The sequence below is a fragment of the Oryctolagus cuniculus genome, chromosome 9, assembly GCF_051225735.1.
Source record: "Oryctolagus cuniculus isolate XC-2025 breed Fujian yellow rabbit chromosome 9, ASM5122573v1, whole genome shotgun sequence".
NCBI lineage: Eukaryota > Metazoa > Chordata > Mammalia > Lagomorpha > Leporidae > Oryctolagus > Oryctolagus cuniculus.
Window position 1 is genome coordinate 28696154 of NC_142875.1, and position 72089 is coordinate 28768242.

Genomic DNA, 72089 nt, shown 5'->3' on the forward strand with positions numbered 1-72089 from the left:
TTCACAATTATGGAGAAAGACATAAGTTTTTTAAAAGACACACAAAATCAGTACTAACAAGGGAAATATGTTAAATTTTACTAAAGCAATTAACCATAAATAGAATATGATGAATTTTCCTAAGTTAATAATAAGGCCGGTGCCATGGCTCAATAGGCTAATCCTCCACCTTGTGGCGCCGGCACACTGGGTTCTAATCCCGGTCAGGGCACCGGATTCTGTCCCTGTTGCCCCTCTTCCAGGCCAGCTATCTGCTGTGGCCAGGGAGTGCAGTGGAGGATGGCCCAGGTGCTTGGGCCCTGCACCCCATGGGAGACCAGGAGAAGCACCTGGCTCCTGCTTCGGATCAGTGTGGCACGCCGGCTGCAGCGGCCATTGGAGGGTGAACCAAAGGCAAAGGAAGACCTTTCTCTCTGTCTCTCTCTCTTTCACTGTCCACTCTGCCTGTCAAAAAAAAAAAAAAAAAAAAGAAAAAAGAAAGAAAGAAAAGAAAAGAAATTAATAACATCTCTATAGCAAGTTAACTGAAACTTGCAGTGCTGACATCCCATATCAGAGCACTCATTCAAGCCTTGGCTGCTCCACTTCTAGTCCAGCTACCTGCTAATGCTCCTGGGAAGGCAGCAGATAATGGCCCAAGTACTTGTGCCTCTTCCCCCCATGTGGGAGACCTGGCTTCTGCCTGGCCCCAGTCTTGTCTGCTATGGCCATATGGAGAGTGTATCAATGGATAGACAATCTCTCTTTCTCTTTCTATCTCTCTGTCTTTGTGTAACTCTACCTCTCAATAACTAAATAATAAATCTTTATTTAAAAAAAGAATATCTTTTCATGAAAAGCCACCAGTAAGAGGGGCGGGCATTGTGGTGCAGTGAGCTTTGCCAAAATAGAAATCTGTTTGAAAGATAACTTAGATTCAAGTATTTGAGATTCCTAAATACTTCTCTAAAGAATTTAAAGAGTGTTTTGTGGATAATGAGGCACCACAGAAGGCTTTTGAAAAGGAAGATGATGGAATTTTCCCTGTTCTTTGAAGATAACTCAAATGGTCCTATGAAGACAGACTTAAATATTAGAATCCCAAAACCTAGATATTAATTGTACAGATATTGCAATAGATAAGGCAGGTGGTAAGAATTTGGACCATGATGTCAACAAGAGGAATTTTTAGAAAATAAGGCTATATAATTTTCAGTATGTGCTGATAAAATTTAAGAGTTTACTAAGTGATTAGATACAGGAAATAAGAAATAAAGCATAAAACGATATTAACTTTAGTATTTCCAACATTCCAACTTTGCTAGATAAGTAAGTGAAAGTTTTCATTAACAGACATAATAAATATAAAGGAATACCTTAGAGAGAAATAAATTAATTCATCATAGACTATTAGAGTTCTGCTTAATGAAGCTGGTATAATACAAGTATGATCTGGCAATGAAGGCAGGTTCTGATGAAAATGTTCAATTGACAGTTGAGTACAAAGATCTTCTTTGAAACCATGGAAATAACTTCCCAGAATCTTCCTGTCAAATTTAATCTTTGTTATCACAGTCCCTCATTATGTTGCTGTGTGGCTTTATTTTAGCCCATATCATGCATATACTTCTGAATTCTCTATGGTGATGTAGTATTTCATAATTATATGCACCCACAGGATCCAGCATTGCTCTTGGGTCACAGTGTTCATTTGCTACCAAGTTTTTTGTAACTAGGCCTTTTTAATGTCTGCTAAACAGCTTTATATGTTTATAGATCATTTGATATTTTACAACTTTTAAATATTAAGATCATAATATATATCACTCAAATCATGTATGTAACTGAAAAATCCACACTTTATATGTCTTTTTTAAAGATTTTATTTATTATTTAATTTTAGAAGTAGAGTAATGGATAGTGAGAGGGAGAGAGAGAGAGAGAGAGGTCTTCCATCCTCTGGTTCACTCCCCAAATGGCCGCAACAGCCAGGAGTTGAGCCTATCTGAAGCCAGGAGCCCAGGGCTTCTTCCAGGTCTCCCATGTGGGTACAGCAACCCAAGCCCTTGGGCCATCTTCCCTGCTTTCCCAGACCATAGCAGAGAGTTGGATCAGAAGAGGAGCAGCTGAGACTTGAACCAGCATCCATATGGGATGCAGGCACTACAGGCAGAGGATTATCCTACTGTGCCACAGCTCCAGCTCCATATGTAGTTTTAATATTGCAAATCTGTTTAAACATTGCTTTAAAAAAACATTAATTAGGTCTGGTAGTAAAATAAAAATGGTTACCATCAATACTAGGTATACTTAAAAAATACATTCCCTCATTATCCCACATAGATTATTATATGAGGCTCTGTCTAAGAACTCCCTTTCTTCAGTCTAATTCTACATTTCCTTTTTCCCCTTGTAGCCAAAAACTAACTTGAGCTTTATGTTTCTTTGCTTACTTCAGAGTAGCTTAAGAATTTTCTTTATTTTTTTTTTATCCAAAATAATCACCATTCTGACTTACAGCTGAGAAGAGGAGGCACTCTCCATTTCGAACAGGAGTTGAGAAAGAGTGTTGTATATGTGTGAAGTCAGGGATTGAGGGACAAGAGTTCACCTCAGGGAGTTCGGGGCATAAAGTTTAGTAGGACAGCAAGCACACTACTGAGATCTGTGGGCTGTCTACAAATCTGTTATGAATTCAAATAAAAGAAAGATCAGATGTGTAAACAGCCTAGCACATGCTACAATCAAGGAAGATTTGTTCTTCACTTTCATTTTGATCTTTTTTATTCTCACTGCAATGTCAGGTGATTGTATAGCACAATCTCAATGTATTTTAATTCAAAGACTCAAAGCTTTCAAGAATTTTTTCCATTTGTTCTTCCTATGGTTATTTCAACACAGTACAGTTTCCGTGGAGTCCTTGTATCAGATTTCTATCAACCAGGTATAGAATAAGAAAACTTGACTATAATGCAGGGAATATGGCTGTGTTTCAGGAGCTCATTATTAGGGGCATCATTTTATTATTTGAGACATTTTCTTCTCTTGAATGTCAGATAATGTTCCACTCCATGTAAGCAATTTTTTCCAGTAATAGAAATCTACCTTTTAAAATTTAAACTTTTTTTTTTTACCATTTTAGTGGCAATTTTTCAAAAATGTATATTTCACATTCTTGCCTATTAAATAAGATGCACTAACTATAACTTAACTTTCATTTAATGATTCAAGGCCTTTGTTACTATCATCAGTTGGCTCTAACTTCAAAATTGTCAATATACAGCTCTTTTTACCCTTACTATTAACACACAAATATTATATATCAATGGGCGTACTTTAATACCTGCTACCTTGTCTCTCAACTTCTCATGCCCACTGCAATCTCTTGTCAGAGAAGCTGAATGATCCTTTTAAAGTTTAAGCCAGATCATGTCACTTCACAGCTCAAAAATGCTCCAATAGTTCCCTGTTGATTCTTACAATAGCCAACAAAGACTTCTGTGACTTGGTTCCCCATTACTGCTCTCATCTCATTTCCTCCGTTTTCTTTGAAAGCATGAGTCATGTTCCCTTTGCAGTAACTGTATTATCCACTGCTTACAGTTTCTTCTGCCCACAACAGCACTTCAATAAGTCTCCCATCCTTTGACACACAGCCGCACACACATATACACATACACAGAGGATTATTTTATTTGTAACTTCTAATGGACCAAAAACACAGCCATTTTTAAAAATATTGTCAAAACGATGTCTAAAATTAGGGTGCACAAGCTCTAAATGGCAATCTAAAGGATTTTCATTTTTGAAATTAATTGATTTTTTCAGTTGATTGAATGTCATAGGTTTACTCTTTTCATGTATTTAATTTTTCTAAATATTTTCATTACTGCAAAAGTCATCTATAAATATACAAATGAGGTATTGTTTTCTGTGGTGAGATAAGTAGGACTGTTGAAAATCGTCAATTAATGGATGAGAAAGAAAAATCTCATCTGTTTATAATTTGTCTGGTTATATTTTTTCCTATTTAACTTAATTTAAAAAATAACTACCAAAGAATGGCTTCAAAAGGCTATCCAATGCATTTAACACATTCCCGAAGATTTTAAAAAGAGAAACTGAGAAAGGAATCAGAGTTATGAAGACAAAACAGCTGCAAATGTTGATCTTTTCCTTAATTACCAGAATCAATACTATTTAGAAATATAAACACTGAATTTTAAGACATATGGAAAGCCATTTAAGACATTAAAATATAAAATGGTGGCTCTTTTCATAATGAACATTTTCACCTCAGTCTCCTATTACAGTGTTAAATACCAGAATTAAGTTAGTTATTTTCTCTTCATTGGAACGTTAATGAAGTGTTAACAATGCCAAGACTACCATGATAATTTGTTGCATGGTTAGTGTAAGCAACATTTTATTATTCCTAATTAAAATAGAATATAGAGATCCATTATATTTACATAGCTCTAACATCCAGAAGAATATATCTAAACATAAGTAAAACATGCATTTGGAAATCCCTTCAATAACTATAAAAATAAAAACATATGATAACCAAGCATACCATTGATTGAACAGCATTTGATAAAACTGTGTGTTCCTTGCTTGAATGATTGACTTAATTGCCCTCATTTATTGCAATCCATTTAGATTACTCTGTAATAAGAAAACCCAGATGATAGCTAGTGATTTGTGCCAAACAAGCATTGTATCACATTGGATGTTAATATAGAGAAAGTTTTAGAGTGCAAGACTAAATAGTGAATATTATCATGCATAATGCTTTGTACTGAATGATCCAATAACAACTATACCCGTTATTAAAAATAAGATATTTGCTAAGTTCACATATCAGTCCATTGTGATATAACATAAGGACTTTATTAATATATTATTCACTCAATATCAATTTGTAGTAAAATCACTTTCAGCTCATCAAAAGAAATTCAATAACTTTGAAGCTAAGAAAACCTCATTTGTTCCAAGTATACCTAGAATGAATCACAATTCATCACTGGAAATGAGCTTCAATATTTAGATATCATGGCCTGAGACCATTCCAAAAAAAATAAAACTTAAAAATTATGCCTTACTATTATTTTCAAACAAAAACACTATTTATTAATAAATAAATAGAATCTAAATTTTTTATAAAGAAGATTTTTCATATTAAAACTTACTTGCAAACCTCCAGTTACCCCTCTAATCTTGCTAGTCATCATGTGACAATGAAAGCACTATGAAATCCTCAAAAAATGAGCCTGAGTCAAGAAAATGGCCAGATCCTATTATATTTCCTGATAAATCTTTAAAAATATGACTATTTAAGGTGAAAGGAAATATTATAAAATGCTGATAAGGCTAGGACATACAAAGACATTTTATTAACATTTATGCTCAGTGCTGCTTAGGTAGACATTTCTTTTGTGTATGATAAGAACAAAGAACTAAACCATTCTTGGTTCCTGTATCATCATCATCATCATCATCATCATTATCATCATCAAGTGAATATTTTGTGTATGTGTGTGCCAGGTTCTGTTTTATAACATTATATATGAGTATATGCTTAACAATTTAATATGTATTAACTTCATGCCAAATAAACACACCATTGTTACTCTCAATTATCATTAAAGAATATGATTCTTTGACTTGTGAATCTGGGCAACCATAAATCACTCCCGAACAATTATTTCATCAACTACAAACATCTAGTTAACCCAGTTCATAGCACAGACTGGGCTGAAAATTTGTAAAATAATTTTTATCTACTGATTTTTTATACTACATATATAAATTTGAACAAAAAGATGGAAGATTTCACTGTTCTTTTAAGATAAAAAATAGTTATAATTTTAAAAATTATCATTCAAAATTAATCTAGTATTAGATATGATATTGTTATATTCATTCATTGAAGAAACAATTATTTACTTAGCAAAACCTTATTCTACTCCTATGCTTGACCCTGGGTGAGATGTGTAATGACGAAATTGTGAAAAGCAAGAGCCCTCCTCTCATGGAGCTTACCTTTCAGATTGTTCTGTTCGTAACTCATTTTGCCTCTGCACCATCTTCAAAATGTCAGTGATCTGAAACACATTTTTTTTCTTGTAAGTGAGGAGGGTAAGACCTGAAAATATTATTATTTTCAGGTAAAGCCATTATGACATAGGAGAGGCAGTTTACATTAGACATATATTCCATAAGAATAATTCAATGCCTTTCTTGGATTTGTCTTAACGTATTATCTTGCCAACTGTGTGGAATTAGTATCTTCAGATCTAAATTGAAGATTTCTAGTTATTACTTTCACGTCTGAAATTTCAGATTAAGGAATGCATTTAGTGAAATGTAATATCTAGTACAGTATGTATTTTAAGGAAATAGTTATTCATACCCTTAAGGATATTAAAAGTCCAAGATGATCAGCATAAAATAAATGAACCATATGTTAAAGTTTCTAGTGTGCAATATGAGAGTGAGGACTTTATAAACAGCTAAACTTGGGTTTAAGTCTGGCATCAATCAATAATAACTATGAATTAATCTAGTTTCTTAAACAGTATTTGTCTTATGGATGTATAGAAGTCCTAATTTTAGTGTTATATACCCATTTATCTTCAGAAATTTTAGTTAGAAACAAATATACACAAATCTAAGTATTGATTCAATAATTATTATTTAATTCTTGACAATAGAGCAAGGTTAGATCAAATGAATTCTGAATAAAACAGCTTTAATTTGAGGCAAGGGAGGCCTAACACTTCAACATGGTACTTTTTTCTAAATAAAGAAATATATAAAAATTCAAGAGGCATACAAAATTGCAGAGTAGCATAATATTGATGAAAATAGTAATGTAATATTCTCACACATGTTTTATGATTATAATAAAGTAATTTAGTAGAGACTGAAAGGAAATTTGGAGAAACTATTCTTATGTGAGCACTGCTTTTTTTATAGAATTCTATTTCTCTACCATCTAGTCCTTACTTACTGATAGAAGTTAATAAAGTCTTTGGTGAAATGCTGATTTATTATTCATATGCATATATGCATATGTTACAAGTTATTCCCCACTTCTAGTCTTATATAATAATATTACATTCATTCAGCAATTAAACTTTAGGTTACTAAATCTTATCTACTACAAGTGAGTTAACACAAATGTGCTTACAATACCAAAAATATAAATAGCATGTCTTTATTGTCATGCACTCATTATTTAATGTGTTATTGCTTATTTTGTGCTAAGTAGCTTCATTTGTGCTAAGTAGCCCATGTTCAATGAGAATACATGGCCTAAGGTCACAGGAAACTTTAAAGCTTTGTTGAAGGGAAAGGAATTTAAAATAGTCAAAAAATGTCTAAGCTGTATGCACACAAAGTGAAAGTGTCTTGAAAGAAAAATATGTCTTTTTATTTATTTTTCCCCTTAACTACCCTCCCACCCACAACCATCCCACCCCCCACTCCCTCTCCCATCCCATTCACATCAAGATTCATTTTCAGTTATCTTTATGTACAGAAGATCAATTTAGCATACACTAAATAAAGATTTCAACAGTTTGCACCCACACAGAAGCACAAAGTATAAAGTACTGTTTGAGTACTAGTTATACCATTAATTCACATAGTACAACACATGAAGGACAGAGATCCTACATGGGGAGTAAGTGCACAGTGACTCCTGTTGTTAACAATTGACACTCTTTTTTTTTTTCTTTTTTTTTTTCATTTTCAATTCTCTTTATATACAGAAGATCAGTTTAGCATACATTAAGTAAAGATTTCAACAGTTTGCTCCCACACAGAAACATAAAGTGAAAAATAATAGATGATTTTTTAAATGATGATGAAATCAGATCAGACCTATTGTCATGTTTAATCCCAGTGAGAGTTGTGGGGAGCAGCCCGGACTGGACTGAGTTACTGGAATTAAGACTTATTCTATGCATCTGCTCTCCCACAATATGGCGCTGGGAGAGAAGTAAACAGCTTCCGCACAGCTGCCTCCAGTTCAACCAATAAACTGTAGGACTTGCTCCTGATTGGAGAGCAGCGTGCTCGGCGTGTGGGCAGCCGAGTTGGGATTGGCGGAGGAGGACTATAAAGGAGGAGAGAGACGGCATGCACCAGGAACATCTAAGGGGAACATCTAGCTGAAGGAACACCTGTGCAGCCCCCAGAGAGCCGGCCGGCGGTGTGCCGCTCCCCTGCGGAAGTGGGGAATGTGGCCAGGGGGAACTGCCCTTCCACGGAGGTGGAAGGGATAGTAGCCAACCCGGGAAGAACCAGCAGCAAACCCGGGGAGGGCCGAGCAGACGAAAGAACAGCGCAGGGTCCTGTGTTGTTCCTCCACGAAGAGGGGGAGCGACAGAGAGTCAAGTTGGGAATTGATAATTTCTTCTTCTTTTTAACCGAAGATCAGTTTAGTATACATTAAGTAAAGATTTCAACAGTTTGCACCCCCATAGAAACACAAAGTGAAATATACTCAAACAATTGACACTCTTACTTATGGCATCAGTGATCACCTGAGGCTCTTGTCATGAGCTGTCAAGTCTATGGAAGCCTCTTGAGTTCGCCAACTCTGATCTTATTTAAACAAGGTCATAGACAAAGTGGAAGTTCTCTCCTCCCTTCAGAGAAAGGTACCTCCTTTTTTGATGGCCCATACTTTCTGCCGGGATCTCACTCACAGAGATCTTTCATTTAGGTAACTTTTTTTTTTTTGGCCACAGTAACTTGCCTTTCCATGCCTGAAATACTCTCATATGATGGGCTTTTCAGCCAGGTCCGAATGCTTTAAGGGCTGATTCTGAGGCCAGAATGCTATTTAGGACATCTGCCATTCTATGAGTCTGCTGTGTATCTTACTTCCCCTGTTGGATTGTTCTCTCCTTTTTAATTCTATCAGTTAATATTAGCAGACACTAGTCTTGTTTATGTGATCCCTTTGACTGTTCATCCTATCATTATGATCATTATGAACTGAAACTGATCACTTTGACTAGTGAGATGGTATTGGTACATGCCACCTTGATGGGATTGAATTGGAATCCCCTGGCACGTTTCTAACTTTACATTTGGGGGAAAGTCTGATTGAGCCTGTGCTAAACTGTACATGTCCTCCCTCTCTCTCTCTCTTATTCTAAATCTTAGATTTAACAGGGATCATATAGTGACCTGTTAAATAACAAGTATCTTAGCAAACTGTAAATTTTCACATAAATGTAAAAATGTAAGAAATCCTCTATGATCATTAATTTGAAACACAAATCAAAATAGAGACAAAAACAGGCCTTTGAGGAAAACTTTGCTGATAATGATGTATTTACCATTACAGTTGGAAAGACTATAGAAATTGAAGTCCCTATAGCTTCCTCCAATTGTGTCAATCCTTCTTCTCAGCTTTGATTAGAGACAATGCTTCGGCCACCAAACGAGCATTTTTCTACTAGGATATTTTCTGCACCAACTAAGGATTATTTCATGTAAACTATAGATCTATATATTATAGTGTTGCTACTGATATGAATATACAACCTATATTCTCAAATTTAACTGTACTGATCCATTATATTTTTATAGAAGTGATCTCACTTTTTTAATGTTTATGGTCATAATTTACTGTATGTCTAAGATTTATCTTGTCAGCTTCTTTTTATTACTAGTAATCTCTGCCACATTTCAAATGATTCTGTCTGACTTTTCTGGTGCCCTAGTTTTAAAGATAAATATATGAATTTGCAAAAGGATGAATGAATGAATGAATGAACAAATGAATGATTAATGTGTAGTTAAAGGCCCTAGTAGAAATGCATATTCATATAACATTTCTAAATAGATGTTCAAAGTTCTTCTCAATAAATTGAATTGTGTGTGTTGTGATTGCTTGTGAGGATTGAAAAGATTCAGATAGATTTGATTTGATTTTATGTTTTTAAAAGTTGTTTTAATTGACAAAATAGTGATGATACAGGTTCATGGTGTTCAATGTTGTCTTCTGATATATGAGTATAAGCATGTTGAATGATTAAATCATACTCACTAACATATCTATCATTTCATTTATTTATCATTTTTGTGGTGAGATTATTTAAAATGACACTCTTTTTTGAAGGGAAATGCTTTTTTACAAAGCTTTTATTTAATGAATACAAATTTCATAGTTACAGCTTTAGGAATATAGCAGTTCTTTCTCCCATACCTGACCTCCCACCCCCACTCCCATTCCACATCCTACTCCCTCTCCCATCCCATTCTTCATTAAGATTTGTTTTTTGATTAACTTTATATACAGAAGACCAACTCTATACTAAGTAAAGATTTCCACAATTTGCACCCACACAGACACACAAAGTTTAAAGTTCTTTTAGAAAAAAAAAAAACAAGTTTTATACTGAATTCTCATAGTACAACTCATCAAAGACAGAGATCCTACATGGGGAGAAAGTGCACAGTGACTCCTGTTGTTGATTTAACAATTGACACTCTTATTTATGACATCAGTGATCACCTGAGTCTCTTGACATCAGCTGCCAAGGCTATCAAAGACTTTTGAGTCCACAGACTCCATCAGTATTTAGACAAGGCCATAAGCAAAGTGAAAGTTCTCTCCTCCCTTCAGAGAAAAGTACATCCTTATTTGATGTACCCTTCTCTCCACTGGGGCCTCACTCACAGAAATCTTCCATGTAGAACATTTTTGCCACAGTGTCTTGGCTTTCCATGCCTGACATGATCTCATGGGCTTTTCAGCCAGATCTGAATGCCTTAAGGGCTGATTCTGAGGTCAGAGTGCTGTTTAGGGCATTTGTCATTCTATAAGTCTGCTGTGTGGACTGCTTCCCATGCTGGAACATTCCCTCTTTTTTAATTCTATCTATTGTTAATACCAGACACTTGGTCTTATTTATGTGATCCCTTTGACACTTAATACTATATATATATATGATCAATCACACACTTAATATGATCACTTTAACATGTAATATGGCATTAGTGCTACCTAGTTTAATGGAATTTGGAATCCCATGGCAGGTTTTTAGCTTTATCCTTAGGGTTATGTCCATGGGAATGTCTGCAAACTGTACATCTACTCCCTCTCTTATTCCCACTCTTATTTTTAACAGGGATCTATTTTCAATTGGATTTAAACACCTATGAATTATTCTGTGTTAAGTAAAGAGTTCAACAAATGGTATTAAATAAAAAAGAAAATAGTAAAAAATAAAATAAGATAATAGACTTCCTTGACAGTCAAGACAAGGGCAGTTCAAGTCATTGCTTCTCATAGTGTCAATTCCACTTCTACATGTTCCCTTTTAGGTGCTCTGTTAGTTGTCACAGACCAGGGAGAACATATGGTATTTGTCCCTTTGGGACTGGCTTATTTTATTAAGTATTATTTACAATATTTATTTGTTTGAATGGCAGAGTTACAGAGAGGAAGAAGCAGAGAGAGAGAGGACTTCCATCCACTGGTTCACTCCCCAGGTGGCTGCAATGGCCAGAGCTGTGCTGATCGGAAGGCAGGAGCCAAGTGCTTCCTCCAGGTGTCCCACACTATTACAGGGGCCCAAGGACTTGGGCCATCTTCTACTGCTCTCTCAGTCCAGATCAGAAGTGGAACAGCCAGGACTCGAACTGGAACCCATATGGGATGCTGGCACTACAGGCTGCGGCTTTACCTGCTATGCCACAGTGTCGGCCCCTTAAAATAGACTCTTAAATATGCAATACCTTGCTATTAACTACAGTCATGAGACAGTGCAATAAATCACGAATACATATATCTCCTTTATAGTTGCAATATTTTTTAAAATATTTACTTATTTATTAGAAAGACAGAGTTATGGGGGGAGGGGAGAAATGGACAGAGAGAGACAGAAAGAGAGAGAGAGATTCTGTCTGCTGGTTCACTCCCCAGATGGCAGCTACTGGGTCAGGCCAAAAGCAGGATCCAAGAAATTCCTTTGAGTCTCCCACGTGGGTTCAGGGGCCCAAGCACTTGAGACATCTTCCATTGCTTTCCAAGCACATTAGCAGGAAGTGGGATCAGAAGTGAAGCAACTGGGACACATGCCGGCACACATATGGGATGTCAGCATCTCAGGCAGCAGCTTTACCTGCTACGTCACTGCTACCCTGTTATGGTTGCATGCCCTTTGACCAACATCTCCAGATTCACCACTCCAATCCATTCCCACCAACCACTGGTAATCACCATTCCACTCTCTACTTCTATGCGACAAACTTCTTCAGATTCCACATGTAAATGAGATCATATATTTGTTTTCCAGTATCTGAATTATTTGCCTTAATATAAAGTCATCCAAATTCATCTATGTTGTTGCAAATGATAGAATATCCTTTTTAAATGTTGGATAATATTCCATTGTGCATATATTCATCCATCGATCAATGCTAAGGTTGTTTTCATGTCTTGAGCATTGTAAATAATGCTTCAATGTATAAGGCAGAGCACATATTTCTTCAACATACTAATTTCATTTCTTTTGCATGTATTAGTAGTGGACAGCTGGGTGGTTTGATAATTCTCCTTTTAATTTTCTGAGGAATTTTCTTATATTTTATCCTGTTTATAAAGACAGATATGCTAATATGCAAATTGTAAGAAATTACAAAACCCAAAGTGTGGCTCTTCAGTGCCAAAGAAAGCACTCCCTGACAAACCACTGCACTTTTTTTCGTAGCAATCATGTGTTATCATTGCTCTGTAAGAGACAAAAGAAGTTTGTTTGTTTGTTTGTTTGTTTGTTTTGACAGGCAGAGTGGACAGTGAGAGAGACAGAGACAGAGAGAAAGGTCTTCCTTTTCCATTGGTTCATCCCGCAATGGCCACTGCGGGCAGCACACCATGCTGATCCAAAGCCAGGAGCCAGGGCTTCTCCTGGTCTCCCAGGTGGGTGCAGGGCCCAAGGACTTGGGCCATCCTCCACTGCACTCCCGGGCCACAGCAGAGAGCTTGCCTGGAAGAGGGGCAACTGGGACAGAATCGGACGCCCCGACAGGGACTAGAATCCTGGGGTGCCAGCGCCACAGGCAGAGGATTAGCCTATTGAGCCATGGCACCAGCCCACAAAAGAAGCTCTATTTCTGAACTGACTCATCAATTCTTTACCATCCCATATATATATATATCATAGTTAAAGACCTGTCAGGGACCTTAGGAATCATCTGGTATAACCTGAAAAGATATATATATATATATATATATATATACACACACCTATACACACACACATATATATATATACAGGAGGAATGAATACTCAATAGTTTAAAAAATTTTGTAATTGCTCTTATGATGCAATTGCCTGTCGATTTTCCTATCCTAATTGTTTGCCTCAAGACTCAATGCAAAAAGGCAGTAGTTTGTTCATGTAACCATTTGAAAAAATATATAAAATTATTAAAAAGTTTTTAAAATTTTAATGTACTAAATAGAAATATTAAATTTAGGCCGGTGCCGTGGCTCACTTGGCTAATCCTCTGCTTGCGGCGCTGTCATCCCATATAGGCGTCAATTTCTAGTCCCGGTCGCTAGTCTTCCAGTCCAGCTCTCTGTTGTTGCCTGGGAGGGCAGTGGAGGATAACCCAAGTGCTTGGGCGCCTGTACCTGCAAGGGAAACCAGGAAGAAGCACCTGGCTCCTGGCTTTGGATCAGCGTGGTGCACCGGCCTCAGTGGCCATTTGGGGAGTGAACCAATGGAAGGAAGATCTTTCTCTCTATCTCTCTTTCTCACTGTCTATCTCTATCTATCAAAAAAAAAAAAAGAAATACTATCATTTGATGGATTATAAGAACATTACTAGTGGATCAACAACATTTTTTGAGCAAACGCTGCTTCATTTTAACAAATATTTGTTTAACCCTGTCTCATGAACTATTCAAAGAAAAACACTACATAATACTATTTTATACTTAAGGGTTCTTTAGGAATTTACTGTGTACATAAGCAAGTTTTTTTTCACTTGTACATGAGTAGAATTATAATTGTATATGAATGTTTTTAGTTAAGTCTTTTTTTTTTTTTAACTGAAAAGCAACTTAGTAGGATATATTCAATGCTAGTAGAGAAAAGGCAGATGGAGTGGGGGAAAAGGCATAGATAAACTTAAGTTCAAATCTATCTTATTTGAATTTCTACTATGGCAAACAAAGAAATCATTCCAGAAAACTGAAAAGGAATGTTAAAATTTTCAGTCTTTTCAGTGATATGTTCTATGCTTCCAATTACTTTAAAGTCAAAATCATTTTGTAGAAAATGTTCTGAAATCTTAAAATATTTCATAGTATACCATTTTGTTCAGAACACACATTCTCATGGTACCTTATGCTCTTCAAACTGTATTTATGACATACATGGACTTTTTCCCTTATAAAAATTTAAAAAGTGACCTCCATATATGTTTAGATGATGCTATAAATTTGAATTTAAATACATTCTTCATAGTATACATTTTCAAGAAAATCAAGCATGAATACATTTTTTATTAAAAATATATAATAAAAAACATTTGACATACAAAAGCTTGTGGTTTCAAACCACATGAGTATCAAAGACATAAAGTGAAAGAGAAGTGCTGAGGAGTTAATTTTAGGTTGTAATTGTCCTCTATTTACTTACTTGAAAATTTGCCTTGGTTGTCTACTTTGTCAAGGCATTTATTCCCATTCCCTGTAGGCAACATTTGAGAAAGATATATTGCAGTTAGAAGAGATTGATGAACATCAATTCAGAATTAAAATACTTAGGTGAATAAACTTTCAAAGTTCCTCTCTTTTTAAAATTGTTACACTGCCTTTGTCAAAACATTGCTCTGTATTTTCTAATTTTTGTTCCATTTATCATGCTTTTAATGTTTCATTCTGAGTTACTACTTTAGTTGGATCCATCATCTTTATTTATATGATGAGTCAGTCTTTAAAAATTTTTTTTTGAGAAACAGAATTAGCTCCTATCTGCTGGTTCACTCCACAAAATGCTTGTGCATGTGGATGGAGCTGAATTGAGGCAAACTAAGGAGCTAAGAACTCAATCCAAGTTTCCCAGATGGGTGGCAAAAATCTATTTACTTGAGTTATCACCATTGTTTCCAGAGTCTGTACTGAACTGGATGATTGAGTCAGGAACCAGAGCCAGGTATTGAACCGAGATCCTCTGTGATGGGGCAGGAGGGTCTTAACTACTAGAATAGACACCCTCTCATAATGAGATACTTTTCAGTGGGAAATAACTTATGGAAAAGTGATATATTTCATGCTAATTTAAAGTATAACTCAAATAGTGATCCATAAAGGAACCTTACTATTGTTATCCTTAATAATGTAACAACTACTATTTTTGGCACTGGGAAATAGATCTATTATCTAACTATCTATCATCTATATCTATCTGAATACAAATATATATATATATACATACATATGAAACTCATATAACTTTACATTTATAATGGGATGAATAAATACACTTTAGGTTTCTTTGGGTGCAAACATGCCATGTGTATGTCCACTCAGGTTTACTAGAGAGTAAGCAGAAAAAGGGAGATCATCCTTTTACAAGCTTTTCTATCAGTACCAAGTTTTGCTTTTATACTCCTCTAATGTATTACATCTTAATCTCAAGAAGAATCAGTCCTTTTGAATTTCTCCACAGATAAGAACAAGACAAGGACATCCACTTTCACCACCCTTATTCATTATAATATTAAAAGTATTAATAAGAGCAACTAAAAAAGAGAAAGAAATAAAAGGAGGAAATGAAAATATCCATGTTAACAGATGATATGATTTTTAACATGGAAAAACCTAAACACCCTACCAAAACTCTGTTGGAACTGATAAGCCAATTTAGTAAACTTGCAGGGTACAAAATCAATACACAAAAGTAGCATGTTTGCAAACCAATAATGACCTTACTGTAAGGAAAATTGAAAAAGCAATCACATTCACAATAGCAATAAAAACAAAAAATTTAGCAATAAATTTCACTATACTAACTTTCTAGCATCAATTTTAATTATAGTTTTTAAACTTTACTATTTAAGATTTTACTAATGCTGAAAAGCACCCCTTCTCTTTTCTGTTCATATATTCATTTAATTTATTTGATTTTGTTTCAAAATTTATTTATTTATTTTAATTAGCATATAAATTATATAATTATTGTGTGGAACATTTCATTTTGAAATAGAGATACCATTGTAGAATGGCTATTTTAAATTAACACATGCATTAGTCTAAATACTTTACTATTTTTGTGGTAAGAAACAGAAGATCTACTCTCAACAATTTTCAGGAATATAATACATTGAATAGTAGATTGTCTTTACGTTTTATTGTAATTTTCTTGAACATATCCCTCTTACCAAAGTGGAATTTTGTATTCTTTGATCAACATCTCCCCAAACTTTCCAACTTATTTAAAATAAAGAAATAAACCAGGAAAAACCTTTAAGAAAATAAGTGATGGAGTCTACATCAAAGTATTGCTTCACTCAAGAAAATAAGTTGTCTCTAATATATTATTACATTTTTAAAATTTGATTTTTGTTTTGAAGGCACAGTGAAACAAAAAGACAGATGGAGAGAGATCTTCCATCCAGTGGTTTACTCCCCAAATGCCCACAACAGGGCTTGGCCAAATGAAGCCAGAAGACCTGGCCTCCACCAGGCTCTCCCAGCTGAGTGACAGGGGCCCAAGTTCTGGGATCATCATGTGCCCATCCCAGTGTAAGAATTAACAGGAAACTGTATTGGAAGTGGAGGAGTAGTCAGGACTGGAACCCAGACATTTTGAAATGGGAGGCAGCTGCCCCAAATGGTGGTTTAAACACTGAACTTAAACACAGCTACAAGTGTTTTACTTAGTTCTATGTGTTAAGTAGAAGAAATTACCAAACATTTTGAACATGCTTTTTATTTAATAGCCTTCTGTATAAACAGATTGATAGGTGTATTACAATGTGACTTGGAAGAAATTTATGAAGCATATGGAATCTATTTACACTTGTCAGCAACTAACTAATTAAACATTGTTTAGGCTTAACAATTAAAGAGTCTGTATCTAGATTACTCAATTTTGACATCCTACAAATTATTTGAGCACAATGGTGCTATTTTACCTAAATGAATTATCAAAACAGCCTTAAAAACTCATTCTTGTATTTGTTCTAAGGAGTTATTGTGCCATCTGTAATATGACATATCTCAATGTCTTATATATGAAAACCTACATATCTGTTCAAATTCAATGTTTTAAAAGTATTTAATTTTCTTAAGAAAACGATCAGTTTCCTCCTAATAATAAAAAGTAAGCCTCAATGTTGTATATATTGCCAGAATGTTGCCACCCACAAAACATTTTTTTATTAACTTTGCACTGGATGTACTTATTTATAAATGGGTATTCATGGGGCCGGCACCGTGGTGTAGTGGGTAAAGCCACTGCCTGAAGTGCTGGCAGCCTATATAGGCTCCAGTTCAAGTTCCAGCAGCTCCACTTCTGATCCAGCTCTCATCTATGGCCTGGGAAAGCAGTAGAAGATGGCCCAAGACCTGCATGGTAAACCTGGAAGAAGCTCCTGGCTCCTGGCTTCAGATCGGCACAGCTCCAGCCATTGAGGTCATCCGGGGGATGAACCAGCTGATGGAAGACTTCTCTCTCTCTGCCTCTCCTTCTTTCTCTGTGTAACTCTGACTTTCAAATATATAAATTTTCTTTTTTTAAAAAAAAGGACAGGACATGACCTTTTGTGATTAGTAGCACATAGGATTTATTATTATTATAATTATTATACCATCCTTACAGAATATGAAGTTAACATTACATTAATTCTATGCATCAAAGCAAGACATTTCAACTTTTGACATAAATAATTTTGCAAATTTAGAATACATTTTACATATAAGCAAGGCCTTACAAACTAACAAAGCATTTCCAATTGTGTTTCAGATACCTCAATGTGCAGGAGCAAATACATAACAAAATTAAAACAGGTCTGAAGACTTTATGTAGTATAGATAGAGCCTTAATAGCCTTTCCAATTTGCATTCTTCCAAAACTGTGTTTGGGATTACTTATATTACATTATTTTATTGTATGTATTTCCTATAAACTACTTCAAACCCTCTGTGAAATAAGACATGCTATTAATTAATTGTTTAATTTTGTGCAGCTGCAGTTTGCCAGGCTCTCTGCCAGAGAGTGGAAGCATAAACATGACACAATCTCTTTTTTCTGGGCGTTGAAAATTTAGCCAATGTTCCCACCATTTTCATGACACCAGAATATTGTGAACTCTTCAGCATTATCATATTTGATGTATACACCTGGGAAATTTAAAAAGTGCATTAGAAGCATGTTTACTCTTCCTGGGTACTGAACTGCAACAATTATTTTTGTCAATAATAGATCCACTGGGAAGCTCTAGCTAATGCATGGAAAATTCAAATCTGAATAGATTTGTTATCCTGAGATAATAACTGCAATTGTGGTGTAGTTGCCTTTGCTTCTGTACTGTCGTTGGATTTTGATTTTCAAGAAGCAAAGTGCTTGCATCATGATCAAAATAATGTCAGATAATGTCAGTTATGCACTGATTCTTTGAAAAGGCAGTGGCATAACTTCAAAAGAAATAGAATGTTAAGAATCTATTGCCAATGATCAGGGTAGAACTTGATAGCATATATTTAATGTGTGTTTACTTTCATCTCCTTGACAGGCAGAGTGAGAGCAAGAGAAAGAGCAAGAGCCAGAGCCAGAGATGAGAGAGAGAGAGAAAGAGAGAGAGAGAGCTCTTCTAGCCACTCTTCATTCCCCAATTGCCTCAAGAGCCAGGCCTGGGCCAGTCCAAAATGAGAAGTCCAGAACTCCATTTGGGTCTCCTACATAGGTGACAGGAGCCCAAGCACTTGAACCATCATCTGTTGCCTCCCAGGCACATTAGCAGGAAGCTGGATCAGAAGCTAGATCAGAAGTGGGTGTGATGGGACTCAAACTGGCATTCAACCTACTGTGCCACGAGATCTGCTCCATAATAGCATATTAAGAAAACCATTGAATGAATATATATAGTTGAATATTTCAATATTACAAATATGTAAAATAATATAATGCCCATTTATTAAGTAATGATGACAGTGATGTGTATAACTACATAATTTTCATAATTTATCTTACACAAAATAGGAGCTTTGAATATTTACATGTTTTATTATCTGTGGTTTGTGGTTTATCTGATCTTGATTAGAAGATTCAATTTTAAATAAGACTATTCACTCTGATTATTTTGCTTCATTCCCCTTCACCAAATAGATGAAGGAGGCAACGTTGCTTTAGGCTTCTAGGGATGCCCAAACACAGAACATCTAACACTGGAAAGATGAAATTGGTAATGGTTATTAATCACATATACTCACAACCTGAGAGAGGAAGATATCAAATATTTTGTAGTGGTACAGAATGGTTGCACTCTGGAACGAATTAAGAAGCAGGACCTGTAACCAGAGAATGTGGTAGATCACTCTGAGTAACTTCATAGGCTGTCAGGAAAGTGGAACACTTTAAGTCAGGGGTAAGGTGGAATGCAGCTGGTCTGGCTATTAGGGGATCTCAGAGGAGAGTAAGCCTTTCCGAGTGGGTGGGGATCATACGTAGCAAGAGCCAGGGAACTCGCTATTAGATTTTGGGACTCTTTGAAGCTCAAGGATGTCAAGACAGAACATGAAATTTGAAGCCTGACACTGCATCCAGAACACCAGATCTGTTTTGAAATCCTTCTTCTATTTATAAAGAATCATTCATGTATGACCTCAAACAGTGAAAACAGCTTCTGAAAAGGAGTAATCCCTCTCTTTGTGCAGAAACCATAGAGCTGCGGAAATAGAAAATAGAGTAGAAATAATGGAAAAGTGACTTGGATCTCTGTCTAAATGTTTTCCTGGTATTTTATTAATCAGTAATAAATCGATTATGGATATTCATAATGGGTTGCTACTAATATCACAGTCCACATCAAATATTATTGTAGAAAAACAGCAGCTATTAACAAAAATATTTGCTGTTAATTTTAGAATTAAAATCAAAGTTAAAAGTGAATTGTCACCAGAAGAAAGGGAATGAGATAATTTCCTATTTGCAGCTATACTGACATATGTAATAATCTCTGATCCCCTCCCCCTTTTTAGGATTTATTTATCTATCTATCTATTTATTTATTTATTTGAAAGAGCTACAGAGAGGCAGAGGCCAAGGGGAAGGAGAGGGAGAGAGGGAAAGAGAGAGAGAGGTTTTCCATCTGCTGGTTCACGCCCCAGATGGCCACAATGACCAGAGATGCCTGAAAGCCAAAGCCAAGAGCCAGCAGCCTCCTCCAGGTCTATCCTCCACTACTCCCTCAGGCCATAGCAGATAACTGGATTGTAAGTAGAGCTGCTAGGACTCAAACTGGCACTCCCACATGGGATACCAGCACTGCAGGCAACGGCTTCACCTGGTATGCCATAGCACTGGCCTCTGATTTTTAAATTTAAGTAAATTACAAAGTAAAAATTGTGTATGCTTACAAGAAATTCCTGGGGCCAGTGTTTTGGGATAGTGGATAAAGCTGCCACCTGCAATGCTAGCATCCCATATTTGCACTGGTTCATGTTCCAGTTGTTCCACTTCAAAACCAGCTCTCTGCTAATGTGCCTGAAAAAGCAGCAGAAGATGGTCCAAGTGTTTGGGCCCCTGCCACTCATTTGAGAGAACCAGAAGCAGTTCCTAGTTCCTGGCTTTGACCTGGCCCAGTGTTGCCCCTTGAGGCTATCTGGGGAGTAAACAAGCAGATGAAAGATAATCTCTTTCTCTGTCTCATACTCTATCTCTGTAACTAAGGCTTTCTAAATAAATAAATAAACTTTAAAAAAAAGAGCTTCCTTAGCAACAAAGATTAATAGGTACCTATGTAATACAAGTCAAATATATAACATAATAAATGCAACATGTAAGTTAGGCATATGAATATAATTATGAATAAGATCTATTTATTCTTGTGCAGTCATATAATTTGTATGAAAGTTAATTGGATTTCCTTTAATATTTTATGCTTTCCCTCTAATTTAAATGTTATTTATATAAATTTGTAAAATGTTTTATATTAAATAAATAAAATCTCCTGATTTAGATAACATACAATAAATTAGAATTTTGGCATTAGAAATGGCTTTATTCATTTTTGTGTTTTTTTCTAAACATTCAGATTTCAAAGCATCAGCTTTTAGATCAAGTGCAATTTTACGGAATCCATTTTATTTGGTATTTAATCCTCTCTTTTTTTTTTTCTCTCAGTTGATTCATTTTGTTGCTTAAAATGCTATACATACCTTATCAAATGACTGTAACCATTTAATAAACTATTTTAGGAAAATATTTGAAAACATTTCTCAAAAAAGAATGCCCTTGAAAATGTGTATCTGCTACTTAGATTTTAGCAGTCTATTTCAACAGAAATTAAATATATATACCCATAAAATTATATCTAACTGATAGACAACTAAAAATAGACACTTTAAATCAGTACATTGTTTTGTTTCTTCAAAACCATGCCATTAAAAAGCCTGTTCCTGGGCAACCTTGAGTTATTAGGGTCATTGAGAAACTTCTGTTATTATTTATACAATAGTGTTCAGTCTTAGCTTAAGAATACTTTCATCAAAAGCACATAAACACGAACTTTAAGGATACATTGAGGGATAGCATTCTGGTATGGTGGGTAATCCAATCCCTGAAATGCCAGCATCCCATATGGTAGACTGTTTGTGTCCAGGCTGCTCCACTTCCAGTCCAACTCCCTGTTATTGACATGGGAAAGCAGCAGAAGATAGCCCAAGTGCCAGGGTCCTGTTGGGCCTGGGGGAGACACATATGAAGCTCCTGAGTGACTCTCTGTGGAGTGAACTAGGAAATGGAAGATCTCGCTCTGTCACTCCTTCTCTCTCTGTAACTCTGACTATTTAATAAATAATTAAATCATACACAAAAGGAGAGATTGGGGAGATTGCATTGCAGCAAACCCTTTGCCAAATTATGTGTACTGATTTAGTTATATGCATAAAATGGAAAGAAAAATTTTTCTCTTTTTAACACATTGTGAGAGCAATTTCAACATGTGTTGATTGACATGTCTGCAGATGTTTAAGTCCTGTGAGCTGAACTATCATGTACAGAAACAAGATTTTGCATCTGTTTAATTTCCTTTGAGACATTTCATTGAAATGTGGCATTTGATTTTGATTTTTCAAGACCACCTCAGAGACAAAGTGTCACGCGCTTTCCCTGAATGATACTGACATAATTTATGTATTAGTAGTGAGTATTTCATAAAAATCTCCCTTCAACAAGGCCACAAATTATAAATATGTAACTAAACCTTTTTTAAAATATGTAGAAATTAATCATACATTCTCAATGGGGTAATACAAGGCAAAAAATTGGTATTAGGCCCTCCAAAGCACCGCGATACATTAACAAATACACAGGATATATCTACTATGAAAGTGCTTTGGATGGGGAGTTAGAAAGAAAACAGAAAAAGATTTCTGTGGTTAAGTGATGATAGTGACAAAAGAAAATTATTGAGAAACAATGATAGAAAAATCAGACATGGAGTGGGCATTTGGCTCAGCAGTTAAAATGACCACATGCATATCAGAGTGCTTGATTTTGAGTTTTGGTTCTACTCTCAATTCCAGCTTCCTGTTAATGTACACTGAGGGGGAAGCAGGTGATGGTTCAGATAGATAGGTCCCTGTCGTTCATGTGGAAGACCCTGAGTTACAGTCTTCTGGCTCTACCTCAATGGCTACCAGGCATTTGGAGAGAGAACCAGCAGATAGGAGATCTCTCTCTATGTCTTTCACTCTTTCTCATTTGCCTTTCAAAGAAGGAAATAAATAAATATTTAAGTAAATAAAAAATTTAGAAGGCAATAAGTTAAGCATGAAGCCAACTCTCAATTTACTTAGAATTAACCCTCTTAGTATTTTTGTTTGTTTGTTCTCCTTAATACTTTTGGTTGAATACTGTAATCAATACACAATTATTCTTAAGTGCTGAAACTTAACTGAAAAGTGATTGAGCCCTTAAGGCATGCGGATCCGGCTGAAATGCCCATGAGAGTATTTCAGGCATGGAAAGCCAAGACACTCTGGGGGAAAAAAATCTAAATGATAGATCTCCATGAGTGAGATCCCAGTGGAAAGAATGGGTCATCAAAGAAGGAGGTACCTTTCTCTGAAAGGAGGAGAGGACTTCCACTTTGACCATGGCCTTGTCTAAAAATGATCAGAGTCAGTGAACTCAGGGGGCTTCCATAGCCTTGGCAACTCATGACAAGAGCCTAGGGTGATTACTGAGGCCATAAACAAGAGTGTCAATTTGTTAAGTCAACAACAGGAGTCACTGTACACTTACTCCTCATGTAGGATCTTTGTCCTTAGTGTGCTGTACATTGAGATCTAATGCTATAACTAGTACTCAAACAGTATTTTTCACTTCATGTTTCTGTGTGGGAGCAAACTGTTGAAATCTTTACTTAATGTATGCTAAACTGATCTTCTGTATATAAAGAGAATTGAAAATGAATCTTGATATGAATGGAAGGGGAGAGGGAGTGGATAAGGGGAGGGTTGCGGGTGTTGGAGGGATGTTATGGGGGAAGCCATTGTAATCAATATTCTGTACTTTGGAAATTTATATTCATTAAATAAAAGTTAAAAAAAGAAATGGAAGAATATAAAATAAATGAGAAATATTTTGTGTTCATGTATTAGAATTAAAGTGATTAAAATGTTCCCACTAAAAAAAAAAAATTAACCAATCCAGTAAAAGGCAAAACTTGGGGCCATTGCTGTGACACGGTATGTTAATCTTTCACCTGTGGTACTAGCATTCCATATAGGCACCAGTTCTAGTCCTGGCTGTTCTTCTTCCAAACCCACTCTCTGCTATGGCCTGGGAAAGCATTAGAAAATGGCCCAAGTCCTTGGGCCCCTGCACCCACATAGGGGACCCACAGGAAGCTCCTGGCTCCTGGCTTGGATCTGCACAGCTTTGGCCATTGTGGCCATTTGGGGAGTGAACCAGCAGGTGGAAGACCTTTCTCCCTGTCTATCCATCTCTCTGTGTGTAACTCTACTTCTCAAATAAATAAATAAAATCTTTTTTTAAAAAAAGGCAGAACTTGACTGCATTGGTAAACTTGCAAAACAAATGCTAATAATAATGCTCCAGTAAATTATAATTTTTTAGAATTTTCTACTGGTGTTTTTACTAAAGGCAACTGAAGGCAATTAATGGTTATAAACATTTCAGATATGTTAGTATCACTATTTTAGCTTACTTTAGAAGAAGGATGCATAAGATGAAAATTCTGAGCAAAATTAGTTTTTTATGTTTTGATTAATGGATTTATTTCTGATTTCAGTAGTATATCTGGGTATTATTGATAAAATATTTTCAAACTAATAAAAATATAATTTATTAAAGGAACATAGTTCCTGAAATAAATTTGAGCAGAATTAAAGTGTAAAAATGTAGTTTGATGGGGCAAGTATTATGGTGTAATAGGTTAAGCCACTGCCTGCAATGCTGGTATCCCAAACTGGAACAAGTTTGTGTCTGGGCTGCTCCACTTCTGATCCAGCTAATTGCTAATGCACCTGGGAAAAGCAGTGGAAGATCATCCAAATCCTTGGGCACCTGCATCTATATGGGAGACCCAGATGAACCTGCTGGCTTTGGCCTACCTCAACCTTGGTTGTTGCAGCCATTTTGGGGAGTGAACCAGCAGATGGAAGCTCTCTCTATCTCTGCTTCTCTCTCTCTGTAACTCTGCCTTTCAAATAAATACAATAAATCTTATAAAAACACAATTCACTTTAATTGTTGCTTTATACTTACTTCTAACATCAAAGTGATGATATTTGAGATTCTGAAACATATTCCTCAATAAAAATTACTTTCATTTTTGTTGTATGCTAATAAAGCATTTAAGGATGCAAATCTAGGATTTGTTTTGCACAATAATTTCCAACACATATTTTTAATTTTATCTTTCATTCATATATAAAAATTCTAGATTTATGCATTGCAATATGATATTTCAGTTATAACATAGTTATTTAATTAAAAATTGTATTTTTATATGATACTCAAAATTTTTTATTATATTTGAAATACACTGTGCTCATCTTGTTCAATAGTGATCAGCAATTTTTTTAAGGTAAGAATTTCAAGTATGCTGTATGTAGAAGAGGAGTAATTAAAAATATTAAAGCAGTCAGAGGATATCACAGGCACATAGACAGACTCTAAATCATCTATGATTATGTATATGGAACCTTATTTCCCTCCAAAGAATTATTCCAATATCATTGGAAAACAAATGAAGCAAAAGATGACTTACTCTTGAAATTCATACTAATGGCAAACAAAGAAACTGGTACAGAAACTATGTATTTCAGAAAATACATGAACACACATACCCATACAGATGAAGGTATTTTTAAAATTTATGACACTTTTGTAACACTTAAGTGTCAAAGGGATCACATAACTAAGACCATGTGTCTGGTATTAACAATAGATAGAATTAAAAAGGAGGGAATGTTCCAGCATGGGAAGCAGTCCACACAGCAGACTCATAGAATGACAAATGCCCTAAACAGCACTCTGACCTCAGAATCGGCCCTTAAGGCATTCAGATCTGGCTGAAAAGCCCATGAGAACATGTCAGGCATGGAAAGCCAAGACACAATGGCCGGCGCCGAGGCTCACTAGGCTAATCCTCCGCCTTGTGGCGCCGGCACACCGGGTTCTACTCCCAGCTGGGGCACCAGATTCTGTCCCGGTTGCCCCTCTTTCAGGCCAGCTCTCTGCTGTGGCCAGGGAGTGCAGTGGAGGATGGTCCAAGTGCTTGGGCCCTGCACCCCATGGGAGACCAGAAGAAGCACCTGGCTCCTGCCATCAGATCAGCTCGGTGCGCCAGCCCGCGGCGGACATTGGAGGGTGAACCAGCAGCAAAAGGAAGACCTTTCTCTCTGTCTCTCTCTCTCACTGTACTCTGCCTGTCAAAAAAAGAAAATAATGTAATTGCAATGCTTCTGGCCATAGTCTAGAAATAAACTGTAGCCCTGATGCAAATATTAGCCATTCTCATTATCATCTGAACTGTTCTTTGTCTCTAGTTCCTGAGGTTATCCTTCATGAGATGTAAACCAATTGAAAAAGTTCACTTGCGCTCAAATACATAGAATAGAACTCTTTAAGAAGAATTAATGCCTGAAACACTCCCCTAAGGCATGAGAAGAGTTTAGATTGCATTTAAATCCCCATGCTTTTTTTTTTTTCCCACCCAAAATTTTCTGAGATACACAGTTAGACTTTTGGATTTTACTTTCTAGATTTTTTCTTAAATACATTTATTATAAAAATAATTATTTTAAGAATTATTGTAGCTCATTACAGAAGTTGCATATTCAGCAAACTATCTTTATACTTCACATGATATTTTTTAGTGGATATATTCATACAGGTCATATAACCTTAGTATTTTCTTCATGGGTTTAAGTTGTCCATCTGGGCCCTAAACCTAATGACCACACTTCTTTTCTAAGGATATGGAGATAATAAACTATTTGAAGAGGGTAGATGTAGAAAAATTTTACAATATGTCTAAATAGAAAAATATTGAATGCCAAATTTTTAATTTAATGCATTTGGTGCTTTGAGAAGAAAGATAACTTGGGTTTGGGAAGAAAGTTTAAAGGAAGGGAGAAAAGAATGACATCTGATCCACAATCACTGATTGCCTAACTGGTTTCTTTAAATCAACTTAAATATAACCTTTGAGTCTCTTCACAGTAATTCATTATTATATAAGTTGAAAAATAAAACAAGTAATCAATTAAGGTAAAAGTATGATTTTCGATGATTTTCATCAATATTTTCTTTCTAAAGAGACACCATTTTTCTGTGTTTCCCTTAGAATCTGGCTTATCACTATGAGTCACAAACACCATACAAGGCTTCCTTCCTTCCTCAGAGGGCTTCAGGGGCCAGGATGCCTAAGAGCTGATTCGTGTAACTTGCAAAGAAACAGAAACTCCTTCCATTCAGTTTCACTCCTCCAGCAAGTCTGCAGCTCTCAACTGCATAGCATTTCTTTAGTGAAATGTTATCAAATTGATTAAGCCCTTTGCCCTCTCTCTACATGTGGTAATGGGTCAAATTAAATATGAAAAGAATTGCTTCTGATGTATAATGAGCTGTCTGAAAATGTTCTCTCTCTCTCTCTCTCTCTCTCACACACACACACACACACATACTGAGCAGACCCTTCCTCCCCACTGCTCCTTCACCAAATGGTGCCACGGGAGGACGACAACATAACATTTGATTAAATGAAATATTAAATATACATTTGAATTTCTCTCCATCCAAGAATTCACTTGTGGATTCTGAAAAAAAAATATGTCTAGACCTTCCCTACCCTTAGGATTACCTCCCACCTCAGATTTTGTCCCCAAATTTTCACTTTTCATCTTCTCAAAATGTATGTAACCTTGAATATCTGATCATTTGTGCGAATTATTAGCAGGTTTGTAACAGCTGTCCAACTTTCCTAATACCTAATTAAATGAGAAAGTGGTGTAAATATATCATCTCTGCTTCGACTGAAGAAAGGGCCAGACAACAATTTATTAAAAAAAAAAAAAAAAGTCTTGAAAATTCCAAACCCTGAAATGATCCACTGAATTTTTGGAAGGTAATGCTGGAAAACGTGTCGACTCTGATAAGAAAAGTAGGTAAAACATCCTGCAGTGAAGCAGTATTCTGACGTCTTCCCCCTCCCAGAAGCCTGTAGATCGTGATTCTTGGAGGCCCCAAGTTTGAAGAACCTGGAGATTCCCTGGCAGGGAAAAGCCTGAGCAGGGTGCCTCCCCTCATCAATGACCCAGCGAGCGTCTTGGAGAAGAGCCGCCCGCTACCTGCAAGACAGCCTTCGCGGGGCTCTTTAGAGACGCGAGATGTCTATCTCCTCTCAAAATGCAACTGGTTATTTACTTACCCTTATTTAAAATTGGTCCTAGCTTACGTGGAAACTTTGTGGGGTGTGTGTGAGGTGTGTGTAGTGTGTGTGTGTGTGTGTGTGTGTGTGTGTGCGCGCGCGCGCCTGCATGCTAGTGGGTTTTTAAGAGCGCTCACTACTGGGATTTTTCCCCCCTGCCCCCTCCCTCCTTTTCCGGTTCTCAGAGAAAGCTCTTGGGTCTGGAATCAAAGACGTAAGCATGCATTGTGTTTTCATCCTGCAGACTTAAATAACGTTCAAGAAACACGACCGAATTGACTAAAATTCTGTAACAAGTGTAAAAAAAAGTATATGCCTAAATTATATACTTTTCCACGGATAATTCATGCCCAATTATATTATGTAATATATATGTTCCGAGTCACCACTTTCCACATGCCAAAAAAAAAAAAATCAAACATCAAATAGCATAAAACACTGTACCGCAGAGAAGGAAGAAATGCATTTAAAGCACCGACGAAAATGGCGTGCTGTATAATTACCTCAAATTGCTGTTCGCTTGACACCCTGACACTAATTTTATTCAAGCCACTGGGAAATAAATGTTTTAAAAGCGCTGCTTTCCAAAAGCAGGAGCGAGTGGGGGCTGTGAGGTCGTTAGGGAAAGGGTAAAGTTTCCAACACGCACCAAATATTAAATAATCCATTTAAAACAGGAGTCTATGTAGATCGACAGCCTTTATTGCCCACGTTTTTAACGCTTGCCCTGTACGTGGATTGATTTTTTTTTCCTTCAGCATTCCCTCACCAGATGGATTTTTGCTACTGCAGATCAGCAGAGGGTGTCAGATCTTTCTGAGTGCACCAGGCTGGAACGCAGAGCTTCTTAGCAACTCTCTTCTCTGCCCCCTCCCCATTCTCGCGCTCTCTGCCTCGCTCAGACAACTCGCCCCCTTGCCTCCTCCCCCCTCCGCGTAAATCTGAAAGAGCAGAAGAAAGAGAAGGAGAACTAGAAAAGAAGAGCTAGTGAGCGAGAGTGAGAGCATAGGAAAAAAAAAGACTCAAGAGGACCGAAGGGGAGGAAGGAGAAGGATGGACAGCCACAACATGCAGCGATTGCGGAAATTTTCGAGCGCCATTGGCTGGGCAGCGTGAGTCCTCCGGTCGGGCGTGATTTCAGCACCGGGGGGACTGGACAGCACCTCGGGGGGACTTCTGGACAGCCCGCATCCGCAGCCAGAACTCCACCAGCAGCCTCCACATCAGAAGCCGCCGAAAACCCTGCTTTGTATCAGAGAGGCAAGGTCAGTCCGAAGCACAGCCATGCACAGGCAGTGCGCCTGTACTACGCTGCAAACCCTCTGCTTGTTTCTCTAACATGCACTTGCTTCTGATTACTAGCATTGTTTCTTTCCTGGTTAGCGAGGACTACCAGACAAGAGTCTGAAAGGGTGTATTTTTAATTTGTATGTACGTATTTAACTTAGTTTGGTTATTTCAAGGGGATTGAGGGGGAGTGGGGGTTATTACTTTTTTTTTCTTTTTCCCTTTTTTTCTCCTTTCTTTTTGCTTGCCTTGCACTACGTGCCTGGATAGTTTGTGAATATAATTATTGACTGGCGTCTGGGCTATTGCAGTGCGGGGGGGTTAGGGAGGAAGAAATCCACCCCCACCCCCCCAAACCCTTTGCTTCTCCTTCCCTGGGTTCGGACATTGGAGCACTAAATGAACTTGAATTGTGTCTGTGGCGAGCAGGATGGTTGCTGTTACTTTGTGATGAGATCGGGGATGAATTGCTCGCTTTAAAAATGCTGCTTTGGATTCTGTTGCTGGAGACGTCTCTTTGTTTTGCCGCTGGAAACGTTACAGGGGACGTTTGCAAAGAGAAGATCTGTTCCTGCAATGAGATAGAAGGGGACCTACACGTAGACTGTGAGAAAAAGGGCTTTACAAGTCTGCAGCGTTTCACCGCGCCGACTTCTCAGTTTTACCATTTATTTCTGCATGGCAATTCCCTCACTCGACTTTTCCCCAATGAGTTCGCTAACTTTTATAATGCGGTGAGTTTGCACATGGAAAACAATGGCTTGCACGAAATCGTGCCGGGGGCTTTCCTGGGTCTGCAGCTGGTGAAAAGGCTGCACATCAACAACAACAAGATCAAGTCTTTTCGAAAGCAGACTTTTCTGGGGCTGGACGATCTGGAATACCTCCAGGCTGATTTTAATTTATTACGGGATATAGACCCGGGGGCCTTCCAGGACTTGAACAAGCTGGAGGTACTCATTTTAAACGACAATCTCATCAGCACCCTACCTGCCAACGTGTTCCAGTATGTGCCCATCACCCACCTCGACCTCCGCGGAAACAGGCTGAAAACACTGCCCTACGAGGAGGTCTTGGAGCAAATCCCGGGCATTGCCGAGATCCTACTCGAGGATAACCCTTGGGACTGCACCTGCGATCTGCTCTCTCTGAAGGAATGGCTGGAGAACATTCCCAAAAATGCCCTGATCGGCCGAGTGGTCTGCGAAGCCCCCACCAGACTGCAGGGGAAAGACCTCAATGAAACCACCGAACAGGACTTGTGTCCTTTGAAAAACCGAGTGGATTCTAGTCTCCCGGCGCCCCCTGCCCAAGAGGAGACCTTCGCCCCTGGCCCCTTGCCAACTCCCTTCAAGACAAATGGGCAAGAGGATCATGCCACCCCAGGGTCTGCTCCGAACGGAGGCACAAAGATCCCAGGCAACTGGCAGATTAAAATTCGACCTACGGTAGTGACAGCGGCGGGGGGCGCCAAAAGCAAAGCCCCAGCCAACCGCCTGCCCTGCCCCGGGGGCTGCAGCTGCGACCACATCCCAGGGTCGGGTTTGAAGATGAACTGCAACAATCGGAACGTGAGCAGCTTGGCTGATTTGAAGCCCAAGCTCTCCAACGTGCAGGAGCTTTTTCTGCGAGACAATAAGATCCACAGCATCCGAAAATCTCACTTTGTGGATTACAAGAACCTCATCTTGTTGGACCTGGGCAACAATAACATCGCCACTGTAGAGAACAACACTTTCAAGAATCTCTTGGACCTCAGGTGGCTGTACATGGACAGCAACTACCTGGACACGCTGTCCCGGGAGAAATTCGCTGGACTGCAGAACCTGGAGTACCTGAACGTGGAGTACAACGCGATCCAGCTCATTCTCCCTGGCACTTTCAACGCCATGCCCAAACTGAGGATTCTCATTCTCAACAACAACTTGCTGAGGTCCCTACCCGTGGACGTGTTCGCTGGGGTCTCGCTGTCTAAGCTCAGCCTGCACAACAATTACTTCATGTACCTCCCGGTGGCAGGGGTGCTGGACCAGTTAACCTCCATCATCCAGATAGACCTCCACGGAAACCCCTGGGAGTGCTCCTGCACCATTGTGCCTTTCAAGCAATGGGCAGAACGCCTGGGCTCCGAAGTGCTGATGAGCGACCTCAAGTGTGAGACGCCGGTGAACTTCTTCAGGAAGGATTTCATGCTCCTCTCCAACGATGAGATCTGCCCGCAGCTGTACGCGAGGATCTCGCCCACGCTAACTTCGCACAGTAAAAACAGCACCGGGTTGGCGGAGACCGGGACGCACTCCAACTCCTACCTAGACACCAGCAGGGTGTCCATCTCCGTGTTGGTCCCGGGACTCCTGCTGGTTTTCGTCACCTCCGCCTTCACCGTGGTAGGCATGCTCGTGTTTATCCTGAGGAACCGAAAGCGGTCCAAGCGAAGGGATGCCAACTCCTCGGCGTCCGAAATCAACTCCCTACAGACAGTCTGTGACTCTTCCTACTGGCACAATGGGCCTTACAACGCCGATGGGGCCCACAGAGTGTACGACTGTGGCTCGCACTCGCTCTCAGACTGAGTCCCGGCCGGAAAAAGGGGAGGGCAGTGGGACACCGAAACAGGCACAGCCTCCTCCCCACCCCCCGCCGCACGCCTCCCAGAGGTCGGAGGGGCGTTGACCCAATTCCAGAGCGCCCCAAGCCCCACGGACAAAAGTCAATAAATAACCAGGAACTCGCCCAACCGAGAGGGTCTGACCCCTCCCCCAGCTCCCTTCTGCAAACAAAGAGCAGACTGTTGCGAGCTGGGAGAACACAGCTCCCTCGCTCTTTGCTCGGAGCCCACGTTGACAGAAAGCCCAGCGTGGGCCCTGCTGGAGGACTTGACGGTGGCCTCCCCCTGGGCTCAGAGGCCGTGGGAGGGGGGTGGCTACCGCAGTTCTACACACACACACACACACACACACACACACATATATATATATATATCCACATCTATATAGAGAAATAGAGATCTATTTTTCCCCTGTGGATTAGCCCCGTGATGGTTCCCTGTTGGCTACGCAGGGATGGGCAGTTGCACGAAGGCATGAATGTATTGTAAATAAATAACATTGACTTCTGACCAAGAAACAACAAAAAAAAGTGCTGCATGGCTCGCATGGAACCCACGCACTCCAGGGACTCTTCACGCCCCTGCGACTGGAGATGGCGTCTCATTCACAGCCCCTACCTTACCTGATAAGTCCCATCGTATCAAACTTTCTATAAACAAGATGCAGTATAATCAGAAAGTGCCATTTCGCCATTATTTGTGATCGGTAGGAAGTTCAGATCGTATGTTTACTGTGAAAAAAAATGTAAAGGTTTTATTTAAGACATTTGCATGGCTAGTCAACAGTCCATTTTATGAGTTCACAATGTATTTTGTTGAAGGAAATTTTTAGGGGTTGTTTTGGGTTCTTTTACTTTGATGGTGATGTTTTATTTTATTTTATTTTATTTTTTGAGGGGGAATATTTTTCTATACATATCCAATAATGCCTTCCATCTGAATGTAAAATAAGTACCCATGATTTATATTATAGTATCAGTGTAATTATTTAAAAACAGATTTTGAGGCAGTTAAGCATGACCAATTAATGTCACTCTAGTGCTTAGGCTGCGATTCTATGGTAGCAATTCTGTGCTGGTATAAATCTTACTTATAAAGTAGGAAAAAAGAACTGAGGAAGCACGTGAAACTTACTAATTCTATTTGAGGATTTTATAATGGCATATTTTTTCAGTATTAAAGTGAAAATGTTTTCAAATCTGGGTCCTTACATTTTTCCAGCTTCATATTTGCAACTGGTAAACTGGATTTGCGGTGGAAGGGATTTGGGGGAGGGGGAGGGGAACGCAGAGGGTGGATTGCTACTTGAGCTGCATTAAGGCTCTTTCTCTAATCGCCTTACTTAGCTTTTTACCCTTGTAGCTCCTCTTTTTCCACTCCCCCACCCGGCTCTGACTTTATCCGCTGTCCTTAAAGTAGGGTCTTCCACCAACACACTCCCCGCTCCCCAACCCCTTCTAATGCGGCAGTGAATCCCTTTATTAATACTGGAAATCCCCTGCCGCTGCTTTTGTTGGTGCGGCCCTCACTGCAGATATATTAAGCATGTTAAGAGAGATTTGATTTAATTGACTCTGCCTAGATCAGTCTCATTAAACAGAGTGGAGATTTCATTGGTCAGCACTCTTCAATGAAAGACAACCCTAATGACTGGTATTTGAGATGCTGCTGGCATTTCCAATTCAACATCTGCTGAAAAATGGTAGAACTAATTAGTGCCCACCCACCCTCCCCGCCCCAGCAACTGCACATGGAAATTTATTAAAACACCCTTCTTTATGGAAATCAATCATTATCCTAAACAAGTATTTCTCTCCCACCATCCGGATTTCTGGTTGGGGCTCAGTCGTTAACAAAAAAAGCAATGAACTGTTTGAATTTTATGAACCAGTGTTAACTCTGACCTGAGTCATATTCCTCTGGGGTTTTGAACCAAGACTCTTTGATTGTAGTTAGGTTGCAAAAAGCAAACAAAAATGTAATGGGGTCTATATTCTACCACATACACATCTTTCAGAAGTAGGTTGAGAAACTATAGACTACAGACATACATATGTATGATGTTAAAACAACTAATGAAAACCTTAGAAAACTCAGTAGATTGGCCATCTAGAACTCGTATTCTAAAGGGAAGTGATTCCCAAGAACAGTGATGTTCTGGAGGATGTATTACTTAACACTTTTAAAATAAAATCTTTATTATATACCACATTTATTTCAAAGGCCATTCATGATTTTCTTGCTTGATTATTTCATTTGGGGACTGTATTTCATGATGTAATATTGTACCCTATTCTCTGATAACTATTCTAGGTTATTGATTAATTTATTACACATGAAGGCTTGAATTATTTTCATGAAAAGTACAACCAGATTTTCAGCAAGCAAACAGTAGATTCATTTGTAACAGAAAATTTAGGTAAGAGAAGCCATATATCCAACAGTGTTGTGACCTTAAGAAGGAAAATGAAAATAGTACATGGAGAGACAATGTCTCTGGTGGAAGGTGACATTTGGTGAAAGATATTTAGTAAGACACAGAGTAATTGTTAAAGCTGGTATAGGTCAGGAAAACAGTCTTTGTCATAGGGGATGTGCACAAAAGCAAAAATTTTTCTTCATTCTAATTAAAAAGCAATTACAATAGAGGCCTTGTTAAGCATAAAATATTATTGTAAAAATGGTATCCTTAATAGTTTTTGAGTGATCAATGTGTGCCAGTATATGCTAAGTGTTTTATATAATTGTTTAGTTCATAGCCACATGGCAACTTAGTAACATATTTGGTATTTCCATTATATGAATCAGAAAATTGAAGCTGAGGAGGGTACACAATAACTCACATCATACATGGTGAATAGCGGAGAGGAAGCTAACCCAATTTTTTTATCCTCCAAGAACTCATTCTATGAATAATCATATGTTTTTAACTAATTAAAAGCTTAAGGGAGGCATCCATAAAAATACCAGTGTACATAACACAGCTGGATCTAGGATGTATTTTCTTAGTCAGGTATGTACTGGTAGCCCTTTATATGTCCAGTATCTTGCAACAAAAGAAATTCACCTTCAATTCAGTGAAGATAACTTTAGTGCTTTCTCCAAGAGTTTATAAAGGTACATAATGTATGAGAAAAAAAGTACTATATGAGTTTGTAAAACATAACATTCAAATTATTAAATGTAAACTATCCATATGTTGATTCTAAAATGATTAGGACTACAGGATTTTTTGAAAATAATAATAAATTTCTAAAATCCATGTAGAAAATATATCTAATGATAGCATATATAACAATATTTATTATTTAGAACAGCAATGATACTATATCTGTATCGTGATTATATCTACATAATATATATTTAGTGTATATTTGTTATTTTATACATACATAAAATATCTGTATGTATATATGCCTAGTTTGTAGAATACAAAATACTTACGGTCTCACCGTGTTATGTTATTTAGACGTGCTTACATGTTTTAACTTTCTTTACATAAAATATTCATGTAACTGTAGTTGGCATATGCATTAGTTGAGATAGCTTGTTTGCAGTTGACTCATTCTTCAGTTCATCAAAGAAAAAGAGAGTTGTGCCATTGGAAAAGCAGGGAAGAGCAAGATATCTTGTTTAATGACATTGCTCTAAAGAAAGTAGTAGCTTCTGTGTCTACTGCTGTGACTAAGAATATCTTAGAATTTAAGTTGTTGCCATAGAAATTTATTGTTTAACCATCTTTCTATGTTAGCCCAAAAGGAAACTGGAATAGCTAGTCTAGCATTAATGTAAGAAAATTATTTTCTCTTAAGTCAGTATTTACATTACATGTAATTAGAATTGAAAAGTATTTTAACATGTTAAAATTTCACTGGGATTCCAAAGATAGTTTGTTAATTTAGCTTTCTCAGTTGTTGAATGACTATTCTTCATATGTATGGAGAGGTGTATGGATTTAAAAGAATAAGCATGGAGGTATGGGTTTGTATGGAATATTAAATGTATGGATTTCTAATTCAGCATTTATGCTAATTTATAAATACTGTATTTATATGTTGCTCTAAGAAAAATTGAAATATAAAATTGCTAAATTCTTAATTTTAGCATGTATTATCTTTTAGTTCATTTAACCTCTTATCTGAATCTATTAAAAAGCAATATATTATTTATGTTTTTGAAAGGCAAGCACTGTGTGAACCATCGCATATTGTAGATGCATACTCAAATTTTTAAAGTTTGTGATTTGTTTTAATGTGGCCCTGAACCACAAAAAAGGGGCTAAATTAAAATATTTGGATCTGTATTGTGGCACAGAATGTTAAGCTTGTGCATCCTGGCATTCCATATTGGAGTGCTGGTTGGAGTTATGGCTGCTCTGCTTCCAATCCAACTCCCTAATAATGTGCCAAGAAGAGTAATAGATAATGGCCTAAGTGATTGGGCCCTGGACCACCCACATGGGAGACAAGAATGGAATTTTAGGCTCCTGGCTTAGGCTTGGCCCAGCCTTGGCCATTGTGGCCATTGGCGGAGTGAACCAGTAGGTGGATGATCTCTCTCTCTCTCTCTCTCTCTCCCTCTCTGTGTGTGTGTATGTATCCCTCTTCCCCCTCTATCTGTCTCTCTCCCCATCTACCACTTCTTCTCTGTCACATTGTCTTTGAAATAAATAAATATTTAGAAATAAATAAGTAGTTATTTTCATAGAATCCCCAAGCATTTTAATCAATAGTGATGAGAAATGTCATTTTAGAAACAACTGTATAGAACATGCAAGATTTTCTTCATGGTGTTGATATTTAAACACATGTCATTAAGTGACTCAAAAATACACAAACTACAGAAAAAACATGAAATATGAATCAATACTGACTCTGTTGTGATCTATCAAAGTTTGATTAGATTTCTAAAAAAAGTGAATAAAAAAGATAGTAACAGATTAAGGTATAAGAACTAAATTTTTTAAATGAAATGGACCACTGAAGAAATAATCTTTGAATATTAAAGCTCATGGTACCAATTTTGACTCAATTGACTATCAATTTAAGTTAATTGCATTAGATTTCAATTATGCAATTAATGACTGTTCCTCTATTTGCTAAACATATATTATGTTACACAATTGAAATATATTTATCATTATTTGTAATACTTGAATTTTATGCAAAGCAGTCTGGTGGAGAATTACCTAATAATTTGAAGAACTTGAATTTATTAGACTTATTAATAACACTTATTGGGAATTTGCTGCATGAAAAATAAAGTCCTCATTTCACAGGCACATGGGGACTGGTTCTGTATCACTGCAGATTCCAAAGTCCAAGGATGCTCAAGTTTTTTTTTTTTTTTTTTTTTTTTTTTTTTTTTGACAGGCAGAATGGACAGTGAGAGAGAGAGAGACAGAGAGAAAGGTCTTCCTTTTCCGTTGGTTCACCCCCAAATGTTCACTGTGGCCGGCGCACTGAGGCCTGCACACTGTGCTGATCAGAAGCCAGGAGCCAGGTGCTTCTCCTGGTCTCCCATGCGGGTGCAGGGCCCAAGCACTTGGGCCATCCTCCACTGCACTTCTGGGCCATAGCAGAGAGCTGGATTGGAAGAGGGGCAACTGGGACAGAATCTGGCACCCTGACCAGGACTAGAGCCCGGTGTGTAGGCGGCGCCGCAGGCGGAGGATTAGCCTATTGAGCCGCGGCGCCGGCCAACTGCTCAAGTTCCTTCTATAAAATGGACTAGTGCTCTTATTTTCATAGAACCTAAACCTGTTTTCCTATATTCCTTAAATCATCTCCAGATTATTCATAATACTTACTAAAATGAAAGTGATATGTAAACAGTCACTATGCTCTATTATTGAGGAAATAGTAACAAAAATAATGCAAACAATGTTGTTTTAAAATACTTTTGAGATCCCATTGGTTGGGTCCACAGATGTATTCTCGGTCCATTTGAAAGGTCCACTACATTATAAAAGGTCTCTTGAGAAAAAGAAAATACAGCAGTTCTAACTTCAAGTGGTCTGTAACCTACAAAGGTGAGATATATGTATATTACATGATTTTAATTATAAAATAATAGTGTATATTTGGTAGTGTTTATAGAATGCCACTAGAAGATTTTGTTCCTTTAAAAAACTCAGTCTTTTAGCCATTTGGACAAGTGCAATCATGACATCAGTTTTATGAATTATAATGCAAAGTTGACAGATTAAGATAGTCACAGAGTTTTAAATAAAAGATTTACTTTAATTTTCTTGTTAGTTTTATCTTCTTTTCTTTCTGTAAAATAGGAATAATGCCGGCAACATTACAATTTCATAAGTCTTCTTATTGATCATTCTAAAATGAATGATCAAACAAGTTTTGTGTATGATTAATAATTTTTCAATTTAGTTATTTTGAAAAGCAAGTATTAGTTTAGAAGATAGAATAAAATATCTTCAGAAATAAAAGATCATCAGAAGTTTAAAGGATAGAAGCAGCTGTCTCTGGGCACTTACCTTTGATTTGTGCCATTGCTGTGAAAAGAACTGTATTACAGAAGCCTCAATATAGTATATATACTTTTGTAATTTTACTATAAAGATAATAATTCCCTTGCTATTTCTTGTTTAGTAAAATTTTATATTCATTTGTTTAGTAGTAACATCTAGATGCATAAGTCCAAAGGCTTAATGAGAAGAGAGCAGTAAGTAAAGTCATCCATTTACTCACTTGGATGTCTTATTTCCTTTGCTTCTAACTCCATTTCTTACTTGGCAGAAGAATACAGGAAGGAAACATTCCCAGCTGCAGCATATCGATAGAAAAAGTCAATATATAGTGATAAATGAAAGTGCCTCAAACACAAATGATAAATGGCCACTCCACGGCACTATCAAAGATACAATATCTGCCTTCCAACAAAGGAGGACATGTGGAAATGGGCCACTATTACCATAAACAATAATGACTCTTACCAGATTCCATAACGTTTATTGTGCACTTTTCCTTTTTAAATCAATATCTTGCTTAACATTTCCAAGCTGCATACAAAATGAGAATGCACATTATAATCATAGTAATATGATTTGAATAATTTTATGTATACATACATAGAACTTATTGCCTGTTCCCTAAAATAATAGAATTGCAAAATAGAATTTAAAACTGTGCCATCGCCTATACATTATACTACAAACCACACATTTTTGGTAAAGGTATTTTTATTTATTAAGATAACTGTTTTATATAGTTAAATTATTGTATCTAAACTACTTTTCATGTGAGATATGAAATGGTACATACAATATAGCTACTAAAATTCATTTATGGGTTTTTTTTTGGTAAATTTTATAGATAATACGATTCAGCTATAAATCCAAATAACTGTAGGTCTTTGGAAATATTTAGGATCTGTGTTTTTTTTGGTATCTTATTCATCAAATTGTTGGGTATGGCTTTGTTACAACTGAGTCAGAAACTAGTGTTAGCGAACTTCTCAAAGTTCTTCAATAATGAATGTAAATCAGTTTAACTAGGTACCAGATGACTCCAAGGGACTGAAATCCTTAACACAGAGAATGATGGTGTTAATTCCTTTTGTTTACAGAATGACTGTCTCAATGGTTTTCACCATCTCAACATGTGCTTTTAATGGGAAAGATAACTCACAATATTTTTCTTGGTCAAAAAAAGTTTCATTTTTAATTTTTAACCAAAGCTTTGCTGGGGTAGCATTTGTCATTTTGACCATAACCATCAGTTCCAATAATCACATTTCATGTTGAAATAGTTATATATTCATACATAATAAACAGGATATTCCAGGTTAGTTTATATCTTGTAGTATAAATTATGAGAAACAAGTCCAGAAGCAAAGAAACTAACAGCTGGAAACAGCAACAATCCACATTTGAATTACATGGAATACCATATTAGTGTTACAATTTAAATTGTGTAACATTATATTTAGAAGAAAGTCAAATCTGAGCTCTTTTGATCATTATTTGTATGAGCATAACATCACTAATAGGCAGCCAAAAATACTTATATCAACAGCTTTATAAAATAGAGCATTTTTCAGCATTTTCATAAGAATGGCTAATATCATGCCTATTAAATTTCCATCACTGCAAGACTGATTATTCACTTAATGAGTAATTAAATATATAAACTTGAAACAGGCCTAGTTTGGTTTATAAATGATGTTACTTTAGATTGTAATATAATACACCAGTCTGATGTATTTGAAGAAGAGAAATTTCAATCCATATTTATGTTGTCTTTTAAATCGTGCTTGACACATTTTCACTACAACACTCACAAGAAAGAAGGTTCTTCAGTACTAATACAAGGGTCAGTGATACATGTACCACACAGCTAAAGGCATCTCAAGAATTTCACATAGCATTGTTTTCAGGCAGACACATCCTAACCATGCCAAATTCAGAAAATAAAAAAGGAAAGGAGACAAGGATAATGTTAGTAATTTTACCTTGATTGTTTCAATAAATATTTACTGATCACATACTGTATGTGAGACACTTATGCAGAGGTTCTAAAATTGCACAGAACAAACAGATTTCTGCTCATTTGAAGTTATACTTTGAAAGAAATTACAGAATGTGAAAAAACTAAACATGAATAATGAAGAGCTATGAATTAAATAAAATGAAGAAGGTAGTGCACAATTATAGAGAAACAGGTATTTGAAATGTGGAGCAAGAGAGATTCTGGGAAATGAATCACCCAGTTTAAAGCATTCTAACTTTTAAGTGAGTGTGAGATGGTTGAGGATTAGGAAGAAGGCCACAATGGCAAGGATCAGGCATGGGCAGGCTCAAAACTGGAGAAACTGAGTGAAGAAGCCAGATAGTGCTTCATAAACTATAGCAAAGAATTTAAATTTTTATTTCACATGTAACAAAGTTTTGAGGTGGTCACTGATATCATGTAGGCAGTATATCTAAAGAAAAATTTTGTCTTACTTACAAGGTAACTACAGAGAGAAAAAATAGTTTTGTCAGTTTATTTACTTATTTATTTTTGGCTTTATCAACCCATTTGATGGTGGTGTCTCTTATTGAGAAAAGAATGCTGGAGTGTACACGTTATAGATTATAGAGTTTAACATAATAAATCTGAGCTGTTTTTCATGTTCTGTTTAATTTGCTGAACATGGGAATATAGTTCTCTGGGAGAGCTTAAGAAATAAAACATAAACTTTGAATTCAATATATCCTTTTATGGATGGATGTATTTTATGGATTAAAAACTTGGTATTTGGATGAAGTATATGTTACCTTTAGGGCAAACTTATTGAAAATTGAATGTTAACATGTTAAACAAAATTGACATAGATGAGGTATGAAATATGTGTTATGTCTGTATTATCTGTAGTGTTCTTTCAAACCAGAAAGTTATAGTTAAAACCTAGTGAAATATTATTTTCTGAAAATCAATTAAAAACAGAATAAATGTATAACAATAATTTGAGGCAAGAAGGTACAATGTAAAGCTGAAACTGAAAGGTTTACACTGTTTTACTTAGCATATTTCTGAATTAGAATGAAGCAATTAATCTTATCCATTAAAACCAACAAAAGGCATATTTTTTCTAAGGAGAAAATATTTCTGGGAAAGGAAGGTTAACATTTACAATATATAATAAGACAATAATGAGTTTACAATATTTATTCAGTAAAGTAAAAGTTGGCATCTTCATTGGAAGTTTTTTGCAGCTTTTGTTTTTATTTGTTTTATCTTTGCTAGTAAACAATATTGTGGTCTATCTATTTACAACCCTACATCAAAATTTGGTATTTAATCCAACCATTGAGTAGACAGGGCAATTTTTTTTTAAATCACATTTTTTTTCATAGAACCATTTATCTGCACATACCATTCAGCTCACTGTCACTAATTGTCTCTAATCCTTAACAACTTAAGTATAATTGAGCTTAATCTTCTAAGTAAATTGTGATTACTGTTGCTTTTATCTTAGTACTGCTGTAATTCCAATATTAGTTTTTCGTATTGTACAAGGGTAGTTTTCCTGCTCATGAGGCTCTGAGTGCTTCTGTTATTTCTGCTGGGTATAATGTCACATTGTAAATACCCCAGTTATTTTTAAAAGGAAAGTTAAAAGCTGAATTAGAGCACTGATCTGGTTTACACAATATCCCTTAAGATGTTCTGGAGTTTTACGTTCTTGGGATCACTTAAAGGGGTCACAAAAATGAATATATAGTAAAAGGGTCTGGATTACATTCTTTACTAACTAGTTTTTTAGTCTTTTAGGCAAGGCTCTTAAATCTAATGAACTTCTAGTTTTCATATCTAAAGTGAGACTTTGGACTAGAACAAAGTTGTCAGAAAGCGTTTTTTTGTAAAGGGTCAGATAATAGCTATTTCAACTTTATGGGGTAAGATACAAAGTCTAGGACTTCAAACAGCCAGTAAGTATGAGAGCACTTCAAAAAGTTTGTTGGCAAAAAAAAAATTCAAAAAGTTTTTGTTGCAAGAATTTTTGAAATCAGTGCAAAAGTTTTTTCTAAATATGTGTTATCCATGAAGTTTTTGAAAACTACTTGAATATATGTATTTCTGTATTTTGTTTATTATACATAAGAGCTCAAATTGATGTATAAACATTTTATTGACAAATTTCCTAATTATATTGACATTGAAATTTGAATTTCATATAATTTTTATGTGACAAAATATTATTTTGGTAATTTTTCAAGCATTTCAAAACATAAGCATTCTCAGCTTAGAAGAGCATAAACTAAGGAGCAGAACTGAGCTGATCTGAGGGTAGGTAGATGCCAGTGCTTGCCATGGATCAACCCTAAGCTACTCTAATTTAACTCAAATTTAACTTTTATTGCATATTCCTTAAAGTATCTCCAAAATATTTTGCTTCTGAAAATCAAATAGAATCTTAAAAATTAAGTGGGGTATTTCTATAAGTCTTTTCCACTCAGTTTACAGACTTTTAGCAAATTATGCAGATTAATTTTACCAAAATATAATTATTATAAATATAAACAAAATAGACCAGGAATAAAATAATGCTTATGAAGAAAGTGATAATGATTAACCATGCTTGATCAAGAGTTATTATAGTGATTGAGTCCCATTCTCATTATCTAGACTGTATCAATTCTATTCCTGGTTCTGGAAATGATCAATTTTGTGAACATGATCAAGTTAGTAACTTTATGGCATTTTAATTTTCTTACCTACAAAGGCTAAATAAAAATAATATTACCTGCCTCATAGCCATGCCTTGTGTATGTAATATGAACATGAATATGAACCTTTAATGAATGAGGTGATACAATTTAAATACTCAAAAGAGGTTGTGATACATTCTTAACTTTCAGAAAGCATTAGCTATTTGCAGTGAATATCTATTATATAAATTATTTCATATTATTCTCAAAACTATATTTTAGACAATTTTTAAAAATCACATTCCACAGATAAAGAATCTGAAGATCAGAAAGCAACTGGCTGAGAGTACAATGTTAGATGGCAGAAACAAGATTCAAAGCCAGATCTGAGGGACTTAAAAACAAATGTATTTTAACCACATAACTGAGTATTTGAGGAAAGTTTTTGAGTGTGTCTCCAGCTCAACATTCTGTGACTTTTTAAAATGACATCCACATCATCCTTCTCTGGGATTACAGGAAAGCTATCTTGTCATGTTTCTCTATCCCATAACCACCTTGAAGTAAATTAAGTGATTTTTAAAAAAGCATTAATACAAATAAGTTCACAGTCCCCAGCTAGTTCTATATATTGAACAGTAACAAACATTCTAAAATTTCATTTTTCTTCCTCATGTGCCTGTACCAAATAGGCTTCTTTTAAATCTCTCCATGGTGGTTGATTTCAGGTAATATACAGAAGGAAATGATTTAAGAAAAAAAATAAGCTCATGCAATATATCACTATTATGAAAAATGGATTCTAAGAATGTGATACTTACATTTTATAATAGCACCAAAGACTCTTGTATCAAAGAACTTTTAAACCTCGCATTCCAGTGGTGATGTTGGACAGGAACGATGTATCTGAGTGCCTTACATTACATGTAACTAAAAAAGTAAGGAGTCAATTCACCTTTTTTTGTTTTAGATCAAAAGATATTTAAAAATTTCTTTTACTAAACATTTCATAAATTTTACTCATCTGAAAATTGTACATATTTACAGGGTATGATATGATATTTTAGTATACATACATATAGTAGAAAATTAATCAATCTTGAATAACATAGCTGTCATCAGACTATATATACTTTTTATAGTAAGAAATCTTTTTTAAAAGATTTATTTATTTATTTGAAAGTCAGAGTTACAAATGGAGAGAGAGAGCTTCCATCTTCTGGTTCACTCCTCAGATGGCTTCAAAGACCAGGGCTGGGTCAGGTTGAAGCCAGGAGTCTGGAACTTCCTCCAAGTTTCCCAAGTGGATGGTAGGGGCCCAAATACTTCTTCTGTTGCTTTTTTGAGGCCATTAGCAGGGAGCTAGATTGGAAGTAGAGCAGCTGGGTCCCAACTCAGCACTCATATGCAATGCTGGTGTTTCAGGCGACAGGTTAACCTACTATGCTAGAGCACCAGGCCCCAAGAAATCTGAAAAATCTATTCTCTTCCATGAACTCAGAACACAACAGTGGAGCATTTTTTTTGTTGTTGTTGTTCTTTGTAGTATACACTTAGAAGTGTAATTTAGACTTGCGTTTGTATAACACATTTATCTCAAACCAAATCATTTGTAGAATTAAAGCATCTATTGTATTGACAGAGTCCTCAATGAGTTTTCTTTTCCTGACAATTACCTATTGTTGCATTCATATTATTACTGCAATTATGCTCACTTCGGTAGCACATATATTATTACTGCAATCATATTAATATTTCATGTCATTTTGATTTTCCTTATTGAAGGTGAAGTGTGCAAAATTGTCAAAAAAAATTTTTAGAATAGATAGTATTCTTTGTTTAGAATGGATAGTATGACATGCCCTCTCATGGCTTACTTCTTGAAAGCTGCAGTTACGGAGAGGGAGATGCACAGGCAGAGAGAGAAGCCTTCTGTCCACTGGTTCACTCCCCAAATGATGGCAATGGATAGAACTGGGCCAGTGCAAAGCCAGGAGTCGGGTTCTTCTTTCAGGTCACCCATCTGGGTGCAGAGGTCCAAGAACTTGGGCCATCCTCTGCTGCTTCTTCAAGTGCATTAGTGGGGAGCTGGATCAGAAGTGGAGCAGCTGGGTCACGAATCATCACGCATATGGGATGCCGGTGCAGCCAGCAGCAGCTCAACCACCTATGCCACAGTGTCAACTCTCCATGGCAAGCTTCTAATACCATATGTGTTGACTCTGCAATGTATAGAACTACTGCCCATGATTCCAAAGGTTTAAAAGATATCAAAAACTGTGGCTCCACAGAAAGACAAATACTTCATGTTTGCATTTATATATGGAACTTTAAAAATTGATCTCATGAAAATAGAATTGTGTTTACTAGAGACTTGGAGAAGGCATGGGTGAAAAGGATGGAGAAAAGATGGTTAATTTGCACAGAGGTACTGTTGGATTGGGCAATAAATTTTGTGCTCAATAGCACAGCAGGGTAACTACAGTTAATAATATTTCACTTTGTATTTCTTTTTTTAACTTTTATTTAGTAAATATAATTTTTCAAAGTACAGTTTATGGATTACAATGGCTTTCCCCACAATAACTTCCCTCTCACCTGTACCCCTCACATCTCCCACTCCCTCTCCGATTCCATTCACATCAAGATTCATCTTCAATTATCTTTATATACAAAAGATCTATTTAGTATATATTAAGTAATAATTTCATCGGTTTGCACCCAAACACAACATAAAGTGTAAAATACTGTTTGAGTACTAGTTATAGCATTAATTCACATTGGACAACACATTAAGGACAGAGATCCCACATAAGGAGTAAGAACACAGTGACTCCTGTTGTTGACTTAATAATTTGACACTCTTGTTTATGGCATCAGTAATCTCCCTAGGCTCTAGTCATGAGTTGCCAAGGCTATGGAAGCCTCTTGAGTTTGCTGACTTGGATCTTATTTAGACAAGGTCACAGTCAAAGTGGAAGTTCTCTCCTCCCTTCAGAGAAATGTACCTCCTTCTTTGATAGACCATTCTTTCTACTGGGATCTCACTTGCAGAGATCTTTCATTTAGGTCCTCTTTTTTATTTTTTCCAGAGTATCTTGGCTTACCATGCCTAAAATACTCTCATGGGCTCTTCAGCCAGATCTGAGTGCCTTAAGGGCTGATTCTGATGTCCGAGTGCTGTTTAGGAGATCTGCCATTCTACAAGTCTGCTGTGTATCCCACTTCCCATGTTGGATCATTCTCTCCCTTTTTGATTCCAACAGTTAGTATTCGCAGACACTAGTCTTGTTTGTGTGATCCCTTTGACTCTTAGACCTCTGTAATCAACACACATTTATTCTTAGGTGTTTAAATTTTAACTGAAAAGTAATCCCTGTTAAATATAAGAGTGGGAATAATAGAGGGAGGAGATGTACAATTTGGGACATGCTCAATCGGACTTGCCCCAAATGTGGAGTAGAAATGTGCCAGGGGATTCCAATACAATCCCATCAAGATTGCATGTACCAATGTCATCTCACTAGTTCAAGTGATCAATTTCAATTCACAATTGATCACACTGATAGGTCTAAGAGTCAAAGGTCACTTTGTATTTCAAAAAACCTAGTAGAGTGGATTTAGAATGTTTCCAACACAGAGATATGATGTGTTTGATACGATATATATGTGCTTACCTTTATCTGATCTTTATATATTGTAAATATGCATTAAAATATCACAATATGCCTACAAATGTGTATAATTATTATGACAATTATTTTTTAACTAAAAATACAAAAATTGTGTACTACAAATAGTAATTCTTGATTTTAGAACTTGGAGAAAGACTGTAACTGAAGGGAGAATCCTTACACTAGGACCTGACAAATTCCAAGAAATGCTCTGAACTTGTGAGAAATTTATTATATGTTTCTTATGCTTATTGGCCTTACAACCCTTTACTCTCCCGTCAACCATACTATATTTAGTTATTGATGTTCTGAGATGATTATTTAGAATTACAGCCAATAAAATATCATTTAAATACCTAATATAGGTGAAAGGCAAAATGACAATAAAATAAACTGACATTGTAGGACTGAATTCATTAAATTCTAGAAAACACATCAAGGATCAATTGCTTCTGAAAAGAAGACTAATGATCAAAGTGAAATAATAATAAAATAAAAAGAAACCACAGCATTTGTTTTCTGGAGCTTTCAGGCATTTCTAAGTCCAGTGATTTGCCATTTGCCATGAAGAAATTGGCCTTTCTTCAATTGTGCCATCTGTTGTAGCACAGGATCATATCACTACTTTATGACCAAGCAGTTTAAGATAGCTCATTTCAGGAAATATAGAACCCTCCATTGGACATATTTTCTTCATTAATCCTGTCCTGGAAGAATCACATACTTTGTCCAATTTCATAGGAAAAAAAATTGGCTCAAATGCTGTGCATTTTAGAATAGTGAACAATTAACATTTACCTCCTTTCCCCTTCTCTGTAATGAGCTGTCTTTTCCACACATGAGCATCATAAGCTTACTAAATAAAATCTTACTAATTATAAACTGATTTTCCTACTCAACTTTGCAAGCAAGTTTATTCACTCTAATTTAGTGTCTTAAAAACTGGCTGATTTTCAATCTGAACTTATTTAGAAACATACTTAATGAAACAAAAGGTCAATTTATTCTTATTTACTACTGCTTTTTTAAATCAATAAGCAATTCCTGCATGTCAAAGAATTCACTTCTCGCTTCATTTAAAATAACTTACACTTTCTTATGCTCTCAGTGATAAATAGGTATTTCTGAATATTTAAATATCTGGACACTTCAAATTCATTTCAAAGATTAAGTTCTCCCTGAGCAAGTCTCATGTCTTATACATCCTTTATGCTCTATGCTTATTTAGAGAATAATAGATGATCAATGTTACTGGACTGAATGAACATTTATAAAAATATTTATGCTTTAAATATAGGTTAAAATGGCATGGAAATCATTGTTTTCAGAACCCACATTCTTTCTGAATCTAATACTTTATAACCTACAAAGCATGTTGTAAGTTACTGTTTCCATTCATTGGTCTACTATAAAAACAAAGGTGATTAGATTTCAAAGAAGGCTTACAACTTTGTGTTTTTGATGTCAATAATATTTTATATGTAGAAAAATATGTATATATATATAATATTAGATGTACATAAAAGCAAATAATTCAGCATGCTTCAATTCACCAAGACATGGGACCATAAAGAAATATTTCAAAAAAGCCTACTGGACTCTATCCAGAAACATTTCTTCAGCCACATCACTACACACCTTACAGTCTATGAGTAAGGACAGTAGTAACAAAATCTCAGGGCAAACGGACTCAGGAAAGATAGAATGGTACAAAGCAACACTGCACATATAGGCCTATATTGTAAAATGGAGAAACATTGTATTTTTTTTCTAATTTGCAATCTAAGTATGAGAAGGAAAATTGTACATTTTCATACTTTGTTGAATGAATGAAGTAAGAACTTATAGATTTACTACTACTTATTAAAAGTCAGGATTAGTACAAATGTTTTACTCATAAAATTTGCCAATACATATGATAAAATGTTAAAATAAGGGTCAAGAATAGTTGCAGGTAAGACTTTAGTTTCTTAGATGATTTTGAAACTTAAACTTTCTTTTAAAATATTTACTTAGAATTATTAGTTCATATTAAACACAATTAAATTTTGTTCTAAATTACATAAGCCTAATGGGAATTAGTTATTCAGCATTGAATTACTCTTCTTGATAATATTTTGTAATACTTATGTTGTAAAAATAACTGTCTTCTTATTCATAATTATTAATTATAATTTTTAAATTACACAGTTTAATGTTTTAAAAAAATAATTTGTAAAATTACTTAAGGCATAAAATACTTTGCTCCATTTCTATATGTGTTTCCCAGAGCAGGATGCAAGAGAATCTTCCCTCACTACACTAAGAAAAGCTTGACATTATAATTCTACTGATTATGAGGAGAAAAAAATGAATGTCTGTTGTTTAGATACAGAAGACACATTTTAAATTGGATTATTTGATTCTATGAGACTATAGATGATTTGAATCACATTATTTTAGCATGTAACATTATGGCATGCATATTTCATCATTAGTCTATATTAATGAAAGTACAACTCTTTCTAAAGATTATTTATTCTGTTGGTTTAGTTTAGTTAGTGAAATGCATGTTTGAGCTATATTTTCACTTAGATAAGGCATAGTTTAGTTTTGAATTTGGAATAATAATTATTATAAATTTGCATACATAGTATTTATTATGTCTTCTCATGTTTATTATTCACAATGAACCTGAGGCCTAGAAGACTGATTCAGAACATGGCTCTATATTCTGTCATATTAAGAGTAGTTGTATAATTAATCACAAATCATCTTTTAAGGAAATCCTAAACTTGTTATCTTTAAACTCAAAGAAACAGATGAGCAACTCCCAATATGTCTATGCTTCAGTTCATACTGAACCCAACCTTGAGAATGAAGAAATTATTATCTAAAGATAGGCAGTGTCAAATTGAAGACACTTATTATGGTACTCTAAAAATGTGCACAGGGTTAAAATCTATCACCCTGAGACATTAGTCAGGAAACCTGCAGCTAATGGGAACCCTCAGTTTGACTAATTGTTGGCATTAAGAAAGGAATTTCAAGGTCTATTAAGAAGGAAAATGAAAACTCAAGCACATATGTGGTTTAGAGCGCATAGTGAAGTCTGCCAAGGACATGGACAAAAGGTGACGAACAAAAACAAAAGAAAAAGTTGCAAAGATGTTTTTTAGAAGGTCAAGTGCTACAAGAGGGACAGAAAATAGCCAGGGAAGACCATGAGAGCAGCTTGATCTACGGTTGCAGAGGATTATTCCAAAGAACGATATGTGTCTTTTCTGATCCCTTAGGAAAACACACTGATGTTATTTTGTATTTAAAAATCGAATGTTGGGGCTAATGCTGTGGCATGACAGGTTAAGCCACTTCCTGAATGCCAGTATCCTATACAGCCATGGGTTTTGAGTCTCGGCTGGTCCACTTCCCATCTGGGAAAATAGCGGAAGATGGCCCAAGTCCTTGGGCCCCTGCACCCACTTGGGAGATGAGATAAAATCTTGTGGCTCTTGGCCTCTAACTTCTTGGGCTCTCGCCCAGCCTCTGCCTATTGTGGCCATTTCAGGAGCAAAACAGCAGATGGAAGATCTCTTTTTCCATCCATCCCCCTGCCTCTGTAACTCAGCTTTTCAAATAGATAAAATAAATATTTAAAAAATTGATTGTATTCTCAGAATAGAAAAAAACTGTGTATTCCATTAAGCAGGAAATAGTATTGATATCGTTATTTTTATATTGTATTTCATTAAAGGCATTCCTAACCGTCAATTATATACAGTTATACAGATATAACTTAAAAAATTCTGTGAGACTCCAGACCTTTTGATTGTAAATAGATACAATTTTTAAAACTTATTTATTTATTTTGAGAGGCAGAGACACTGGCCAAAATGAGGGAGATCTACCATCTCCAGGATCTTTCTCCAGATGTTCAAGAATTGGAACTCAATTCAGGTGTTCCATGTGGGTATCAGGAACACCACTCCTTGAACCATCACCTGCTGCTTCTCAGGATCTGCATTACCAGGAACCTGGAATCAAGAGCAAAGCCATGCTTAAATCCAGGAACTCTGAAATAGGTTGCAGTTATCCTAATACCATCTTAATCCCTCCACAAAACACCTGCCACCGATAGAAAATTTTGTGCCCATGTATTAGTGAACTAGACCGATGAGGAGAATTTCTAGGGTGATGATGGATATTAAATTAGGATACTAAAATAGCAACTTTTTTTTCTATTACTCAATTTAAATCTTTATAAACTCAGAATATGTTCTAATATTAAATTGGTTATTAAATATAATAATATAACAATTTAACATTTGAGGTCACAAAACAAAATAAAATATGGGTACTATGTTTTTTTTCATTTTCAATTCTCTTTATATACAGAAGATCAGTTTAGCATACATTAAGTAAAGATTTCAACAGTTTGCTCCCACACAGAAACATAAAGTGAAAAATAATAGATGATTTTTTTTAAATGATGATGAAATCAGATCAGACCTATTGTCATGTTTAATCCCAGCGAGAGTCAAGTTGGGAATTGATAATTTCTTCTTCTTTTTTTTTTTTAACAGAAGATCAGTTTAGTATACATTAAGTAAAGATTTCAACAGTTTGCACCCCCATAGAATCACAAAGTGAAATATACTGTTTGAGTACTTGTTATAGCATTAAGCCTCAATGTACAGCACATTAAGGACAGAGATCCTACATGAGGAGTAAGTGCACAGTGACTCCTGTTGTTGACTTTACCAATTGACACTCCTGTTTATGGCATCAGTAATCTCCCTATGCACCAGTCATGATTTTCCAAGGCTATGGAAGCCCCTTGAGTTCTCTGACTCTTATCTTGTTTAGACAAGGTCATAGTCAAAGTGGAGGTTCTCTCCTCCCTTCAGAGAAAGGTACCTCCTTCTTTGAAGACCTGTTCTTTCCACTGGGATCTCACTCACAGAGATCTTTCATTTAGGTTTTTTTTTTTTTTTTTTTTTTTTTTTTTTTTTTTTCCCAGAGTGTCTTGGCTTTCCATGCCTGAAATACTCTCATGGGCTTTTCAGCCCAATCGGAATGCCTTTAGGGCTGATTCTGAGGCCAGAGTGCTGTTTAGGACATCCGCCATTCTATGAGTCTGCTGAGTATCTCGCTTCAAAATATGGGTACTATTTTGTAAATAGCATACATGGTTGATCAATAGAATTATTGAGAAACCAATATGCACAGACCACTATTTTGATAGTCACTGATATTTATAGACATTTAGTTCCAATTACAAGCAAATGAATATAATCTTTGCATAAAAAAGCACACTTGTAGCACTTTTATGTAGAGTTGAAAACACAGATAAATCCCTAAACACTCCCATGTTTGTTGTATAAGCAATACTAACTAACATTTGTGCTGAAACTTGCCAAAATGGGCCAAGGCATAGGAAAGAGGCCTATCACTTCTGTACATCATAGCTGTGTTTTATTAAATTGGCTTCATGATCTGCAATGATTCCTTCTTCTCCCAAATGCTGAAAGATACTTCTGTTAACAAGCATTTACTTAGCAAAAGGCAATGTGCTAGGTGGTGGACACAATATGATGAATCAGACAATTCAGACTCCCAAGGAATTCACATTCCAAGGCATTTCTTGTCAAAATGTCACTGTTGGGTGACCTGTGTGAAAATCCTCAGGGGTTGCTGTTTAAAGTGCAGATCCCTGTGCACTGTCTGAAACTTACTGATTCATATCTGATTTTCTGGAAAAGCCTATTTAAAAAACAACATCCTGCATTTTCTGTGGTATTCTAAGGTTTACTTGGAATATTGCTGAGCAATAGGCTCAATAGCAGAATTTTATTTTTATAATAATGAGTAATGTGGCAATAGATATACTCAAGGAATTACAAGCCTTGGGGAGAGACATGTGACCTGGAACAAACATCTAAGGCTGAAATTCATAGGAGGCTTTCTAACAGTGTATGTGCTATTTGAAATGGGGAATATCATAGTTGTTTTCTAGGCAACAGTTAATGTATAAACCATGGGAAGGAGATTAGCAAGAGACTGGTATCTGAAAGGAAATGCAAGAATTTGATTAGTTGAAGAGTAAATGATACCAGAAAGGGTATCTAGAACACGATTAAGCACCCACTCATTAACAGAGTTGAATGCTATGTTAAGGAAATTGGCTTGTCTTCTGCGTTTCAGTGGTATTGATATCCAAATGCAAATAGCATTAATTATTAATGAAACAAGTCCAGAGAGGGAGACAACACAGTATTTTTACCACTTACGCTTCTCTGCCCCATTGAGTCGTTGCCATGGGGAACTGAGACATAGAATTACCAGATCGGCCAGTCTTTCAAAAACGACTCAAAATTTTGTGTACTCATTAGAATCAAGTTCAGCTGCAAACAGGATATCATAAAGTAATAGTATTTAAGCATGAATGAAAATTTTAAAGAATTTCTATCTTTATTTTTCTCTCCCTTTCAACCACCTTCTCTCCTCCTTTCTTCCTTTCTCTCTCTCTCTCTCTCTCTCTCTTTTTCTTTCTTTCTCTCTCTCTCTCTCTCTCTCCCTCCCTCCCTCCCTTCCTTCCTTCTTCCTTCTTCCTTCTTTCTCTTTCTTTCATATGAAATTTTTTATCACTCACAGATTATTATGAGAATGCAGTCCTAGGCTGGAATATCTGTTCTGCTCCACCAAAATCATAGGAAGCCAGATTGTGTCTAGCTTAATCCTCCACCATCCCTGGGGTATAGTTCTCATTGTCAAGGCTCAATGTATCCAAACATCAGAGGAGCTGACCAGTACAGGGGAGAAGAGTATTGACATTTATATCAAGTTACTAGGCTCTCCATTGGATTCTACTTTATATATGCACACTTAGATTTGAGGTCGACAGTGGAATGGATTTTGTATTCTGTGTCACCATTTTTTGTAAAGATTTTATTATTATGGGTAACATACATAATGGATATTTTGGTTGACTAGTAGCATTTTGTATGACATTCCATTATACATGTAGCATTAAGTATCTATCTGTTTTATCAACTAACCTATTGCTTTGCATGATTAATATTATGATCATCAGAAAATAAAAATAGCTGAGTTATAGAGAGCTTTTTAGCTAATACTTTATATAGGAATATTTGGTTTGAGGAATCATCTTATGCTATTTAAGCACAGGGTAATCTGTTCAATATCTAAACAGGGGATATGCCCATCAATTTGTTGATTGTTTGGATTTGATGATTACATTGTAGGATAAAAGGAGAGAAATAATGAAAAATAGACTCCCGAGTTTCCAAGTCAATTTATTTGGCAGCTTAAGAGGTCACCAATTTGGACAAAATAATGCCTAAAGAATCACTGGTTTGTGGGAGAAGATGAGACATTTTTGTTCACGCTAAGTGATAACTCTGGTGGAATATTGTGGCTATTTTATCTTGAGACTGGCAGTAGGGGAGAGGTTTGGATTATAAATATAGACTCAGTAGTTAAAGCATATTGCAAGTAAAACTATTATCATAGATGAAATGATTCAGTCTATACAGAAGTAAATGTAAACTGAAAAGGGCAGTGACAATAGGCCTGGTAAAACTGTTCAAGGGCAGATGATCAGAATCATCATTAAAGTAAATTAGTAGAGTTGAAGGAAGTTAGATTATTAGTGCAGCAGATGTGCTATAGATGAATGTCCACTTCATTTGTTAACTAACAGTATGTCAAGTGTATTGACAAGTAAATGCAAAGTTGGAAGTGTGCATAAGTGGTTAATATAAAAAGTATTTTTGTGAAAATTGGATAAGTAAATACTGGAACAACTAGGTAGAAAATGAAGTCAAAGAAAAGTTGTTCAGTTTTAAGGGTAAATAACAAGTTGTTAAGGAAGAACAAGAAACACTATGAAGACTTTGAAGCTTCTTCAGTTAATGTAATGATTTCTTGAGCAAAGAAAAAAGGAACTATCCAAAGAATGGAAATTCTCTTTAAAGGAAGAAAATGTAAGGGTGATGCGAATGTGTGTAAGCTTTAGTTTTGGGAGTAGGAATTTGGAGAAGATTTTTCCTAACTAATACAATGTTCATAATTAACTTGTTTCTGTGAATAAAAGTGCAAAGCACAGATGGAAAGAATTCACTGAGAGATCTCAGGCTCCAGTTGAGTGAGGAAACAATGGTTTTGCAATGGTGCCAATTAGCAGAGGGATGTGTACATGTGTGTGTATGTGTGTTAGGCTGTGCCTTGAGAGCTAAATGAAGACACACACAAGATTGTGACCCAAATATGGGTTTGCTGATCAACCCAAATATTGGTTGAATCATAGTGATGCAGATGATCCAGATGATCTCAATATAGCACTATTCAGTGGCTAAATGGCTTATTACAAACTAGAGACAAAAGGATAGAAGAATAATTGTCATAGACAGGAATAGTCAAAATAATTAATTAAAGTCTGTTCTCCAGGAATTTGACAAACACGTTTGGAAGAAATGCATTTTTGGAGAAACTGAATGAGCTAAAGGTTTTAGTTAAAATGGTGGTGCTACGAATTAGATTTCTGAGCCGGAGTGCTCCTGGAACTAGAAGTCCTGGCTGAACTGAAGTAAAGGTGAAGGTCATAGGTATTTTTTATTCCTACAGGCATTTCACTGGTAGTTTGTTAGTTGCTACCCGAATGATTCCATGACCTTATATACATATATTATGCATATTATACAGATCAGGTTTTAGATTTTGGCATATAAACTATTTGTTGCTATATACTAAATGGTTATCTAAATTTCTTAAATTCTATTATCAGAATGGTAAAATAGAAATTACAAAGCTAATTTACCTTTTAAAGAATTCTTTGATGAGTAATAAAAAAAATCAAATTTCCTTGTCAGAATGTCATGGCAACTCATAGAGAACATTAGGAGTAGAAAGAGAAAGAGGGGTCTATTCTCCCTTTGGCCAATTGTAGAACACTGAATAGGTTGCTTCATACAGCCACTTTCATCTCAGGGATTAGTATGCAGGTCAACCTACAATCACTAAGACATGCAGAAGTTGTTGATGTTGACAGTGGTTTCACTTAGAGGTCACAGTCCTCTTTCTCAAGTTCCCCATCAACCAGAATTTGAAAAAACTTGAGAGAAATTACAAATAGTTTCTCACAGCAATTGGAAAATGTAAGAAAAAAGAGAGGAATATAAAATTATTTTGTTCTTTAAGGACCCTGTTTCTTCTATATTAAATGAAACAAATACATTGGCAATGCTTTCAAAAAAAAAAAAACAGTTTTCAAGAAACTTAGTATATTGTTTGCACATTTAAGCAACCATCTGTATACATTGCAATATTAAGCCTAATTTATTATACTTCTAAAGAAGAAATGAATAGCATAAAATCAGAATTTAAGGGTATCCCCAAAACATGTCGATGTAGTAAACTTCTTATCTTAAATGAGTATTTAAAATACTGGTATATGAATCAATAGTGGAAACTTATTTCTATCGTGACCTAGTTTTGATAAAGGCATGAAAAATTAGGAGTGTGACTGATGTCAGAAGTTTTAGATCACAAAGTAAGATAAAAAACCAAAACAAAAAATTACCAAATCAGCTATGTCCTGAGGATATCTGGGTGTCACTAATATATAAGGAAAATGAGCATGATTTTAAATGAGAGAGCTTGAAAAATAGTAAGCAGCTATGAAGGAGAAGAATGTGCAATTATACTCCAAAGACTGCTGAGTTATTTTTCTAAGATAATGCTTTCAACTCTGAAAAATATAACAAAATCAACTTTACAAATAATTTTCTTTGCCATCAACAATTTTCTAGACCAACTAGAATTTTTCTTTCAGTTGTTCAATATTTTTGTGGAACACATTATATTTCCTTGCAGGCCACATATTACAAAAATTAAAATATGCATAATATTTAATATATTGTTTTGTAGAATTCCATTATAACTATACATTTGGAAGATAACTTATGTATCACTTTAGATCAATTCCCTCATATTTAGATTTTAAACTAAAAAATTGTTTGCAAACCCCAAAAGCAGGATTCTTACATTGCTTCTAGTTTGATAGGCTCATTATAAGCTGAGTTTGTTTCTCTGAAGTGTAGGTGAAAAACAAGGGAGATGGAAGGATGAACAAAGGAATGTTCACTGGCCTCAAATTGTGATTTACAATTAAAGTCATTCATTGGTTTAGTTAAAAATATTTTGTATGCTGCTCATGTGGGGATAATAAGTTGTGAGGTAACATTTTTCATCTTAGTAGAACAAAGAAGAGTCTTCAGTGTTACTTAATAGGTATTGAAAATGCAAGATACAGTAGCAGTTACTTCTCAGAAAGGTAGAAGAAAATTTGTGTGTAACTGCAACTGATGTTTCAGTTCTTGGGAAATGATGGTTACAGGGGCAGAAGACCAGGATTTATATTATTTTTTTCCTTCTTATTCTCTCCCTCTACGTCAGCTGGTCCCAGAAGTCTACTCTGGTGGTGTTCAAGTGCTTCCAAACAGTCAGCCATGACTGGCTTTACCCTTGGTGGTTCCTGTTATTTTAGCATTCCAGTTTGATTTCTCATGTGCCAGGGTTAATTGCATTCATCCTTCTCAAGTTATTTCATTAAATTACTTATTGTCCCCCTAATAACAAAATAAACTCCACTACATTTTAGTGGTGCTCTGAATGATTTTGCAGATAGTAATATTTTAACACTCAAGTGACACATATCATGTGATGGCAAAAATTTTCAACTAGTCAATGTGAATATAATAAAACTTATTTTCCTGATTACAATAGATGTTTCCATTTACCAAAATCTGTCAAAAGAAAATTCAGATGTTTCAGTTTAATTTATTGAGTACTAATATTAAATTAGTAGCTGTTAATATATGAGTCAAGTAATCAAAAATTTAGATTGAACATAAAAGCTAAAAAAACATTTGTAGTAACAGTCATAATTACAATGACTGAATGTGTTATAAGGTTACTACAGAGAAAGTAGAAGAATTTCAAATATTGTAAAATAACCTGACCTACTTAAATTTTCATAGAGTGTGTTAGACAGAGATATGACAGAGAAGTCCTGACATCCAGAGAATTTCCTACTACTTTGAAATCATCAAAACTTTGTAAACCTGGAAAAAATAGTTTAATTCTGTATTTATAAAATTGTTATCTTTTATTTGAGAAACACACAAATGGTTTAAATAAAAATATATTGTTAGTAATTTCCTAAATAGATTAACATATGAATAATCCAGAAATGATTAAACACCAAAATCAATTTTGAGACTTCTTAAGGAAAAACCACTAAACTTGTTATTCAAAATGCCAATATGCCTCATATGAAACAGGTAATATGTTGTAACCTGTAGTTCTGCTCTAATAGTCATTTTTCAGCCTTCGTATGGTAACCATTGCTTGCTACACTAAAACAGCAAATAATATATTCAGCAACCTCATAAATTACAGCTATTATGATTATTGAAACCAATTTTAAAAATAAATACATACATATTTAGGTAATGATAATATATTCTCCAGAGTACTAAATTCCATACAGAATATTGTGATGCTGTTTTCAGACTTTCTTTCCAAAATTTTACTTACTTTTCAATATATATATATATATATATTGAAAAAATATATATGTATATATATACATATATACATATAATCAATATATATTGAAAATATTATACATATTGAAAATATATACATCACGGCCGGCGCCGTGGCTCACTAGGCTAATCCTCCTATTTGCGGCACCGGCTAGTGCCAGTTGGGGCACCGGATTCTGTCCCGGTTGCCCCTCTTCCAGGCCAGTTCTCTGCTGTGGCCAGGGAGTGCAGTGGAGGATGACCCAAGTGCTTGGGCCCTGCACCCCATGGGAGACCAGGAGAAGCACCTGGCTCCTGCTATCGGATCAGCGCAGTGTGCCGGCCGCAGGCGCCGGCCGCGGCGGCCATCGGAGGGTGAACCAATGGCAAAGGAAGACCTTTCTCTCTGTCTCTCTCTCTCACTGTCCACTCTGCCTGTCAAAAAAAAAAATATATATATATATATATACACACATCACATGTTTGACTCAGGTGTGTGTGTGTATGTGTATGTGTGTGTGTATGTGTGTGTGTTTGTGTCTCTGTGTTTTAGAAATGTTGCTGTTCCAGATAATTGATTTTTGATACTGACTTCTAGGTATTTCTATATGTTTGTTCCAAATCATTCAACTATTCTTGGTATTTGTGAAAATATATTTAAATATTTAAAAATGTCGCTTTGATGAAATAATATTATTATGTCTGTGATTTTTGGAAGGAATTCATTTATTAAAATAGTTTTTGATTTTATAATTTATAATTTCTGAAGTGATTAGTAATTCATAATGTTGTAGATTTAATTTTAATTACTCCACATTAAAATAAAATCTATTGTGAAGACAAATAAGGTTATATTTATGTTTCCACACAGTGACAACCAAGAATGGATTTTCATACTTAGGAATTGTGCTCCAGTATCATTTCGGAGAAAGAAAACACACATCTATTGCGGTGTAAAAAAAGTATACATAAAAAATCAATTGTAGGGTCAGCACTGTGGTGCAGTGAGTAAAGCATCGTCTATGGCATCAGCTGCTATGCTTTTGATCCAGCTCCCTGCTAATGTACATGGGAAAACAGTAGAAGATGGGCCAATGGCTTGGGCCCCTGCACACAAATGGGAACCTGAAAGAAATCCCTGGCTTCTGGCTTTGGATTGGTCTAGTTCTAGCCATTGAGGCCATTTTGGGGAGTGAACCAGGTTGGAATATCTTTCTCTCTCTGTGTGTGTCTCTCCCTCTTTCTCTCTGTAACTCTGCATGTTAAATAAAAATTGAAAAAAATCAATTGTATGGAAACCAACATTACTGACATATACAACAGAATAATCAAGATGTTCAAATGATATTCGAACATCTTGAATACATATCAAATGGAATTCACAGCTTGGGGAGAATGTAGGTGATCATCAGGCTGCTTTCTCATAGTTATATACATACATATACATATGTGTATATATATATATATGACTGTGTATGTGTATTGAATTTTAAAGTTTTTCATTTGAGGATAACTCTAATGCTATTAAATTCACAAATATGTTAATTTAAACATCCAATCTTATTTATAGAAAACATGCATTGTAAACACACAGATATCTATTCTCTCCACAAATCAGTGTCCATTCATTTCATGGTTTGGAAATGAGAGAATAGATTCACCCTAGCCCACAAGTCAGTGGTTGTTTCTATAGTTAACTTGAGCAAAATTCATAAGAAATAAAAATTAACAATGATCTTCTTTACTTGTTAACTGACAAGGAACCACCTCTCAAACTGCTTTGTGTTAAAGTTTCTGTACCAAAATGTAGAAAAGTTGAACTACACAAACATTGAAAAGTTCAAAATTTCTCATTTTTTTAGTCCTGATACCACTATCACATTTATAGGAAAATATGCCTGATGTAATACAAAACAAAAAAAGATAACTACAACAGATAGAAGACCTCAAGAATGTACATCTAGTTGCCACTATACTGCACTAATAAATAGCTGTACATTTTGTAAGCTGTGGCTGTCATACTCCTGAAGAAGAAGGGTTTTCTGCTTAAGTTGCAGTAACTTTTCTGGCTATGGATCATTGTTCCATCTGTGACAGATTTTTACAGTTCCTCAAATGCATTTGGGACGACCATCCCAAAGCAATCTGCAGCTGTCCTGACAACTGCTCCCTTGCTCTCCTGCTAAGAATGGTAGCCCTATTTTGCTGTTTTTAGAATAAGAGTTTACTATTGAAGACTGTTTTGAGTCAGATAATATAATCTGGTGAAGGTACTGGCTGCAGGCTATAGAAATATAGAAATATCATTATAATGATAATATTGTGAGAAAACAATCAATGAGAATGTGGGCTGGGTTTATGGCAGAAAATGAGCTTGACTACAGTACTTGACATAACTTAGTCACAGTGTGTGTGTGTGTGTATGTGTGTGTGTAGTATAGATAAGTTGAAGCAGACTAGGTAAAAGGAAATTGAGTGTTGGAAGGCATTATATACTTTGCCTGGGTATTATGTTTTTTTGCCTGGGTATATATATATATTTTTAAAGATTATTTTATTTGAAAGTCAGAGTTACACAGAGAGAGGAGGGGCAGAGAGAGAGAGAGAGAGAGAGAGGTCTTCCATCCGATGGTTCACTCCCCAGATGGCCACAATGGCCGGAGCTGCGCCGATCTGAAGCCAGGAGCCAGGAGCTTCTCCTAGGTCTCCCACGCTGGTGCAGGGGCCCCAGGACTTATTCCATCTGTACTGCTTTCTCAGGCCATAGCAGAGAGCTGGATCGGAAGTGGAGCAGCCGAGTCTTGAACCGGCGCCCATATGGGATGCTGGTGCTTCAGACCAGGGCGTTATACTGCTGCGCCACAGCACCGGCCCCAAGCTCTATGTTTTTATAAGTAGAAAACATGATGAAGTTAAAGTTTGCGAAAAATATTCTTAGCTGATAAAATAATTGGGATAAGGAGTGAAGAAGCAAAGCATTATAGATCTTAAAGTGAAAAGTGACTTGGTTTTGAACTGTGATTTTACTGGGATATAGAAAAAAATGGGAATATGTCTAGAAGAGAATATTAAGTTAATAAACCCTTTTGAAATGTCATTCCTGTATTCTGCCAGTGAGATTTAGTGTATACTGTTGACCTACTTTTTATTATATCAACAGAAAATTGCACCTGTTTCAGTTCTTTTGAAACAGGTGATACTGAGTTTTAATGCTGTCTTAGTACCACTAATTAATTCAATGCAAAATTGTCTTTTAAGATCATCAATATATATCACACTATTCCTAGCTCATCCTAGCCTGAGGGATTTTGAGAAACATGTGACTTTTAGTGCAGAAACTAAAATGAGTGTTTGTACAAAGTACCTAACACAAGGTTTCAAAATTGGTGATATTTGAATTGACTTTAGAAAGTGAATATTGTATATTTTCTTGACAATGTGGAAGATCAGCACTCCAAAATGTATGTTATGCTCTTTGCTTATTTTACTTAAATGTTAATGCCTTCTATATTTTTCCTCAAATCTCTGAGTTGACCGCTCAGTTCAGACCCAATTGACCTCTTTTCTTTATTTACTTTTAGATTCACTTATAGCTAACACTCTGTACGCTAAAATGACCACCTTAGTTCCCGCCTCTGTTTTGAAGGGATCTTAGTAATATGGTGCCATGTTTCCCAAATCAAAAAAGAAAGCACACAGTTTAGTTCTTATTAGTAAGAGAATATAGCATAATACCTGACATCAGAAACGCCACAAATAAATCTACAGATAAGGCTGCACTTCTAAAGGGACTTGCAAATTAGGATTTGAAATAATCAAATGGAAATCTTAGAGGAAATAATTAATTTAATAAGGATGTGGAGTACTTTATTTTAGGCCAGTGAATGCTCAATGCACAGTTCTTCGAACACTTAGACTAAATGTAATATGGAAAATTATTTGAATTTTTCCCCAAGGTTTATAACTCATTCAATTAATAGAATCACAGATTTCTTATCTTATGTTTCCCATAAATGGACTCCTTCAGTGTTTATTGTAATTTGCCTTATATCCTCTTATGAGCATATTATGATGCTGCTCAGTCTCAATCTCAGAGTTAAGTAGGAAATAGCAGTAAATACACAGATCCATGAGTTTACTGAAGCTATAATTTTCTAGGTCATACACTTGTGATCTAAAAGAGTGATTTGTTAGTAACAAGCTTTTACATTTATAGACTACATTTCCTTAGCCACTTCTTGGAACTGAATAATTCTAACTTAATTGTCCTCTCTAAATCAGATTTACTATAGTTATTTCCTTTGCAGCATCTCAAGAATAACCATATTATTCTCCAAGGGAATATCTAATGGAGTCTCTTAGCTTGGATGTTTCCTTCAGGGCCTCACTTGAAGAGATCATCAGAAAAAATAGCATTAGCCCCTCTTGAAATGTCTTCATGATAGCAGTTCTCAAAGACTAAGATGAACCTGAAACACAAAGGTAGAAAAGAGTCAAACCCAGTTGTTTGTAAGGTTTCGTACTTACATAATTTTCTGTTTGGATTTCTCAATTGGTTGAAATATGTCTCACATGTAGATGTGTTATAGATATTTTTATTTCCTTACTCAGTGACAGAGTGACTGGATACTAGGATATGCATGATAAGGTATGTTATCTCTTATTTTCGAGATTTATGTATTTATTTGAAAGTCAAAGTTACAGAGAGGAAGAGAGGAAAGAGATCTTTCATTTGCTGGTTCACTCCCCAAATAGCTACATCGCCTGGGGCTGAGTCAGGCTGAAGCCAGTCGCCAAGAGCTTCCTCTGGGTCTCCCCAACAGGTGCAGGGACCCAAGCACTAAGGCTATCTTCTGCTGCTTTCCTCAGGCTATTAGCAGGGAGCAGATCAGAAGTGGAGCAGCCAGACATGAACCGGTGCCAATATGGGATGCTGGCACTACTGGCAGAGGCTTTACCTGCTATGTCACAATGCCAGACCCTAATTTCCAGATACTTTTAAAAATAGCACAATTATTTCTCTTACTGTCTTGACCCTATATCTCAAATATCACACTGCTCTATTTCCTTGTTCCTCTTGAAAACAGAATCCCTTGTGAGTTTTGTTACCTATTCTTTTATCACTTTTCCTTCTTTTGTTCTCTCTTTAAGCCCTACCATCAGCTTTTATGTTTGCCATCCCTCTAAAATTGATCTTTAAAAATTTTATTTTCATTTTATTAGAAAGAGGGACAGAGACAGATATAGAGAAATATCTTCCATCTGCTGTTTCACTTGCAAATGCATGTTAAGAGCCAGGCTGGGCCAGGCTAGAGCCAGAAGTCCAGAACTCCTTGTTGGTCTCCAATGTGGATGGCAGAGACCCAAGTACTTGTGCCATCATCTCCATCTTCCTAATGTGTGGATCAGAAGCAAAATAAAGAGAACTTAAATTAGGCATTCAGAGTTGGGATATGAGCATCCCAAGCAGGTACATAACTGAGGCCCTACTCCAGTCCCTAAATGTGATCTTTTAAATGTTTCCTATGATCATTATATTAGAAATTTTATTTGCCAATTATCAGTTCTATCTTACTTGAATTTAAGATTTAAAAAAAAAAAACCATTTTTATCTTTTTCAAATATTTTTTTTTGCTTGTCTTCCAAAACTCCAAGGCTTTCTTTTTAATTTTTTTTGGAGGTAGCATATTTTCAATTTACATTATAATCAATGGCTTAATGCTCCACTAAAGAGTTCAACAAACGAAAATGGTGAAAGATCATAGCTCAGCAGAACCACAAGTAAGGGCCATAAAAAACAATCAGATGAAACTATGCCAACTTCACCCGTATACAATAAACTTCAAGATACTCACAGATCTTTGAAACTGTGTTAGTATGTAAAAGACTTTGTCATGCACTTCCCCATTCACAGTCTAGTCTCTTCCCATCTCTTTGTTCATTCTTCTTGAAGTTCCTAAACTCTTCACCTTTGAGCACTCCCAGAACTTACTTCTTGTCCTTTTTCTTTCTTTTCTCACTGTCTTGGTGCTCTCATCTGATCTTAAACAAATAGTATCTGCACTGTTAATTTTGCCAACTTGTATCTCTTTGTAGAACACAGCATTCACATGTGGCTCTGGGAGTTCATATGTACAAGATATCTACAGCCGGCACCGCGGCTCACTAGGCTAATCCTCTGCTTGCGGCGCCGGCACACCAGGTTCTAGTCCCGGTCGGGGCGCCGGATTCTGTCCCAGTTGCCCCTCTTCCAGGTCAGTTCTCTGCTGTGGCCCGCGAGTGCAGTGGAGGATGGCCCAAGTGCTTGGGCCCTGTACCCCATGGGAGACCAGGAGAAGCACCTGGCTCCTGGCTTCGGATCAGCGCGGTGCGCCAGCCGCAGTGCGCTGGCCGCAGCGGCCATTGGAGGGTGAACCAATGGCAAAGGAAGACCTTTCTCACTGTCTCTCTCTCTCACTGTCCACTCTGCCTGTTAAAAAAAAAAAAAAAAAAGATAGTAAGTGTCTCAGTGCTCAGTGTACTATGTACACAATTCACTTTTTCATACTTCCCTTCAAATCTTTCTATGTTCTTGGGATGCTTTCAGCATTGTAGAAATTGAAAACTCAGATTATTCAGTCTAAATTTTTTATGCCATTTTTGTCTCCTTTCTTTCTCTCCCAGTCCATACATTAGCAAATTTTCTTGTACTAATTATAAAAAAAAGTCTGGAATCTGACCCATCCTCTCAACTCCAGTACTATTTCCCTGAGAAATTCCTTTGTGTTCATTTGCATTATTGCAATACTTCCTAACAGGTCTACTGCATCTATGTTTCCTTTCATTCCACTGCTTCTGTTCACACGGTCTTCACACATCCATCTTTAGCTTATGGGAGCTTTGGAAATACAATTTAGATGCCTCTGCTGCTCTGCTTGACCCGTTTAATCATTTTCCATCTCATTTGAGAAAAGGCACAGTTTTTATCTGGGGCCCACAGGACATTACATGATCTGTATTCTAACCTTCTCTGACCTCTTCGCCCACTCCTGAATCCACATCCACATCTTACTCTATTACTGCAGAGCTGGAGTTCCTGCTCTGTCATAAAGGTGTGAGGTATGCGCAGATTTTGCCTTAGGACTTTCAGGCTTCCTTCCCCCTGTGCAGAGTTATCTATCACCAAATGTCCACATGGCTGGCTCTGGCACAGCCTCAAATTCTCTGCAAAAATAAACATCTTTTCAGGAAGGTCTGCCCATGATTTCTGCATTTAAAATTGTGTTTGCCAACTCCAAGCTACTCTATCTTGCTGGATCTTTTAATTAATTTTATGCTGTAGTGCTTATCACCATGCTAATATTTCAAAAAATATATTCATCTTAAAAAATACCTTCACTAGATATAATGTCAGCTTTATGAGGAATTTTTTCAACTTTGTTTTTGTATCTGGGGTACATGCAAAGATATAGGGCATGTAGTAAAAACTTAATGAATAATTCTAAAACTTATTTTTTTTATTGACTTAGATACTATCCATAAGTCTTTGAAGCATTAAGAATAAGTCATCAAGGGAAAATTGCATCTATTCAATTCATTTAAAAATATTTTGGATACTTCAGACACGCCAAGGCTATTTTCAGGCATAGTAATAAAAGAGAATCAAATATATGATCCTTGTTCTAGGATTACCCTTCTTATTGGAATTAAATAACATTAACACACAAGCAAATTCACTATACTAGAAGTGAAAATAATAGGCAATGGTAGTTCAGGGAGAAGCCATGATGAAGATGGCATGAAAATAAGAGTGGACTCTGTGTATCTATTCAAATTCTTTAATATCACTCTGTCCCAGGTCTTCAAATGCTAAAAACATAAAACTTCCCTTATGGTTCTTTTTGACAGCTGTGGAAATGCATATAAACCTACCTGCTATGGTATGATCTAGGGTCACCACACAATTAAAACTGATCTGACTGTATGATAGAACATATAACACCTCAGTATTCATGTCTCTAATGGTTGTAACTGCAATGGTGTGTAAGCATGAAATTTAAATGTTGGGGGGTAATAAACAGTCCAAAAATAATATGCAAAGAGAGCTAATGAAATTTTTTTAAAAAGGCAATCTATTAAAATTACTTATTCTAGAGACATACTTTGTGGGGAGCAGTTTAATCGACTGCGAGGGATACCTACATTCCATGTTGGCTTACCAATTCATTTCCTAGCTGGTCTTCTGATACAGTTTCTTGTTAGTGCATTCTTAGTGACATAGAATGAAGGCTCAGATGTGTGTGTTCCTCTTACCTACCTGAGAGACCAAGATGGAGTTCCAGGATCCTGGCTTCAGCTCACCCTTGCCCTGTTGTGGACATTTAGGGAGTGAGTCAGCAGATAGAAGATTTCCCTATCACTCTCTGTCTCTCTGTCTCTGCCCCCTACCCCCGCCTTTTAATTAGATTAAAATAAATAATTAAAATTTTTCATAGTAGTAGTATATATAATCAATCAGAAATCAGAAAATGGAAGAACAGATGCTCATATTTCTCATGGAGATTGATTCTAACAAAATATAGACATATGGGATATGTATTATGGTTTTAGCAACTGCTGGACTTTCAAAATGTTTGCATAGTTGTTGGAAAGAAGAAACAGAGATCAGAAATGACCCAGGGCTTTGATCCTGAGTGCAGACATCAAAAAAGACAAATATATGGAATATGAACCAGCTGTGGGGTGATTGGTGAGGAGGCACAATGAATATAATAGGAATATAATTGTAAGTTTAAAAGTTAACTAGGACAAAAAAAAAAAAAAAAAAGAAAGAAATTATCAATTCCCAACTTGACTCTCACTGGGATTAAACATGACAATAGGTCTGATCTGATTTCATCATCATTTAAAAAAAATCATCTATTATTTTTCACTTTATGTTTTTGTGTGGGAGCAAACTGTTGAAATACTTACTTAAGGTATACTAAGCTGATCTTCTGTATATTAAGATAATCAAAAATGAATCTTGATGTGAATGGAAGGGGAGAGGGAGTGGGAAAGGGGAGGGTTGTGGGTGGGAGGGACGGTATGGGGGGGAAGCCATTGTAACACATGAGTCGTACTTTGGAAATTTATATTCATTAAATAAAAGATTAAAAAAAAAAAGTTAACTAGGACTGTAGGCTATTTTTTCATGTAGCATACTGAAAGAAGATTGGAGGTCACACATAGGTATTTAGGGGTGTATTGCAAGATAGGAAGTCAAGAATTTAAAGGATGAGTGTGATTTACCAATAGTAAATACAGAATGATTATAGAATGATTAAGACGGGCAGACAGATAATAGTGGGGGAAATTAATGATTCTGCAGGAATAAATTTAAAGATAGAGAAATGTATCCAGATGGATAAGTGATTTTTTTTTTCCTTAGAGGTAGGAAGGAAGAAAGAGGAAAAGAGAAGGGAAAAGTGATAAAGAAAAGAAAAGGAGAGCTTTAAAGGTTACACATAGCATAGGAATTAAATAGAAAGGGAAGACTCATGTTGAAATCCGTGAATATCGTGATGATGAGAAGATGTCTGCAGTGAATAAGGGATCAGGAAAAGATTGGGAGCTTGAAGAAACTGTGTAGAATTAAAGAATGCTGTTAGAGGAAGTGATTAATGTGGAGTATTGAGAGTTTAGGACAAGCTAGGTGAAGCTGCAAGCAAGTTATTTAATACATGTTTTTTGTGGTTGTCAGTCAGCTGAGTTTGACTATTTGGAAGCACGAAGACATAGAGTGAGATGGGCTTTAGAACACTGGATTGGCAAGGATGGAAATGAATGTTTTTCAGAGTGGTGAGGTTATTGGGGAGGAATGAGTCTAGATATTTAAAGCAGTGGGAAATAATTGGATAATGAAGAGAGACCATCACTGGATTTACTGGTATTACAACTTTTCTTTGACATAAAAATAACCATGGAATTGTCTCTTTCACTTACTTCTCTGACTTCTGAAAAAGGCAAGCACTTCATCTCAAAAAAGAGATGTACTCTCTTAATTAAAAAGAAGCAAGGAAAATTAATGTCAATGTTTCTTATGACTGATTAGGACCATTTTGGGAAAATAGATGTATTAGAAGATGATTTAACTATCAAGTTGCATAGCTTTGTAGAAGCTTACATGAAATAAAAAAACCCCAGAAAATTAGAATTACATAAAAGGGAAGTGATCAGTTTTAATTAATCATGGCCTTTAGAGATGTCATTGTTTTAAGAAATTATAGTTTACATTATTTTTATTCTTCATTAAGATAGAATATTCTATTTTATAATACATTTGTATTTCATTTTACATTTTCAGATTCTTGTGGTAATCATATAAATCACATCACCATGTGTCTGTGTATCTATACAGACATGTAACACATGACATTTTTATCAGTGACATACAGCATACAGAATGATTGCATAAGATTAGATAACTTCACAAAATTTTATTCCTCTCAGCTTGTAGAAATACACTATATGATGCTTGTAGTGACAAAATCATCTAATGAAACCTTTCTCAGAATGTATCTCCATTCTCAATCAATACATGACCATCTCTCTCTCTCTCTGTATATATATACACACACACACATACATGCACATATACATATACACATTTATGAATGTTCATAAGTATGGTATATATAAAATTTAATATATTTTTCACCTTATATTTTCATTTAATTTTATAACTACATAAGTATATTATATTATATAATTACTATATATATTATATATACTATATATACTACATAATTACTACATATACTAAATAACTACATACTACATAACTACATAATGGAGCAGCCGAGACTCGAACTGGGACCCATATGGGATGCCGGCACTGCAGGCTGGGGTTTTAACCCAATGTGCCACAGCGCTGGCCCCGAAGAATGTCTTTTTATAATTGAGATTTTTAGGTATATGTGATGAGTACGTTGACTTATATTCTAGAAATTTAATTCATTGGTCAAAACATACACAAAATTTTAAAGTGATATGTCCTGATTAGGGTGAAAGAAATGTGAATTTAGACTCTTGAAGGAAAGATATCCTGCTTACCTCAAACAAATATTTCTCTCATTTTCTCTACAAAGGAGCTGTACAAACAAAATCTACACTCAGAAATTATTGGCATTTTATTCAAATTTGTCCTTCATAGAGTTTGTTAAGCAGATCCTATATTAAGGAAGTCCCTGAAAGATGTAGAGCAATTCATCAAGCACAGAGAAAATAATAACTTACATAATTACATATGTACTTCCCATGCAGTATCCAAATGGCTGTGAATTCTTTAGCAGCTTTTAAAAATCATTTTTAAAAATTCCTATTTCAGGGGCAGAGTGATAAAGAGCACTTCTGTCTACTGATTTACTCCCCAAATGCCTTCAACGGCTGGGACTTCATCAGGGCAAATGCAATCCACATTTCCCACGTGAGTGGCAGGAACCCAATTACTGCTGCTATCCCTGCTGCTTCCCAGGGCGTGTATTGGCAGAAAGCTGGAGTCAGAAGCCAAAGCTGGAAATCAAACCAAGGTACCCTCCCATGTGGGATGCAGGTGAATTAAGCACAAGCTAAATGCCTGCTCCCTCTTTAGCAGCTTTTACTGATGATAGCCAATAAACATTTCTGAACTATTTCTTTGGGATGTAGTGCTTTGCCAGCAAGCTATGTATTCTCCCCCTGATACCTTGGATGAATACTTTAGTAAGAAATATAAAGTCATAACTACCTTAACATCCATTTTGCACTCAGATAGAAAAAGAAGAGGGGAAACAGAAGCAGACTATTCTATATTAGGTTAAAAATCAAGGCATTATCACAGTGCATTAAATGGTATCTCTGTCTTTAAAGAGTTCATGGAATGTTTTTGTAATTTGATTCATTCATAAGGAGTGACTTTGGAATAGGAGAGTTCAAGTTTATGACTTTCATGGAACGTAATCACCTCTGCCCTCAAGGTTGCCTTTTTCCTGTAAATTGTTAAGTACTACATGTTGTGCATGTGTAAGGGTACAGCCAATTACATTAATGATGTATATTAAGAAGTTTCTTTCTTCTTACAAGTTTAATTTTTCTCCTAATCTGAAAAATAAATTGAAACAAGGGCAGGCTACACAATTGGAAGAGCAGCTATCTACATCACTGGCATCCTTTATGGGCACAGGTTCAGGTCCTGGCTGCTACACTTCTGACCCATCTCCTTGTTGATGTCTTGGGAAAAGTAACTGGGCCCCTGCTACCCATGTGAGAGGACCAGAAGAATCTCCTGGCTCCTGGCTTCATTCTGGCCCAGCTCCAGCTCTTGGGGCCATTTGGGGAGTAAACTGGTGAATAGAAGATATTGAAGATATTTATGTCTCTCTCTCTCTCTCCTGCTCTCACTCTCCCATTCACGCTCTCGCTCTCTCTCCTCTGTAGTTCTGACTTTCAAATAGTTAAATCATTTTTTAAAACAAATTGAGGCAGGTCCATAGACATTAAAAGTAATGTGGTTCCTTGGCACAGCGCCTACCATGCATAATAGGGAGATTTCCTGTGTTTTAGAAAATGTTGTAAACCAACAGTGTTTTTTGAATCCCTCTTGCAAATAATTTAATACCTCTAGATGTTAAAAATGATGAGAGTCTGTTGAAGCTAATAATGTTGTTACCATTGTTTTGATCTACTGGTATAATTTTTTCCTAGCTTGTTTTTTGGTTTTAATTTGATGTTTTCATACTAGAATGATACATACATAAAAAAGGATTTTGAAGTCACCTGAGTTTGCAAGATAGATATACTTTCAAGACACAAACAAAAACCTTAAACTTTCTTATTATTCTTTTCTCTGTTTTTGGCAAATGACAACATTTTTCAGTTGTATTTTAAAGGATTTCACACATACGGAAATCATTGTTTGAGTCTATAAAATGTGCTCTCTGGGCCACTTGATTTCCAGTTACACTCAGGATGTTGTTCACAGTAGAAATTCCTAACATCAAATTAGAATTTCTGATTTTGGAGCCCAGGAAGTTCATTTTAATGATATCTTAAAAAAGATTCTATAGACTTAGCATGTGAGACTCAGCTGTCCCAATGATTTATAAAATCTCTTGAAAGTTTGAGGCATCATGATAATAAGGGGAAAGAAATGAAGGCTGCCTTCCTCCTGGGCCTGTTGGGTCATTCACTGCATTGATGGTGCACTGTTGCCACAGGACTCTTGTAAGAGTTCAGGAAACTTCTCGGTTGTTTGATTCAATTGCAGGGAATGGCATTGGAATAGGGAAGACCAGAGAGCATACTTCTAGTTTATTTGTGTTACTTGTGCTAATAGATGTATTTTTAAAAATAGTATCTTTCATATAAGATCAGATATTGGGAAGGCCCAACTCTTTATTAAAGAGAGTTTTTTCCCTGTATCTAAAATGGATATGATCTTAATAGTATAATGTATGTATGTAGAAAATCTGGAAAATACAGTCAAAAAAGATAAACCCCACATTGAAGGAAATTATAAGAACACTAATTGAGAGTGAGGTAGTGGTTAGTATGAATACTAGATATGAAGGTTTTTAAAGAAATGGGAAAGACAAGTATATAAAAATATAAAATTAAGGAATACATTAGAAAAT

The 72089-nt window shown here is 36.0% G+C and overlaps 1 protein-coding gene across 1 annotated transcript; it reads left to right on the forward strand.

The window, feature by feature from the left end:
* The first annotated feature begins 28816 nt into the window (after positions 1-28816).
* On the forward strand, positions 28817-33239 carry SLITRK1 (SLIT and NTRK like family member 1). Its single transcript, XM_089303514.1, has 2 exons — positions 28817-29411; positions 29863-33239. The coding sequence occupies exon 2, from the start codon at positions 29916-29918 to the stop codon at positions 32004-32006; it is 2091 nt and encodes a 696-aa protein (XP_089159640.1). The 5' UTR covers positions 28817-29411; positions 29863-29915; the 3' UTR covers positions 32007-33239.
* Positions 33240-72089: the final 38850 nt, after the last annotated feature.

Coding starts and splice junctions, on each gene's coding strand:
- SLITRK1 (XM_089303514.1), top strand. CDS start 29,916: ATGCTGCTTTGGATTCTGTTGCTGGAGACGTCTCTTTGTTTTGCCGCT.